Consider the following 72089-nt stretch of genomic DNA (forward strand, 5'->3'; position numbering starts at 1 on the left):
CTCATCCTTTCTGTATATATTCACTGGAAATTTGCTTTAAAAAAGAGCTTCCCCTTGTTAGCTACTTATGTTGAAATGCAGTCCACATAGGAGAGTTAAGATAAATGCTTGACTAGTTCCCTTTGCTTATCAATTTTAAGAATAAGGGGGTGTTACCTTAGTAACTACCAGTGATGACTATTGATTCGGGCGGTTAATTATGATTTTTACATATTTGATGCATTATAGTCACTTTAGGCATTATTACTATTATTATTTTGATGTTTATTAGGAGCCCCTTCATGGTGGCTTTTGAGTGGAGCTGGAAGTTTCCATCAGGTGACCAAACAGGCAGGTCAGATCAAGAGCTCTTCCAGTGGGATGTCTGGGAGGGAAAAGGGGTGGTTGCTGAGGGGCCACCTCTGGTTACCTGGCCTAAAGCAATATGCAGACTCACAGTGAAGCCATATAGTTCTTTCTTCATGTTTGTTACTGTGTTATTTAGGACTAAGTGATTACTTGGGTACCGATGTTAATCTCCTTGTATTTCGTCTTCTTTTGTCTCTCTACGTCATTTTACCACACTGAGCACTGTCCACACCCACTCTTGCCCTGGCACAATGTTGAAAAGAAGTGGTAAAAGTGGGCATCACTCACCATGTTTCCAGTTTCAGAAGAAAGCTTTCAGCGTTTCAACACAATGTGTGAGATTTGTGCACTCTCTCTACGGACGCTCACCAACAACCCTGCCCTGCCCCGCCCCTGTGCACATTTGTAGATACTTTTTAAAAATTTTTATTTATTTTTGAGAAAGAGAGAGAGAGAGAGTGCATGAGTGGGGAGGGGCAGAGACAGAGGGAGACACAGAATCCGAAGCAGGCTCCAGGCTTCGAGCTGTCGGCGCAGAGCCCGACGCGGGGCTCGAACTCACGGACCGTGAGATCATGACCTGAGCCAAAGTCACTTGCTTAACCGACTGAGCCACCAGGCACCCCTACATTTGTGGGTACTTTTTAACAAGCCATGATGAAGGCTCTAAGCCGCAAGAGCTGCTGGGTTTCGCTACGCTGCCATGTATTCAGTTGTTAAGGAGACAATGAGCCAAATGGGCACAGTCTGTTACTTACAAGTACAGCAAAAGCAAGATTAGAAGGTTAGCGTGGTGTCAGCCCTCCACATCCCTGATCCCACAGAACGACAACCAGAGGGACAAGGTGACAGATGACATGAGCAGTGAGTCACTCTGTCGTGCAGGAGCTGTTTCCATATGACATCCGGTGGGGTGTAGAGCCTGAAGGTTTACTCTAAGGGAGGAAGCACGATGGAAAGTCCCATGCCTCCCCACAGAATAAGGACGTAGTAAGAAACAGTCTTCACCACACTGCTTGTCTTGCCGTGTTCCGCGGACGATCCCAGGGCGTTTCACCAAAACTTGGGTCAGCTTGCAGTTGAGGCTTCATTATGGGGCTTACGTGGAGATACCTGAGCTGAGGCGTTCCCCATAACCAGAAAGAGAGAATGAAAATTAAGGAAACTTTTAAACTATATTGATAAACAGTGATAAAAATACTTTGGTTTTTATTTACTTATTACAATAAAATTATAGTAATATTGAAGGGGCCAGTGGTCAACTTGTTCTTTAGAAATCATTCAGTCATGGTAAATCCGATTTTACCACTAGATGGCGCGTGACAAAACTCCTCGTCCAATTGGTCAGTACGGAAAGCTTTCTCTGAACGAGAGATTATAAAGCTAATTGTCATTCATTCCAAACTATATGTGAATTTTAACTTTAAGTATTGTGCAATAATTATTTTAAAAATAGTTTATTTTCTGGATTTTAGACCAAAGAAGAATATGGTAAAAACTTGTGTATACTTAGCCTAGATTTACCAATTATTAACATCTTGCTACATTTGCTTTATCTGTCTCTCACTATGATTTTTTTCTAAAGCATCTTCAGAGTAATGTGTAGACATTATGGCACTTCGCCTCTCAGTACTTAACATGTATCTCATGAGAACAAATCCATCATTCTATGTTATCATACCTAACAACTTTTACGTTGACCTAATATTATCTAATATCTAGTCTGTATTCAGATGTCTTAGTTGTTCCGAAAATGTCTTTTATAGCTGTTTTATTTTCTATCCAGGATCTAATCAGAGATCACACATTGCATTTGGAATACTTCTTTTTCTTTCTTTTTTTTTTGGGGGGGGGGTCCTATCTCTTTAATCTTCTTTAATCTAGAACAGTTTCCCTTCCCTTCCTTTTAAAAATATGACAATTTTATACACATATACAAATATATATATTACTTACATATTAAAATACTTAATGACAATTAAAATATTTACTATGTATTCCTTTACTTCCTCCACATACCAGGAGTCCAGTATGTTTAGGCAAACGATGTAACAACTCTAATTATAAATGTTACCCAAAATTGATGAAATGTAAAAAGTATGTTAATGAAATATCTCTTTCTAAATGCAGCAGTTCTACGTGTCATGTATAATAAAAACCCGCATAGAAGTTTTGGGGGTACTCATTCGTTAGATTATGAGCTTTTAGAAGGGAACAGACTGTGTTTTATTCATTTTTATAATGTCTGCCCAGTATACAGTATATTGAATGTGGTGAGACTCAGTACATGTTTGCGGAGTGAATGAATGGTTCTTTTTTATTGTAGCAAAACATACATAACATAAAATTTAACTTTGTAACTATTTTAAGTGTATAGTTCAGTGGCATTAAGTACATTGGCATTGTTGGGCATGGTTTTCTTTTACTAACCTAAGGGATGTATGTTAATTGCAGAAAAGTTATTATATCATCAGAAAGAAACACGACCGAACCCCCCATCCAATTCTACCATCCATAGAAAGCCCAGACGTAATCACTCTTAACACGTTGATGTATAGCCTTCCAGGTTTCTTTGTGTACATTCATTCCTGTCCACATAAGTTATACAAGTGATCGCATTATACATATTGTACAACAACCTGCTCTTATTTCCTTAACATGGAGTCAATATTTTGTCATATTAGTGTTAATATTTACAGATAAGGGTTGTTTTTGATCTGGTTGTAGGTCATCCACTGTTTTTCTGACATATACCTCCAGGAGCCATGCTGATGAGTGGGGGTAAGGACACAGATGAATTCTGTGCATTATTTGTTTTTCTCTGCGTATGGTGTATAATAACACTGGTATGGGGCCTGAACTTCTGTGTGTAATTTGAGGATTGCAGAAGGCATTAGGCATCTTTTTGCTGAGGCCCATGTTTAGGTCAAGGGTCTAATGACAGCATTGCACCAAGGGAGGGCAGAAGAACAATCTGTCCTTAGAATGGAATGTCACTCCAATCCAAAATCTTCCTCTGGAGAACTTGTCATTGAATGCCTGACCCTCCTTGTTACTGACCTGGGGAAAACACATACTGAGCAACAAAATGCTACCAGAGACTAGACCTTGTCGGTGTTCTCTGATGCCTAGTAGGACCACTGCAGAAACCAATATTAATGAGACCGTTGCTAGGAGACGGGAGAGCCAAAAGCCCATGGCATTGTAGGGGTTCCACGGGAAACCAAGGCAATTTAAGTGTGGTTTAGATCAGAGGTTTAGCTATTAAAATCTGTTCCTTGATGCGCATGTGCTTTTTGACATGTGATGTTTAATATGATTTTACGTTTTTGGAGGAATTTGACGATAATCCCAAGGCATTTCATTTCTTTCCATAGAGCTAATCCCTTCTTCAGAACACAGCTCATTTTCAAGTGGCTGCTGCTGTTTTTCCCCCACCCCTTCAGTGCGACAGCCTCAGAGCTGGTGGAAAGGCAGAGCGCAGGCAGCTGGTAAGTAGCTGAGAAATCTTTTGTAAAATAGATCCCCAAAATACGCTTTGCAAAGTGAACAACATGTTTTGATGGAGTAGAATAATACAGAACGATCTAGGAATCCCTGATTCTAATCACCAGTATTTGGAAAATGGATTAATTAAATTCTAAATATTCCACAGTCACGTTACTAGTTTAAAGCTTGTGTCTTACATGGTAAGTGGGCCGCCGGAGGGAAATCTAGAAATGTCCCCTTGTGATTCTGGTAAGATATTCCCAACATATGACTTGATGAAGTTGTTACCAAGATGAGAAATTGTGTTCGGAACAGTATCTCAGCTTTATGATGTTTGGATGAGGCTTGAGAAAATGGGTTACGATTCAAGATGTTCTCAGATCTGAGTTCCTGTCCCAGTGTGGAAAGAGTATGAGAAAACTGTTACTTGGCAATGGGAAGGATACCATGCCTCATTTTTTTTTTTAATTAAGAAAATCATGTGACTGGATGTCTGTACAGGAGAGAAAGTGAGGAGAGCAGCCTGTAACGTTCGGCTTAATTGCTTCATGTGAGAGACGAACATGTGTTGAAGGGGAAAGATTAAAAGTTGGTTTTAGGCTGAAAAACCGTGAAAATGAAATAATGAATATTGTGGCTGTGCCTTTATTTTGAAAATCATCTATTTGTACTTGTGGACATCAATTTGTACTGTAAAGGCAGAATATTCTCAGTGCCTCTTTATTTCACAAGGGATGGAAGAAGGAGACCAGAGATTCTTATCAAAAAAGCTTTTATGTTTGTTTCTGAAAAGTGTCTGAAAACGTGTAAGATGTTGTGCCCCCTTTTACCTAGAAATTGCATTTGTAGATCCATTTCTGCAAGAAAACAAACCAAAAAAAAAAAAAAAACTGGAGCAGTTTATTTCTTTTGAAATTCAGACTCTTTTGACACTTCAGCAGGAAGGAAGGAGGGAAAAAAAAGCATACGTAGATTTGTGAGTTAGATGACAAACAGCGATCAAGGAGGAAACATAAGAAAGAAAAGCTTTAAAGAAAACCCACAAGATGGGCCATTTTTCCAAGCTGAAAATGTCCGCTGGTGGCATATTTTGCACGGGGAGTAGGGGAGAGCGTGCCGAAGGCAGAGGGAGGGGGGCATTGAACTGAGCACTGCGGCAGAGAGAATGACTGACGCATCCTGGGACATGTGACCGTTCTCTGGTGTAGTGAAGAAAATTTTCCAGGAGTCCATCTTGTATAAGAAATTCTACACCTACTAACCTGAAAATAATACTGTAATCTTCTTGTAACTCACACTGAGTTTGTTTTCCCGGATCTCCCCCTGGCCCGTAGGTACATTTAGGCTTTGTTTTGCTTGTCTTTATCCCTAGACTTTCTTTTCTGTGCTCCCACTGCTTTTATAGCAGTCATGAAAATACTGTCTTTCCCCTGTATGATAAAAATTTTGCATATTAATTGTTTAACATTTGCAAAAATTACCCTCAGTTCCTCTTTCCTGAATATGTACAAATGAATGTGTAGAAATGTATATTTGTATAGGAAATGAAAATCATATGTGCATACAGTTTTGCAACTTGCTTTAATCATCATTAAACAACATATGGAGAGCGATTCGTCATTTTCTAAACATTCCATAAGAATGCAGGGTTCTATGGATGCATAATTTCTGATCACTTAAGTGTCCCACTAAATGTCTAGTTATCGAATGTTTATAGGTGCAATTTTTGCTGTTATCATTTAAAGAATATCTTTCCATATAAATCTCTGTGTGCTTTTCTGGTTTTTGTTTCCCTAGGATAAATTTGTAGACGTGGAATTTCCGGATCAAATGGTATGAACCAGTTTAAGATTTGTCCTCCACCGCCTCCTTAAACACTATCGCCTAATTTATTTATCATATGTGGTGACAACATTATTTCCCAGTTGTTGTTTGCCTATTGATTTTGTACCATTCATGCAGCTTTTTTTTTTTTTCCCCCATGTTGCGGCCTTATAGTTTTAGATATCCACAGCTATCAATTTTCTGATTTGGGGATTTATTTCTTTTCATTGATGAGTACACTCACCTGCCTTGTTTTCCATTCCGTTGCTTCATTTTTTACAGTTAACTCTGATTCATCTGGAATTCATTTTGGTGTATGGTATGAATTTGAAGGAGGATCTAATGTTGTTTTTTTTCCAAATAGGTCACCAATTGTTTCAGCATCATTTATTGAATAATCCAACCTCCTTCCACTGATTTCAAATGGCAACAACTTCTCTCCCGTTAGCTAGGGCAATAGTGTCCACAGGTCGGCCATTTTCTTTCTGCCCCAGGTGGTCCCTTTCCGCAATAGTATTTGTACCTTCTTGCAGCTTCCGGTAGCATTCTAAAGCATCACGTTCGTGCTTATGCCTTTCAAGGATTCTAGACACATGCAGTATAGCTCAGTGGTTTTCAGACAGGATTTTTAAATTTTAAATACTCCCAAACTGTACTTTTATCAGATGCTTTTTACAGATTAAAACTGAGGGAAGTGAATATATAAAACCACTGTCCCAGATGTCCTATTCCCCTTGGACACAGTTGGCATCCTAATTGTGGGTTCAAAACATACCCCCCACCCCCCGGGGTTAGTGTTACTGGTAAGGTTCCTCCTTCAACCTCTTTTTCTACTCCTCAGGTGCTCGGAGAATTAAAGCTGTCTGGACTCAGTTCCTGGAGTTTTCTAGAATGGTATAAGAAGGAAATGTAAGAGCTGTGAGAGGAGCAGAAATAAATAACGCTCGCTGGCCTGTTGCTGGCAGTAGTCTGATCTAGGGATTTAAAGGAGGTAGACCGCAACCGTCTCTTGTAGGTAAGGACACACCCCAGTGCTTCACCTCTTTTCACTGCAGGCGGAAGGCTCAGGCATGAAACAGACTCTTAGTCTTAGTGGGAGAAGAGTTAAGTGTTGCTCACAGAAATATTTGATTATTAAAATCACCTGCCACCCACTGCTGACACCCCCCCCCCCCCCCCCCCCCCCCCCCATCCCCACGTCTAACACAGCCTTCTTTGTCTCTTGACTTCGGAGTCTGGCCTCTAGCCTTTGCTGATTCAGGAAGAAACACAGGGGGCATGGGGTGGGAGGATGCCTTGCGTGCCTTCATTGCAAGGGGCTCTTTTGGCTCACAGCCACGGCCCGGTCACTTCTTGACTTGCCGCATTAGGCTGTGATTTGTTTGTGACTGGAGGCTGGTTTCCCTGGCAACAGCAGCTCGTCAGGGCATGCGTGTTGACTCCTCTGCAGTGGCAGAATGCGGCTGTGGGGGCCGCAGTCACTGAAGGCGCGCTTGTGCAGTCATGATGTCAGTTTCTCTGGGCTAAGCTGCCGTCGCTATTGCATATCGAGCGTTGTGTTATCTTGTAATACTTGGAAGGCTTTGAGCTGCTCCCTTTTCCTTTCAAATTACCTGCTTTCGCTGTGTCCAGCAGTGACCACAAAGTATTCCCAGTGTTTGAGGCCACTGATGCCCCCCAGGCCCTAAGGGGATTCATGGTAGTGTGGGCGCAGGAAACCGGCTGCTTGCTTTCAGACCTCCACCTCTTGCTAGTTGCGTGGCCATAGGACGATTACTTAATGTCTCTGTGCTTCGGCGCTCTCAGATGTAAAATGCAGATTAATAATGGCACCTTTAGAACAGTGTCTGTTACATAGTAACGTTTGTATGAGTGCTGGCATTATTATTTGTAGGTAGTAAAGGACAATTTGCCCTGAAATAGACTTGGGCTGCAATGTACAAACTTACCCTCTAAGGCCCACCGGTCACGTAACACACACACACACATTTACCCTTGCAGCACCCACACTCTGCCCACGGCACATGGACAGGCACACAGTCATCTCCCACGTCACTCAGACTCCCCCAAAGACACACATATTCTCTGCGAGGCAGGAAGTCTCACCTCAGGGACATAGACCTGCCCCACATGACGCGGCTCGCCCTTCCGTAAAGACTTTCCCATGACCCACCCACAGTCCCGACATCACAGACTGTCCCAATAGCACGCGAGCCCTTGGTGTGGCCCAGGCTCTCTAGCAAATACGGACTTACCCCATAGGACACAGACATGTCCTACAGGACACACACCACAGAACGTGGCCTCTGCCCACAGCCCACAGATTTCTCCCGGTGCCCCGCTGACTAAATCCAGAGCTGAGATTCTCCCGAGGGCACAGACTCCCCTCGCGTCCCAAAGACACTCCCTAGAGCACGCAGGCGCCCCACTTCAGGGCACGTGGCCTTACCCCGTAACACAGATGCGCCCTAGAGCACGCGGACTGTCCACAGAACACAGACGTCGCCCCAGAACATGGTTCCTGACGCAGCTCAGAGACCCACGTGGGAAGGCACGCTCCCCCACGGCAGCTACACTTGCTCCATGGCACAAAGAGAGGCACCGCGGAACGCATGCACACCGCCAGGCCCAGTTCGCTCCACAACAAATACAGTTACCACACGACGCCAACCCTTGCCTCACGGCGCGCTCATTTGCCCCACATCTGGGCCTTCGCCGGCCACGCACACTTGTGAGACAAGGCGTGCCGTGTCCCTCTGTCAACATACGTGCCCTATGTTCCTTAGACACGCTGCAATAAATAGCCATCCCTCTTCCCCAGTGCACAGCACCGCATCGCAGCGTGCACACGGGCCCGACGACGGACAGAGTGGCTCCACAACAGACACACTCATGCCGCGGCACCACCTAATCTGTCTCCAAGGTGTCCGGAGCCACTCCTCAGGGCTCACACAGCCACCCCTCAGGGCGCAGTCGCAGACGTGATCCAGACTACCCTCACTCATTTCGCAACACGGAGCCCACCCACAACACACAGACCCATCCCACAGCACGGCACCCCCCCCCCCGCCCCACAGTGCACATGAACGTGTCCCAGCACATTAGCAGACATACTTGCTCTGCAACACACGCAAACACGACCGAGCCCTGAAACTCACCCTGAGTGCACGGACGAGCCCCGCCGTGTAATCACACTCACACAACTTACAATTCATGGGCTGCCTGTAAACACATAGATTTCTTCTGCCGTGTACGCATCTGGTCATAGCGTGGACTCGTTCTAACACAGCATACCTACACATCACATGCACAGTCCCCGGTTCGTAGACACGCAACACGCGTATTACGCCTGCGAGGCGAATGTTTCCATCACGGATCGCGGACATAGCTCACCACATTACTGAGCTCCAGCTCTGACCTGCAGCACAGACACAGCTTGTGTAGTGGTTAAGAGCAAGGCCTCTGGACCCAGACAACCTGGGTTGAAATCCAGATTCCACCCCTTTCTAATTGTATCACCTCGGGTAAGTACATGTCTCTGTTCTTTAGTTTGCTCAGTCTGTAAAACAAAGGTAACAGTAGTACCTACTCAGAAGGGTCGTCGTGAGTAGTAAATGAATTAAGATACGTGAAGTGCTTAGTACAGGCACCTAGAAACTATGCAGCTGTTCGTTTATATGACCGTCATCCCCCCACCGAAGCCTTACTGTTAAAGTGAAAAAGGCCTACCCCAAATACCTAGAATCATCCGGCAACACAAAGATTGGCCGCGTGATACACGGGCTGGCTTGAGAACATGTAAAAACACGCTACAGCACACAGATACGCCCCCACACCCCCCCCCCCTCCACCGAGCACACACAGAACCCTAAACCAGATGCCACTCACAATAGACACAACTGTATCACAATCAACAAGTTTGCTATTCGGTGCACAGGCTTGCTCTATTATACGCAGGCTCACACCACAGTATTCAGACTGGATGCATAAAGCCCGGCCTCACCCCACGAGGCACAGACCTACAACACAACACACACCCACGTACACACACACAAACACGCATCCATGCACCCTACAACTCAGCAATATGCCCCGTAGCACACCAACACATCCTCCCGGGCTCACATTTTTGTTGTATAATGTGTGCATATATTTTCTATTCACAAACATGCTCACGAACGTACAAGACTTGCACCATGATACTGAGACTCATCCTGCGACACACAGACTCACCCAACAGTTCGGGGGTTCCCCAGGAGGGAGACTCATGATAATACACAGACTCATCCAAAGACACCCAGACATGCTACAGTACGTAGATGTGCTCCAAAACAGCTTAGCATGTCCAGACAGACCCTGTACGATACACGGAATTGCATTATAACATTCAGAGTAAACCCCCAACGTAAGTCCTCTCCTATAAAGTAAGGCTTGCCTCATGAATACGGAGAACACTCTATAATACCTATTACATATCCCGGGACACCTAGGGGTACTTCAGGATGGACGGAGAAGCCTCGCCAAGCTCTCCACTGCACGGTGCACCATGCGCCACAGCCGAACTCCACAACGCACAAACTCATCCCCCCGCAAAACGCCCACTTGCCTCTATCGTGCAAACAAACATGTCCCACAACACGAAGACGCTTCCCATGGATATGGACCGACCTTAAAATGCACAGACACATTCCTCACGAACGCGCCCATGTGCACGTGCCCACACACACACATTACAACGCCCAGAGGCAGTGCACAATGCACAGACGGCCCCCTCGGGAAGGTAGCCGTTAGCCCCAGCATACCTGGAGACCCCACGGCACACTCCCGCCTCACACAGCACGCTTGGTTCCCCCACGACTCGCGGAACTGCGTCACAGTGTACAACCTACCCTCTAAAGCAAAGACTTGAGCAGCTAGACTGACTCCACAAGGCACAGGTACGTGCCGTAATCCAGGCAGTAGACTCTCAAGGAAACACACCTTTCAAAATAGGTACTCACACAAACGTGCCAATTTCTTTGATTGCTTACAGAATCGCATAACCACATGACTTTCCCTTAAAGCAGAGACTTCATGCCACTTACACAGTTGGCCCACGATAAAAAGCCTGCCCACGCTGACAGTGCACACATGAGCCCCACATTACTTGGATCAAACATATAATCCCTAGGTGTCGTGTGACGCAAGATACGCCGCCACAGCTGTGCGTGCCCCGCAAGGCCCAGAGACATTCCAGAAGCACAGCACACCCCAAAACAAAGGGGCAGTGTAGATTGCAGTTAGAAGCTGACACTTAGGATTCAGACTGCCTGGGTTCCAGGCCCACAGGGACTGTTGACTAATTGTGTGACGTTGGAAAGGTCTCTTAACTGCCCTGGGCCTTAGTTTTGTCAGGTACAAGTTGGAATAATAATAGTACCTACTTAGTAGGGCTGTTGAGAGGAACAAACGAGTGAACGCCTATAAAGTGTTGAGAACAGTGCTTGACACGGAGTTAGCGTTATCGACGTTAGCTAATCTTGTTGTTACTGTTATTGTTGTTGTTTCTACACATGGAACTGGACTGTGCTGCTAAGACTTAATCGGAAAAAATTCAAATCAGCCCATGACACACGGAGTCCACCTACACGAAGCCCAGAATCCCACCATGGCTCCCATTCTCACCACCGTTTGCTTACGATTCCCAAATGACTGCACACAACACACCCACGATACAGATTCACCCATCCATGCGAGGATTCACCATGTCGGATTCACCAACTAAACGCAGCCTCTCCTATACGCACGTGCCCTTACAACACACACGCTCAGCACGGAACACGCTGGCCGGCGTGACGTAAGGAACGGATGAGCCCCACAGTGCTTGGATAAAATGTGTAATCCCGAGTGTTCTCCGTGCACAGAGGAGCCTCGCTTCAAAATCCCTGGAAACAGTCCACGACACGTAGCCTTGACCACCACACAAAGTCACATCCCACTGTCGCCGTCACAGCCCACACATCTCACTCGTACACCCCAAGTTGCTCTCTTTCCACAGGGCCCACGCTTGCTCCACCATACCAGGCTTGTCCCTCAGCGCGTGGATTGCCCCCTTCCCTCCAAGCAGATCTGGAGCGCACAGAATCATGGGACAAAGCAGACATACCCCGCAGCGCCCGTATCAGGCACATGACACGCATGCCGGCTCCGGTAAATACCTTCCTTTCACAACACCGATGCCTGTCCTGCAACGCCCAGACCGGATCCACAGTACCTCGGCGCCTCGCCCGACCACGCACTCAGCACCACGGTGCACACTTCTCCCACGCAGCAGAGACAGGCCACACAGCACGCCGTCCTGCCCCACCGTGCACCATAGCCTCACAACACCCGGACATATCCCCTAATGCACAGGCACTCCCACAGCGCCCAGCTGCCCAAGGGAACAGAATGATATCACAACGCAAAGGCCCCAGACACCTTCGGTTGTCTCCACGTAGTCCCCCGAAAGATATGCAGGTGCAGAGAATTCAGATACAAGCTGTAACCACAGACTCATCCCGCAACCTGCAGACATGTCCCGTCATACACAGGCATCTTCCACAATGCCCACGTGTGCCTGCATCACCCACGCTCACATCGGAACATTCAGGGTCACCTCACTGCCCATAGATTACAACCCACAAGCTTGGCCCACAACGTACACGCGTGCCTCTCGAAGTATGGACCTGACCCTAACCCACAAGCTTGCCCCATTGTGCGCAGAGTAATAACAACACGATGCCAGGGTAGGCCCCACAAGGCCCGCACTGTCGCACAACACACACAGTCATTGCGTAGCATAGTCACGTGCCACAGTGCCCCGTATGCCCCCCAACGAAGCACAGGTAAACCCCACGGTGCACAGGCCTGCCTCCTAACGCAGGCGTGCCCCGCAACACAGCCTCTCCACACACAGGTCGGAATCATAACACACAGACTCACTCTCTAAAGCTGATTTGCTCCACAACAGATGCAGTCACGCCACAGTGAAAATACGAGAGCCACGGCACCCAGGCTCACCGCAAAGCGTTCTCCCCCCGTTTCTCTACCACGCGGAGGCCCTATAATGCATAGATATGCCTCTCAACTCACAGACTTGCCCCTTCACACCTGGACACACCATACAGTGCGTAGACAAATGTCGGAGCGTCTCACGCTCAACACGGACATGCCTCGTGTAACACGTAGTCCACAGTGGACTTATCCCACGACGCACAGGTCCGCCCTACTGAGTTTGATCTAATACCATAACCCCTAGACTTGTCCCCGCACACAAAGGCCTATCCTGAGATGCACAGACATGTGTCACAACGTCCAGAACCACCCATACCCAGAGTCACTCTACGATACCCCTAGCTCCTTGCACAGCCCACAGAATTGTAAAAAACCCAAAGCATGGACACAAATGCACAACTCAGACGTTTCCCATAAAGTACACAATCATATTGCAAAGCACTGATATGCCCCCCACAAGGCACAGTATCAAGTTACAGTGGGGACATGACTCTCATGCCACAAGACTTCCCGCAAATCAGAAACATGCCCCAACATGCATCTCTTCCGCGACACAGTCATTCGGACATTCTCTACAATTCCTAGGTCGAATGCCAAGACTCTGCCCACCACTCGCAGACCCACACAAAACCACACCAGAGTGTGCAGATTTTCCATGAGTTGTATAGGGTCAACTCATGGCACATAGATGTACCACACAATATTCAGAGTTCAGACACACACACACACACACACACACACACACACACACACAACTTTTACACACATGCCTCAGCAAAAGATGGAGCCAGAAACACGTGGGGTCCGTGACAACACGCGATCTCCTGTCCCAGCAAGGTATGGAACAGCATCACAAGGCACAATCCATCCTACAACATGTAGAACAATCCCACAATTAACAATTAATTAATTAATCCCACACTTACCTCATGGTGCAAAGATTTGCCCAAGCGCTGCACGCACATGTACTGCAACTCGTAAGGACACCCTACAACGTAGGGTTGTGCCCCCAGATGCACACTTCTGCGACACACAGGATTACATCACAGCACATCAGCTCACAATTCAAGATGTAGATAAGCCCAACACACTTTTGCCTCACGCCACACTAACTCCACAAATCCCAAACTTGCCCCCAAACCCTAACTTGCACAGATTTGACCCACAGCATCTCAAACTCACAGTACAACACACAGACTCTAAAAATCGCTGCCAAGTCATATTAAAACACAAAAACGTGCCCCCATGGAAACCCTCACCGAGCCCGTGCTTGCCCTGTAATGGATAGAAAGGAACAATGGCTTTCAAACTCAGCTCACAGGTTTTTGAGTTGCCTCACAATGTGCACAACCATGACCAACGACTCACAGACCAACGACTCACAGACCAACAACTCACAGACCAACGACTCACAGACCAACGACTCACAGACCTGCCCCAGAGAACAAAGGCTCCCCCACTGCACACTGAACGCAAAATTCCCAACGTTGGGCTAGACACTCACGCTCGGCCCCTAGTGCGCAAACCCAGCCTGCATCAGACACAGCATAGCACATAGATTGGCCCTCACTTAGAATCAGCTGAGAACCCACATTCGTCCCACAGTGCCCAGACGTACGCTACAACGTGCCGACAATGATCACGGCTTAGATACTCCCTGAACGGTGCCCAGATTCCAGTAACAGCGCAGAGCTGTCTCTGTGATATTCACTCCACAGCGTCCCAAATCGCACGAGCACCCACACTTGTTCCAAAATGGACAGCTTCTCCCACAGCTGCAGACATCCTGCAATACGTAGATGTGTCAAATAAGATACAGGACCCATCCCGAAACACACAATATCGCGTAACAACTTAGAGACGTTTCTCAGAACATGCACCCCGGGATCAGTGGACTCCCCTAAAACATCCAGTCGCATCCTCAAAGGCCTGTCCGACCCCACCCACCGCCACCAGCATTCTTGTCTAGGAGGTCTAAACCACACCACAGAAAACAGACTTGCCCCCCAATGCACGGACATTTACACAACTCTCAAACTCCTTCTCCAGTGCACAGACTTTCACCCCTACACACGGTGCTATCCCACACCGCAGAGACTCAAACACAAAGCAAATAACGAACCCGTCACCTACCACAACTACCAGATATCTGCCCAAACACACAGACGCACACCACGACATGCCTGTGAGCTTCACAATATCCGACTGGCCCATAACCCCCACGCTCACCCCTCAACACTGAGGCCAATTTATGATGTCACATATGCTCCATGACGCGAGATCCCCACCACAGCCCATGGAATCCCATCACAATGCACAAATTGACCTCACGATGCAAACATTTTCCAAAAAAACGCCGAAACTTACCCCGTAAGCCATCCAGTGTTACCATAATACCCAGATTTGCCTCAAAACTCAGTTTTTCACCATAACACTACAGAAATGCCTCCCCATACCTACAATGAAGTTACAACGAACAGACTTGCCCCACAACGCCCAGACTCACCCCATAACATCAAGACGTGCCCTGTCACCCACAGTTAAGTTCCACAATGCATCATCTCCCTATAATGTACAGTGTCACTCCACCACATAAAGTTACCCCACTGTGGTAAGAACAGACTGCAGACATCCAGCCGCACCCCTGAATTCAGTCTGGCCACACAATACGAAGACAGGTCTTACCATGCACAAAATAGCTCCATGGTACCCAGATAGAGCTAACTTGCTATAGGCAGAGGTGCCTTATAGCACATAGGTTTCTCCCACAAACACAAAGCTGCATTCGGATGCAAAGATTCAACACACACACACACACACACACACACACACACACACACACACACACACATTGCACAAGACACATACCCCCACAAAGAAAAACCTATATCCCCCAAACCCAGAATTGCCCTATGACACAAAGACTTGCCTCACAGGATGAAGACATTTTTCACAGTTTTCACCTCACCAGACATTCTTTATAACTGAGCCTTGCCCCACAAGGCACCCTTGATCTCCACAACCTAGACACGATCTATAGTGCACACACCCCCACGACACCTTGGCAAAACCTCCAACGAGAAGATGCGTCCGACAATGTACAAAGTACCTTGAAAACACACAGGCCCTCCGCCACAATCCCAGGCTGGCCACACCATCCTCAGAGATTTGTCCAACACCATATTCGCGATCAGCCTATATCATACACACTTGCCCCACAATACACAGCATTGGACCACAACTTCTAGAAATTCCGTATCATGTACAGACACAGTCCCATACCTGAGAGACTCTCCCTGCTTTAAAAAACCCACAGATACCCCCACGAGGCACAGACATACCCTACCATGCACACTGGCTCTATGACAAAACAGTTTGCTATAGAATCTCTAGAAACAACCCATGACACATAGTCTCACCCCATACTCCAATATATATCCCACAGTGTGCAGATTGCAATGCATACTCCACACCTAGACATGCCCTACAACGTGAGGACGTGTTCCACCATCCCCAGATTTTCCTGATAGTACCTCCAAAGAATCACAGCCACGAAAGTCACAACACCCAGAATCACTCCCACAAAGCAAGTGACTCCAAATCAGAAGCTCAGGACTCACAGGACCCATATTTCATACAGACAACCCAGAATCCACGGCTTCACCTCATCCCCACCTTGCTACGCTTCCCTTAATGTGCACCGAGAACAGCCTCGCAGGACACATATGAATCATGCGAGTCACAGACTGACGTCACAAGAAACGCACTCACCAGACCAACAGTTTCCTGATACACCACAAAACCCGCATACGTGCCCCACGACACCCAGACCCACCTACCCTCAGACAGGCTCACCCCACAATGTAAAACTTATCACCCCAAAACGTGTAACATCAAGGCACGGTACAAAGGGATTTTGCCGTAACAGATTTTCTCCACCGCCGTCAGACTCACCTTGCCTTACCAGACTCGCCCCACAACACTTAGCGTCCCACCGTAGCACAGGGATTGTTTTTTAAACATAATTTATTGTCAAATTGGTTTCCATACAACATCCAGTGCTCATCTCAGCAAGATAGCACAGAGATTATAGCTATACAACCAGAGACCTAACTCAAGACGCATTCACCACATGGCATCTAGCGTCACAGGGCTACACAGAGACGTGCCGCCTAACCCAGGAACTAGATCTGGAACACTCAGACTTGCCCCACAGTCCTCAGAGACTCATACCACGGCACAGACAAGATCCACACACGGAGACGTAACCACGACACACACATTCACCCCAGAAGACCCACACTTGCCCCCAACTGCACAGTCTCATTACACAAGTCTCAGGAGGCCTCATCCACCAAAAAGAACAGCACAGTATGCATGCTCACCCTGGACTATATGGCTTCCCTTCACGAGGCCCATGCTCACTCTATCACACTTCCTCCTCAACAACACGTTGCCCCACAGGGTACGAACGGAGGACCTCCACGCTCGCGCAGAACTCTGACGAGTGACTTGACTTTTCTGAGTCTGGACGCCCATTTGTAAACATGGACAGAGTGCTTCCTTTGAGGTCATCCCGAGAATTCAGTAAGATAATTTCAAGAAAGAACCAAGGTTTAGAGCACGGTCTTTGGAGGCAAACATGCCTGCTTACTGGCGCTGGAACCTGGGCACATTCGATGGTAGAAATGGTCAGTGGTAGAACAGAAGGAATGTGGCTTTGGTGTCCATCAGGCCCGTGTTTGAATTCTGCCCCTGCCACTTGTTGGCCAAATGACCTACAGGACGCACTCGGACTCTCCGATCTTCAGCCCTCACGTGTAAACTGGGGGTGACGCCGGCTCCGGCCTCTTAGTCCGTGATAAGGATGAAATGACACCAGTCCTCTTCATCTGAATGTCGAGGCAAAGACAAGTAGGATGAGCAAGAAAGTGGGGGTGACTCTGGAGCCCTCTGTAATAGGCAAGCCTGGGGAAGTGGAAGGTGGGACGGAGGCTCTGTGATGGGTGGGCTTTGGACGGCCAGGCGGCGGCATGCGGGCTCTGCCTGGGGCCGGAGAGGAGGAGGAAGGTGGGTGTGTGCCAGGGTCCCCCACATAAATGCCTGCGACGGTGGCGGGATTTGAAGAACTGAGGAGCCACCCACTTTTTGTCTTCAGATTATAAAAAACCTGTGTTCTTAGACCATAGTCACCAGCTTCCATAATCCACATTTTTCCAAAGAGTCCATATTGTAATGTTTATTTTCTTGGCTGCTTCAAGAGTAGGAAGAAAAGCTTGAGCTCCTTCTGCTGGCTGAGTCATAGACAAGCAGGTGTGGAAATGACCAGAAAAGTTTTTCGGGAAGGAAGTGCTCGCATCTGTGCACACATATTCATCAGAGATAAGTACACGCTAGAACGCACACACACACGCACACACACACACAGTGCCACAGATATTCACACTGACCCAGACCTACAGGTGTGTCATAATCCCACACACCATATATTCTTACAGCCACAGCCAAAGACCTATGTTTTCCCAAGTATGAACATAAAATTCGGAGTCCCAACAGGGGTCATCTCCTACATACACAGATACATATATGCATACACACAGGTACACACAAATGCCCACAGCTCTGTGTGTAGGTGCAGAGCAACATACACTCACAAACACACAATCCACACTCACACAGACCCAGGGAAGCGTGCAGAGGCATATACGCTGACCTGGCCAGCATCCAGAGGACGTGTTTACTGATTCGTAGCCTCAAAGATGCAGAATCACAGATGCACACGCATATATGCACTTCCAAAAACACGTAGAAGCCTCTAGAGGCTCATGAGGCATAGACACATGCTCAGACACCCCTCGACATTTATGCAGAGATGTAGACAGGCATATGTGAACCCACACAGACACACATGTTTGCGTGTGTGCATGCGTATAGACAGATGCATAAAGTCATCCATACGTGGACACGGGTGCATGTGTATTTACTGAGATGCAGACACAGAGATATGAATGCAAACATTGAAACATAAAGAGTCATTTGCGGTTAGACACGTGTGTTTTAAACATGTACTTACCGGTGTTGTCATGCTTATAGAGTCACATACGTGTATACACAGCAGCATAGTTGTTATTGTAGCACACATGTATAAACAAGTTTGTCCACATACACACCGTGAAAATTTAGTGTGCACATGTGCACATGCATGAAAATGCATATGGAAGTACAGAAAGGAATGTTCGTGCATGTGGGTGTACATGTGGAAATACACAAGCACGCAGGTGTACACATATAAATACATTTGTACATGGAGACGTACGCATACAAAACAGATACAAAACAGAGATTTCGACTTGCATATACACAGAGAGATAGTGGCATATACATTTAGAGAGATGCTTGTCTATCTAGAGAGAGATGTATTATATATAGATCCAGAGAGAGAGAGAGAGAAAACAATTGGGCAGAAATGCTTTTATATGCAGAAACATATACCCACACTTATAGACATGGGCCTAAAGACCCACACAAAGATATACATGGGCAAACACTTCTGCACTCACAGAGACTCACTCAGATGCACAAGGGGAGCATGTAAAGTCACATACACGCGCAGGAGCGCACGTACATTCACAGAGATGCAGGCATGTGCACAGAGGCAGCGGACCCACACCCATATAGAATCACGAAGAGATGGATACGGAAGTTTGAGCAGATACACGCAGAGACACATATACAGATTTCCACACATGCAGGTATTCCACACGGATGTACAGATAGACACGGAGACCCACAGACATCCACCGGAGCAAACACAGAGGCACACAGAAGCACGCGTGTCTGTTGATCTGTGCACCTAGTCTTAGAAATGCATGCGCACACGGGCAGAATCCAGGATGCCCTTCAGACATACAGTTGTGCAGACACTTGTATGTACCGCCGTGTGTGTGCATGCAAACATAGATGAGTGTGCACACCACAGAAGCGTGCACAAACACGGCCAGACATGTACACACAGACATGAAAAATTCCCACGCATACAGAGTCCTTCTATCATGCAGCAACATGAACATCTGCACAGGGACGCACAGATCCATTCACCTGGAGAGCCAGCCAAAGAAATTCCTTCTCGCGTAGACAGATTGATGTAGACACACTCACGCCCGTCCCCATGGACATGCAGATGGTCACACACACAGACACACGCAGAGGTGGCCGAACAGATGGATGAGCACTGAGGCACGCACCTGTGGAGGTAGAAGCACCTCGTCACAAAGAGGCTTCCAGGCAAGGATGTACAGGTCCAGACCCATTGACTCACACTCAGACACAGGCACAGACATTATGTACTCACAGACCCGGACACATGCCCCTACTCACACAGATGAATAATTGCAAGCGGTGAACATGAGGACAAAACATTTCCACACAGACATAGATGCCATTGATACACATGGACTCATGCAGAGATATATACATGAGAGTATAGGTACAGGTCTACAGACTTACATATGTACACGTAGACATGGGCACTGCCTCCAAAAAAAACAAGATTTCATCTACTCAGATGGTGACACACTCCCAACCCCCCTTATAGGCACATGCGCACACAACTCTATAAGAGCATATGTGTGTGCAACATACGGGCACATAAATGCACATGCACATGTCCACTCAGATGCCAGCTGTACCCACCCAGAAATACACGCCCTCGGCATATAAAAGAGACGTTCACACATATATTTGCAGACAACACGGACCTAAACATGGTATAAAATACACACAAATGCACAGACATGCACCTTCACATGTCAACATGGATACACATTGTCACATGTGTACATACACACAAATAATCTACAAATGTACTCCTGTGCCCACGTGGCACTCAATCCTAGACGTGCATCAGATATATGGATGCACACACATACATGTGCCAACATACACATATAGATGCATACATGGACTCAGTCATGCTGCAAACAAACAGACACATGCACAGATATGGAGACATATGCAGATTTATACATGTGAAAAAAGAGACTCAAATACTTACAAAAAGACACACAAATAACACTTTTTCAAAGGACACTATGACTTTTAATGTACCTTTTTCTTAGCCTCTTCAAGAGAAAATGGAAATTATTGAGCTCCCTCCAATGACTATACAGGATAAAAGCAGATGCAAAGATTACCAGAAAGAGATCTAAAAGATCCGGAGTGCACAGGTGTTTGTGCGCATGCGCGCGCGTGCACACACACACACACACACACACACACACACACACACTTCCACATGCACAGAACCACACAGAAGCACAGAAAGACAAATATGCATAACCAAACGCAGAAAGACACATAGACAGGTGTGCACACACACACACACACACACACACACACACGCCCCACTGAAACATCACACAGTATACTGTTTAAGGGCATGGCTACTGAATTAGGAAAAACAAAACAAAACAAAACCTGCATTTTCCTACTAACTGAATGGTTTGGGGCCATTTTCCTGCTTTCTTACCTGTAATATGGGGTAATATTAACACCTATCTCTTAGAGTTGTTTAAAGTTTCAGTGAAATGAAGGTTTTAGCCTTCTGCTTGGAACATCATAGATGCTGCTTTTTGGGTTTGCTGGAACTGAAGTTCTTAGCTGCATAAGGTTTGGGTTTTATGATCAAAGTGCATGGTTCTATAATAGAATGTATTAATGTTATTTGTAGATGGTATTAATGAAGGGTAGGATACCTTCATAAACAAGGCCATTTATGAAATTTTCAGAGATGATAAAGGCTTATTACTGTCCCTGGAAATGGGAACAAATATTTCCTGTAATTATTTGTTGTGATTGTCGCTGTTAGTCATATCCTTTTCCTTTTTGCAGGAGGAGATTGGATCATTGAGAGAGCCCTTGGAAGAGGGGAAGAGGGCTGCATGCCCAGTGCATATTTGCCATCTAGTGACCATAGTGAGTAAGTGCAGTGTTTGTGGATTGCTCAGAATATCCCTACAATTTCACCCATTGCAAGGTTGCATTACTGGCCTGGCAAATAAGCTGGTATACTTCAACTTATAGTGGTTTCTGCTATATTCAGAAATTAAAAATGACAACAAAATAAAAGAAATCTCTCTAAATTTCCTTTCCCCCACTTAGTTTTCCTCTGGGCTTCACTGAGACTGTGTTCTATAGCAGTGGTTTTCAAACTTTCCAAGTATAGGCCTGCTAAAATAATTTTGAGAAATCTCAACTCCATCATCCTTCTTGAAGCTGGCATCTGAAATTTCTTATCGCGTGTTTAATTATTTGTAGTTATTATTTCTATTCTAGCATATTATAAATACTTAGACTTTTAAATAAAGTGATTTAATCACATTTTTATATTCATTCAGTGAACTAAAACTACCATAATATCTTGATACTTGTCATTGTTGATTTAAAAGCAAACAAAGGGAAAAAAAACATGGTCAGAAACTTTCATGATATTATCTCCCTGAAATCCCCATTCTATGTAACTCCCCTCAATAATTTATCCTAATGTAATATATTTTTGTGTTTAAAAGCCTTTACTGGTCATCCTACTGTACATCTCTATGTTTTAAATATGGGTTGAAATAAATTTTCCTCTAATGTTAAGTTTATTAACTATTAAACTTTTTATCATTGAATTATTAGTAGTATACAGTTTCTCAAAACAATATGAAATTTTACATATATTTATAAGTACTTACTAAAAATTAAAACTCAAATTTGGTTGGAAATACATCCTTTGAGTGCCTATAGTTGTTATTTCCCCCAAATTAGTTCATGACTCTAAGGATGACTGTTACTTCTAATGAGACAGTACAGTATAAATTTTATTCCTATTTTTCACATATAGAACTCTAAGAACTCAGAAAACTTTGTTCCCATAAATAGGTAGAAGGGAATGGAATGAATGGCCAAGTCATAAGTCAAAAATCACAGTGATCTGTCACCAAAAATAATTTTTAGTGATTTAAATGTTTTAATTAAAATTTAAAATTCTTAACAGAGAACTTTTGATTAGGCCTATCCTTAGTTCCACGAAAGCAAAGAAGCCCCAATTTTACAAAAGGATTTGTTGCCGAATCATTTATTTCTGAGTTTTCTGGTAAGTTTACCAAAATGACTTTACCATGCTTTAGCAAATGACTATAATATCGGTCATACTTTCATTTTGAGGCGTTATTTTTAATCCAATGTGCTTACAAAAGGTTGGAAAAATCAAAATACTTAGATGAATATGCCTTAGCCGATACAATAATTTTGACAAAGTGCCTTGAATTTGTTATACCCTTTAAATATAAGACTTGGAGGCTTTAACTTCGGGTCATGATTTCATAGAAAATATTTATAATATAACTTAATTGGCAAAGGCAATGTCCATATCAAAATAATCAGCCATATCAGCTGTACCTTCAGAAAAAGTGTTCTACTTCATTTCGCAGTGGAAAAAAGAAACTGATATGCACTTTGAGGAGTAAATAGATTAAATATTAGTAGATTAAATAGACTAAAATTATAATGACATTTTTATCTACTTCAAAATAAATTAAGAAATTAATAATTTTGTTTCTCATGTGATTTTAAATTAGAGAATGTAATATGTAGGTAACATAATTCATGTATGAAACAAGAAATCCGATGGCAGACGTAGTTTCCTTTGGTAAACACTTATGCATATGTTTTTACAACTCTGGTGTCGGGTTTCTGGAATAATTAACTAGGAATCATGTACAAAAATTTTAAAATTCCATTAATTTTATTAGACCACAGAATCAAACGTTTCAACCATATTTTATTAGGAGAAAAGTATACATAGGTAGAAAATAATCGGTCTGGAAAATACCATATTTTGTTTTTGAAAATGGGAGGTAGAAAATACTTATAAAATGAAATGAGGGTTGACTTTGATTGGAAAAGATATTTCAAGATTCAACCTGAGAAAACAGGTTTTCACTCATTTAATTGAATGATGGACCTCATAAGAAAGAAATCACATACAATTTCTATGCATCGGTTTTTCCAGTGTCACCATTTTGCAATATAGGAAAACACTCTAGTTATATTTGCAGAATCAGCATCAGCAGTCTATCCTGCTGTTAGTCAAGACGTGCATTTCTTTCCAGTTAATGATGCATTTAAGCAAGCGGTATTGAGAATAGTTGCAAACTAATGCTTAATTTTAAGCACGTGGGGAAAAAAAAGTTGTTATTAGGCAGATAAATTTTAGTAGAGAAGATCCACGGGAGCTGAGAATCTGAGAGCGGATCCCATGCAAACTATCCCTGCTCGCATACTTCTGGAAAAGATTTCATGTACCAGTAGCCTAGTTTGAAGACCACTGCCCTAGACTGTTTTCAGCAGAATTGCTCTAGAGCATATATTGTTGTCATCATTGAGGTACTCAGTTCATTGTAATTGACATTCACCAGAGTGCCGTGGAAATAGCTGCCACTGTTGAATTTCTGCTGAATGTTCTGGAAGGGATTATTTTATTTTGCCGATAAACGTATGTGTTGATTTGACCTGCATTGTCCCATACAGGAGCCACATGTGGCTATTGAGCATTTGAAATGTGGCTGGTGCGAACTATGATATATTATAAGTGCAGAATACAGTCTACGCCAGATTTCAAAGACAGGGCAAAGATAAACACAATATTTCATAAATATTTTTATACTGATCACATGTTGAAATGGCAATCTTCTGGATATATTGAGTTCAATAACACATATTATTAAAATGAATCTTACCTACTTTGTAAACTTTTAAAAACGTTGCGCATGAAATTTAAAATTGCATCTGTAGATTGCGTCATATGTATTGTACATGATGGTGCTGCTCTAGACCTTACGTTGGTGTTCTCGAACTTCCTCTAAAAGCATGACCACAGGAACAACTGATCTGTCCACGAATCTGGTTCGGTATATTGGTAACTCTTGTGAAGCTAGTACCTTTTACCAGTGTTTGGGTTTTCAGGTTGGGGGGTTTCTAGTTGTAAGCAGGAGAAAGTAAAAAAACCCTCAATATTCCACCAAGGATATTTAAAAAGTAGTCTTTTATTAGCACCTAGGAATTTTCCCAGTACGAACTTTGGGTGGCTTCTCAGCGGGTGCATGGGCAGCTTTTCAGACTCTTCCAAAATGCCAGTGGCAGATATGGCATTCTATTGAAGATATGAAGTATTTCATCACATTTGAGATGCTTTTTTATGGAATTAAGTTTTTATGTAACACCAAGAAAGAAAACAAACACCCCTAAATAAACTATGATGTAATGCTTTCATATCCATAGAATTTTAATTTTATATTTACTGAGAGAGCTCTTTTTGGCTTATTTAGATACATGTTTATCATATGTCATGATACTACAATAGCCATGACCAGATTTCAGTATATACACAGGCAATGACAGCTCCCTTTCAACTGCCTCCTGGCTGACAGCGATGGTAAAATGCCATTGATTATAAGGTGCATTCTGATTTCAGAGATGTATAAAAGGCAAGAAAAAATACATGTTGGAATCGGGTAAATATGTAAGTCATTTCTTCAGAAAAAAGGACCATGGAGGACAGAAAGCAAACCCTAAGACCTCCCCCTAGCGAAAACACCTGTGCTGTGTTTGCAGAAAACAAAATGTGGCTCTTATCTAAAAATTTATCCCAGCGCACTTAAATGACATTGCATTATGCATTTCATCTTAGTTGTCGTTTCATGGTTTTCTTAGCATTCTTTTATTTGTTTCCTGGCTCGGGAGTGGGAATCGTGGTAGGTGGAGTATGGCTGGGGAGACTGGATCTCTCCAGACTGAAAAGGTCTAGCATCTCTGTTGTGAGAACCACTTAGCACAGTCTTGTGTGAGGCTGTGCCTTCAATGGCACTGTTTGTTCTTCGTAAGTGGGCTAACAGAGGGGGCCTTTCTCCTTGTGGTAGTTTAGTTTAATTTTAACATATTCATTGTATCCTTTCTTGACTGAAGGGCTTGAGAAGAGGGACGAATGGAGATCGAGCGGCTTTTTGAGTTTTTGTTTTATATAGTATTCAAGAGGGTCAGCAAGATGAATCAGAACTCCACAGGAAGTACATTATCTCAAGAATCAATGAAAACAACCCTAGATTTGCTATCCAGGAATTGTGACACATCTCTGATTCTAATGATACTCTTGACAATAGAAGAGATTTACAAGAGGTAACAGAAACAAAAGTTTTCATGAAATGAGAAGAATAAGAGAACCAATGACATGTTTCCTTCATTGCCCCTACAGTGAAGCATTATTCTAAGGTTTACATATCTCTTAAGGGTTCAAAAGCAGGGCCAGCTTCACGGACTTGTGACTTGTGCGTCTCATAGGGCTCCATGCTTGGTTTAAGGCTCTGCTGTCCTGGTCTTGACATTCTTATTAATAAGTTTGGTAAAAGGGGCCCCACGTTTTCATTTTGCACTGGGCCCCACCAATTACCTAGTTGATCCTGTTCAAAAGGAGACACTTGAGAGAGAGAGAATAATGAACTCAAGTTGCGAAGTTAAATTAGAAGTGTTGCTTCTCTAATGTTATGCACCGAAACTGAATTCTTTATGTCAGTACTCATAAACATAGTATTCATAACCTACCATTGCTGTTGTTGTTGTTGTTAGGTGTAATAGTTGTCAAAGTAGTAACAGGAATAGTATTACTCAACAGTCCCTTATTTTGACTCCCTCATTTATGTATATGACCTGGGGCATCTTCTTTGTCTCTACTTTCTTTCTTTAAATTTAAAAATTTTTATTTTATTTCATTTTATTTTAATTCCAGTACAGTGGACATACAATGTAATATTAGTTGCAGGTGTACAAGATAGTGATTGAACACCTCCATACAACACCTGGGGCTCCTCATGACAAGTGCCCTCCTTAGTCCCTGTCACCTATTTCACCCATCCCCCACCCCACTCCCCTCTGGCTACCATCAGTTTATTCTCTATAGGCAAGAGTCTGTTTCTTGCTTTGTCTCTCTCTCTCTCTCTTTTTTCCTTTGCTCATTTGTTCTGTTTCTTAAATTGCACATATGAGTGAATCATATGGTATTTGTCTTTCTCTGAATGAGTTACTTTTTAATGTATTTTTAAAATTCTATTTACTTAAAATTTTTTTTTTAGTCTTTATTTTTGAGAGAGAGAGAGAGAGAGAGAGAGCAAGTAGGGGAGGAACAGAGAGAGAGGGAGACACAGAATCCAAGGCAGGCTCCAGGCTCTGAGCTGTCAGCACAGAGCCCAACACGAGGCTTGAACTCACGAACCACGAGATCATGACCTGAGCTGAAGTTGCCCCCTCTTCTTTATCCATTCATCTGTGGATGGACACTGGGTTGCTTCCATAATTTGGCTATTGTAAATAACACTTCCATAAACACAGGGGTGCATGTAGCCCTTTGAATTCGTGTTTTTGTATTTTGGGGGTAAATACCCAGTAATGTGATTACTGGATCATAGAGTAGATCTATTTTTAAATTTGGGGGGAAACTCCATACTGTTTTCCACAGTGGCTGCCCCAGTTTGCATTCCCACCAACAGTGCGACGGGGTTCCTTTTTTTCCACATCCTCACCAACACTTGTTTCTTGTGTTTTTGATTTTGGCCATTTGACAGGAATGAGGTGATATCTCATTGTAGTCGAGATGGGATTACACCTGATGATGAGTGATGTTGAGCATATTTTCATGTGTCTGTTGGCCATCTGGATGTCTTCTTTGGAGAAATGTCTGTTCATGTCTTCTGCTCATTTTTTAATTAGATGATTTGGTTTGGGGGTGTTGAGTTGTCTAAGTTCTTTATATATTTTAGATAATAACCCTTTGTTGGGTACGTCATTTGCATATTCTTCTCCCGTTCAGTAGGTTGCCTTTTAGTTTTGTTGATTATTTCCTTCGCTGTAGAGAAGATTTTTATTTTGATGTAGTCCCAGTAGTTTATTTTTGCTTTTACTTCCTTTGCCTCAGGAACATATCTTCAAAAATGTTGCTATGGCCAATGTTAGACATTACTGCCTGTGCCCTCTTCTAGGATTTTGGTGGCTTCCTGTCTCACGTTTAAATCTTCGATCCATTTTGAGTTTATTTTTGTGTACAGTATAAGAAAGTGGTCCAGTTTCATTCTTTTGCATGTAGCTGACCAGTTTTCCCAGTACAACTTGCTGAAGAGACTGTCTTTTTCCCATTGCATAAACTTTCTTGTTTTGTCAAAGGTTAATTGACCATGTTAGCTGTAAGTTTATTTCTGGGTTTTCTATCCTGTTCTGTAGATCTGTGTGTCTGCTTTTGTGCCAGTACCATAATCTTTTGATGACCACAGCTTTGTAGTATAACTTGAAGTCTGAAATTGTGATGCCTCCAGCCTTGCTTTACTTTTTCAAGATTGCTTTGGCTATTTGGGGTCTTTTGTGGTTCCATACAAATTTTAGGGCTATTTGTTCTATGCGTCTCTATTTTTCTTACCTATAAAATGGCATTGCCATTACACATACCCTCCTTAACCCTAGATGAGGCTAATTTAGAATCAGATTGAAATGCCCAGGGAAGTACTTGTGAACTGTAAAGGCTAAAACAGATGTAAGAGCATAGAGTCTGGGCAGCAGCCACCTGCCTAGGGGTCCTGGGGGCCTGAGTTGGGCTCACCGGTGAGGTTGCTCTGGCCCGTGACTGTAGAACCCAGAGGGTTCTAAAGCCAGAAAAGCAGTGCCTCTGAAATTTCAAGAGCCCAAGCAGTGCATCTCCTTACTGTCGAAAGGGCCGGGTCAAGGCACCTGGATGGAAATCACAAATATGCAACACGGTTAGAGGGTTGAGTAAAGAGGAGAGGAAAGTAAAGAGGTTGAGTAAAGAGGAAAGAGGAGAGGGTTGAGTAAAGAGGGTGGAGTAAAGAGGAGAGTAGCTGGGAAAGCGCCTCTGAGCCCCCGGGGCAATGCCACAGGGCTTTTTCTAGGGCACCTGCAGCTACATCCAGGGTTGGGGAGGAAATGGCCAAGGATGCTAGCCACCTCAGACTACCACAGTTTTCTTATTGCCTAGAATGGAAGTGTATTTAGAGTTGCCATTACCTGCGTAAGAAAAGGAAACTTTTGTCCCCATTGTGGGAAGGAACTCATTTTCTCAGAAGTAAAGAGGGAAAGTGGCACAACAGAGACCTTGAGGAGGTCAGGATGCAAGAAAGCCTGCCAGTGATTTCCATGGTGAGTCCTCCCGGCCTTTGTTAAAAGCTTTTGCTTTTAACAGTACAACGGAGAGATGAACGTAGCACTTCAAATGAGGTCACGGGAGATGCCATTCAAAATATCTTGGCAATGTCTCCTTGTCACTGATGGGACATGGAGATCGATGGTTTGCATTATTTCATACATCAGAGATCTCTGAAGACTTTGTCTCTTGTGGGTGACGCAAGCAAGGGTAGGGATGTAGCTTTTTAGGACTGAGTGTCCAGGAGAAGACCGTTTTCTGGCCAGGACGATACAGTGTATTTGGTCGCATGTCTCTGTTGGGAAATAAGGGGTGGCTGCGTTGTGCCTGAATGAAGGGGTGAAACGGCTGGTATGTGTTTGCACTATTTTGATTTTTTTTTTTTTTTGCACCTGAGTTTGCCCACTAGGCCCAGTCAGTGCAAGGGCTGAGGACCTGGTAAGCTAATAGCAAAGGGCCAGTATCTGGTCTGTGAGTGGTTCAGATCTGAGACTTACAGCTTCCTAGCACCTTGACTTGAGGAGGATGCATGACAGACCAGATCGGGAATGGAGACAAGGGACAAGTGTGCTGATTGGGCAACTGTGTGAGCGCGTCATTGAGCGGGTTCATTTTGAGAGGTTTTCGTCACAAGAGAACCTGCAAAGGGGAGTTGGCTGTAGCACATAGAGATCTGGGTGCAGGCAGAGAGATCCGTGCACATGAGAGGGTAAGGAGCTGGGAGGGTGCTGTTGGGGGGCTTCGTGAATGAGTTGGATGGGGAGTTGTCTGTGCAGGTATCTGTAACTGACTTAGTTAAGCTCTGCTCGGGTCGGGATAGGAGCTCTTTTGAGCTACCTGTGGCTCTGCCTGAAATCCCTACCGTGTTCCCAGACCAGCAGAGAGAGGCCGTGCCCATTGGTGAAGGTAGGTTGGGAGTTCGGTAAAGTTCTCATTTGTAATATAAAAAGATTTCCAGTGTTTCTCTTAGGACCCCAGTTGAGGCTGAGGACCAGAGAAGGGAAGATGATAATATAGTCTCAAGTTGCAAAGAACCCTTAAAGACCATTTAGTGCAGTCTCTGTATCTCCATTTTGAAATCTGCAATAAGTAGTTTCTTCTACCTTGGTGTGAACATCTCCAGTATGGGGCACTCCGTGTCTTCTGAGGTGGCCCATTCAGTCTCTGGCCATCTTTATAGTCCTGCCTCTTGTTGGACTGAAATCTGTCTCCCCGGGATGCACATTCTGAACCTGGGGCAAGTCACTTCCTGCTGACACATGACCCTTTTTAAAAAAAAAATTTTTAATGTTTATTTATTTTTAAGAGAGAGAGAGAGAGAGCACGAGTGGGGAGAGGCAGAGAGAGAGAAAGATACAATCTGAAGCAGGCTCCAGGCTCTGAGCTGTCAGCACAGAGCCCGACGCGGGGCTCGAACCCACGAACCCTGAGGTTGTGACCTGAGCCGAAGTCAGGCGCTTAATCAACTGAGCCACTCAGGCGCCCCGACACATGACCCTTTTGATCATTGAAGACAGTTCCTGTCTCATTGAACTCTTCTCTTTGCCTAGGTTAGCCTCTCTCTGCCATTCCCCATTTGACAATTTTGGCCCCTGTTCCCCTTGTTTTCTCCTTCTCGACAGGGTACAAAAGTCAGGTACCCTCTCACCAGGGTACTAGAGTCTTACACAGTCTGACCGCCTGTTCCTTAAGCTGAATATCATCTCTCTACTGAGCGCATGGCATTTACGGTCAGATTGTTGACTCTCTCAGAGTTTCCAGAAGTCTAAACTGAGCTTGAAGATGCCTGAAACATGCCTCAGTAAGAACAAAGGGGTAGCCGATGCTTGTGACCAAAAGTAGTTTCCCCACTGAAAGTTAGGTCATGGTGGTACAGGGAGGAACGAAATGGAGGGTAGAAAGTTATGTGTCATGTTGTCTTTTGTTAAGAGCTTTACTATCTGTTTTTCCTCAACGTATCCCTAATTTATTTACATATCATTTCATATGGAGTCTGGGAGCCCGAGAAAACATGGAAAGATAAACCTTAAATGGGGTTGAGGAGCTGTATTAATCACACACGTCGCTCATGATGCAGCAGGAGTGAGCTTGAAACTTCCTTTCTCTCTTTATGTCCCCCTCCCCTGACACAGTCTTAGGAATGAACAACATTACCTGCGAGTAGAGGGAAAGAGGACTCAGTCACTAAAGAATACAGCAAGGCGATTTTTTTTCTTCCTCTAGAATTTCGCTAATAAGTTTGCTCACTAGATGGGCTGAAAAGTGTGCTATGTCCTGCATCTAAATAACTCAACACTAATCCCCAGTAGAAGGTAAAGAAGATGTTATATGGTGGATTCACGCTTCAGACAAATGAGGGGGAGCAGGGTCCAGTGTGATATTCCTTCTTGAGAATGTTCCCATTCCTGGCTCATTTACATAGCGCACATCACAGTAATCACTCGCTTAAAATCATGTAATTAACACTCTATGCAAGGGTTATTTTACAACAAGAGAGGTGATAGCTACACATGTATTTATGGACAGAGCGGACCACACTATTTAGTACTGGGAGTGTTCCGGAAAGAAGAGCCATATGGATGCAGACTTTGCTTGCATTGTACCATATTCACAATTACATATTCTGCCCCCCCACCCCACACCTCCTTGCCATCGACTCCACTTACTGCTCTTTCCGCCTTCGGTCTTGGGACTGGAGTTTTCCTAGTTTCGAATCTCGTTCCTCGCCTCTGCCCCACCCGAAGTGTCCTGAGGAAAACAGTGTGTAAGCTTCAAATACAAAACTGAGTTCATTTAGAAAAGGAAAGAGAAATACATTTTTCCTGCATGGGAGTTTTCTTAGTAGGAGAAATGATAAATACAATAAGCAGGCTTTACTTAGGTCAAGGGTGCGCTGAGCTGGGATATTGTCTTTTTTCAAAGTTTGGAAATCTCTGGACCAGTGAACGAAGAATTACGTTGGAATGTGTTGGATCTTGGCCTGACTTGTCACGCACAGCAGCACGGGCCCTGTGAGCCTGTGAAACCGCGTGTATTGGCTTTGACTGGAGTCGTCTCAGCTGGCGGTGGGAAGGGACAGCCATGCCCAGCTGCCTTCACTGGGAGCAGACCTTTTGGAAGGGGCGGGATGGGGCACAGGCAGCAAAGTTCCTCTGGTGCCCTGGCCCATCCCTGCCCTGGATTCTTCCTCCCCTTCTTTGGCCAATAGCCTGTCAGTAGGGAGACAGTGTAGACAGGTGGCGATGCCTCATGTGGTTAAAGGGCCACTCCATGCTCCTTCACAGATAGAAAGCCGAGATAGAAGAATGAAAAGTAGAACTTCCAGTCCTAAAGATACTACCTGACTTTTCATTTGAATGAAACTTTTTTAAAGTTATGAGCTTCAGGTTTAATTTAAATATTCAGGAAACTATATTTTCTTATTTATTTATTTATTTATTTATTTATTTATTTATTTTGCGGGAGAGAGAGCGTGCGCAAGCGAGCCATCAGGGGAGAGGCAGAGAAAGAGGGAGAGAGAGAATCCCAAGCAAGTCAGCGTGAGAGCCCCAGGCAGGGCTCGGACCCACAAAACGCGAGATCATGACCCAAGCCGAAATCAACAGCCGGACGCTCGACCTGCCGAACCACCCAGGTGCCCCCAGGAAACGATGTTTCTTGTGTAGAGGAAGTGAAGCCATGAGGCGGCAAAAGTATTTCATTTCGCTGCCATTTAATGGCAGCAGGTAGGTGAGCCTTTGATCTGGGAGTTCCTCAGTTCTCTTCCCTCAGCCTGTCCGTTCAAGGTCAGTTCTCTGATGTAATCCCTTCTGGTTTATCCAGACAATGGACGTCTTTGGTATCGAATGCCAGAAAGTTATAGTTTACCCCAGTTGAACATGTTGAACAGGAAGGCAGAAAACATGGATTCGTCATGTCACTGCGCTACTGACTAGTTGGGTAGAATCTTTACCTCATCACCAGTTTCCTCATCTTTAAAATGGGAAGAACAATAATAGTTGCTCTGCTTATTATATCATAGGGTTATTGTGAAGACAAGTGAGAAAATACGTATGAACACATAAAATTTAATGTGATACACAGTTGTGAAGTATTATTAATTGTAATAATAAGCCTAAGTAACTTTTCAGATGTGGGAAACAATACCTAACATATTGAACATGGGCGGCTTTTGCTGCCCCAATAAAGTTATGAATGCTGGAGATTTTAGCATGTACTTCTGTTTCTTAGAATTTGCAGACATCTTTTGATGTATTTTATAAAGGTAAAGATAATTCAGCTGAGTTAGATCCCAACCTTTTTCGTAGAACTGGTCGGTTTTCATGGATATGTGAAAAGGGGTGGTTTCCACAATTTGGAAATTGCTTTTATTTTTTTTTATTTTTTTTATTTTTTTTTTAAATTTTTTTAATGTTTTATTTATTTTTGAGAGAGACAGAGACAAGATGCGAGTGGGTTAGGGGCAGAGACAGAGGGAGACACAGAATCCAAAGCAGGCTCCAGGCTCTGAGCGGTCAGCACAGAGCCCGACATGGGGCTTGAACTCACAAGCTGTGAGATCATGACCCAAACCGAAGTCGGATGCTCAACTGACTGAGCCACCCAGGCGCCCCTGGAAATTGCTTTTAGATGACGACTCTGTAACCTATCAAACATGAGGCAGTGCTCCGCGTGATACATCCCAAGTAGACCTACTGCCTTCACTGAGAGCAGGAATAGAAAACTTTGGGGTCATTGAGCGTTTTCTAAAATTCTCTAATTATCTTGGGTCACAGGGGGATGGGAGAGTTTTTGTGACGCATTTTATTTACCCCCAGCCCCAAGAGAAGCAAATTGGCACACTTTGTAAAATAATGAAAACTAGGGAAGGAGGTATTGCAGCTCGCAGAGGAAAATGGGTTGATTCTCAGCACACAGGTACCAGTCCCTGGAGTTTGAGATCAGTTCCCCTAGGGAAGGCTTCCGGAACCAGAGTACAAGCGCAATTTGAGGCCGAGTGAATGACCCAGACACAAGAGTGTTCAGCTTGTGCCCCGGCGGACCAGAAGCGGACCCCGAGTGTCTGTAAATTACAGGAAGGCTTAGGAAAGGAGGAACAGGGGTGACTGGAGAAGGCAGAGAGATAATATCTGTGGGTAACGACTTGGAAAATATTTTAATCTTTGCATCTTAGAAACTGCAAAGCTACAAAACTTAAAAATGACTATTGACAGAGGACTGTTTAATCCGCAACACAATCACTGTGAGTCCAAACCACAGAATACATTCTGGAGAGGCTTCAGTTTCTTTCCGTGGCGGGATGAACAATTTGCTGAGGTGGAGTTTCAGAGGAAACCAGAAGATTAGCTTTGTATTTGATGCAGAGTATTAGAGGGCTTCCTAAAGAGATTAAATCAAAACCTGATTACGGTCCACTAAGGCTTTATTAATGTAGCAGACATTTTTTTTTTTTTTTTTTGCTTTTCAAGTTTTTCATTTAAACTTGTGTTTGTGAATATTATTAAACTTCTTGGGATTAAGGACTCTTAAAGTCCCTCGTTTGCAAAGCCCTATTATTCGGCTCTCTGCAGGGGCTCAGAAAGCCCTCTTGGAGTTTACCCCCACACCCAGTCATTATTCCCCCGGAGGTGGCGGGGGGGGGGGGGGGGGCTTAGGAAAGCCAAAGGGGAGCTGGAACAGCTTTGGCAGAGGAACTTGGCCAGGGGAAGAGAGACCTTTACGATTGTTCCTTCACCTTCCCCGTACCATCCTCTCATCCCCTCTCGGATTCCTGGCTGATGATTATTCTAGGGACAGGGCATCGTGTTTAGCCCCGAAGGAGATGTGTGGCTCGGCCTCTTGAGCGAGTCTGCCCCCCCACCCCGGGGTCCTGAAGCTTCTCTCCTGCCCTCCCTTTGCATGTCACTGCCTTCGCCTAAGAAGGCTCCTCTTCCTTCACTTGGCTGTTCACACTCATCCCATCCTTCAAGGCTCATCTCAAATGCACCCTTACCGTCCCTCCCAGCATAGTCAAGAAACAAAATCTTCAGCGGTCTCTGACGTCCCCAGCTCTGCCCACTCAGCGGCAAAACTTAAAAATCTCAGTTCCAGGAGGAGGAGGAAGCAGAGAGCGAAGGTGCCAGACTTTCTTGTGGGGAAAGGCTTCTCTGCCCCTAACATCCACAGCCCCTCAGTGTCATCTGTGTGTGTCGCCTTCAGATGGCTCGTGAATCCTGCCAGAGGAACGGGACCCTGGCCAAGCCCCATAATGAGGATTTTCTTGCTTACTCTGTGCAGGTATTTGAATGTCTTGTAAACGTACGATGGACTGGGAAGGAAGGCTGCCTTTCGCATTTTTTTGGTAAAAATTCACGCCCAACTCTCAGAGGGTACTGTAAAATTGGACAAGCAAGAATGCATTACTCTTCAGGGTAAATGGCGATTTTCTCACCACTCTGTAACACAAAAGAAAGGAAAACAACCCCTGGCTGTGGAAGCTAAAACCATAGCTCTCCTCCTTAAGCCCTGATTTCAAGTGTTGGAGTTTATCAAAACGGCCTGTCCCTTCATCCCACCCCATCTGTGTGTCCTTTTCTCATTTTCAGTCGAAATGATCTAAAAAATTATTAAGATATATATCTATAAAAAGATGTGTCTCCCATAATATTGCATACGCATGCCCTTGAACACTTAGAGTTTTCAGATAGTTCAGCCATTTGTATATTCCTTTCCCATACATGTAAGCATGTTGAAAGTAGCAGTTATATTTCCTTTACTTTTGTGTCCTTTGCAGGGCCTGGCACAGTGCCTTGTATACGGGTGCTCAGTGAATGATTGAATGCATGAAGGACAGAACCAGCGTGTATGTGGCTGTTTGTATCTCCATGTCGGCTCTTTGCTCAGTTATGTGATGTAATGCTGACAAGCCACAGAAAAGCCAGTACTGAGTGGGGCAGAACTGTCTCCAGGTTAACCCTGATGGAAACCACTGAAGAGGATAAGTAAAGGAACAAAAAAGGACCCAAACACATTGGCCCATAACTTTCTCTAGTACACAACTGCATATTAGGGAAACACATGTTGGTAGTTACTTAGGCATCTTTTTTGTGGGGAGGAAACACTTTTTTTTTTTTTTTTTAATTCTCAAGTTAGTTGACATACAGTGTAGTCTTGGCCTCAGGAACAGAACCCAGTGATTCATCTCTTACATATGACATCCAGTTGTTATCCAACAAGTGCTCTCCTTAATGCCCATCGCCCATTTAGCCCATCACCCCCCCACCTCCCCTCTAGCAACCCCCTAGTCTGTTCTCTGTATTAAGAGTCTCTTGTGGTTTGCCTCCTTCTCTGTTTTTATCCTATTTTTCCTTCCCTCAGGGAAACACTTTTTAGTTACCACACACTCCTGAGTATTAGGCAGTTTGCAATTAGTATCTAAGTAACCCTTACCGTTTCGTTCAAAAACAGATGAAAGAGGGCCGCCTGGGTGGCTCAGTCGGCTGAGCGTCCGACTTCGGCTCAGGTCATGATCTCACAGCTCGTGAGTTCGAGCCCCGTGTCAGGCTCTGTGCTGACCGCTCAGAGCCTGGAGCCCGCTTGGGATTCTGTGTCTCCCTCTCTCTCTGCCCCTCCCCAACTTGTGCCACATCTCTGTCTCTCAAAAATAAATAAACATTAAAAATCTTAAAAAAAAAAAAAAACAGATGAAAGACTAAAGAGGTCTGTGTAACCAACCAGTGGTCCTTAACAGCCTTGATAAACCTTTTGTTTAATTCAGGTCTGTTAATGAAGCTGCTGATTACTCCTACCACATGTGTGGATTGTTCCAGAAATCACTCTGTTCAGTTGGGGATCTCTTGAGTGAATTTGGCCCTGTATGCGCTGAAATTGACAGTTGACGAGGCATCAGATAAGGTGTCCAAAGCCTGCTGTGCTAAAATTAAAAATCCCAACAAAGTGGAAATTTGGTATTTTAATTTCTAACATAAAACGAATAGCCTTTTGATCAATTTCTGTTTTTATTCAGCATTACAGAAAATACTTCTTTGCTAATCAAGAAAAGGGAGACTTAGCACAGACACCACCTTTTCAATGACAGTCTTTTTCAGGATAGAGAGAACGACCTAAGATTCCAAAGCCTTTGCGCTGTAGCAAATCACGAGCACAATCTGGTACAAGCCTTCCCCCCTTGGGCCTTGATCGCTGTTCATAGGTGATGGAGTTGGACCAAATATCGACTGGCTCTTCCAGCTCTGGCCCTTTCAGTGACTCTGCAGATGAAATTACTTAATTACTTTCCAGAGCACCATTCTGGAGTGGCAGCCCATAGGGAGGTAAAAGCCATACCCACTTGGCGGGTATTCACTCAGACATACAGCTGTGCTGTCCGGTGCAGAGTATATACTGTATGCGTAAAATACACATCACGCTTCGAAGACTTAGAATGGAAAAGATCATTCCATGAGTTTTTATATTGATTACACGTTGAAATGATAATGTCTTGGATATATTTGGTGATATACAATATGTTATCATATTGATTTACCTGGTGCTTTCTATTTTCTTCTTTGGATTATGTAAACAATTTAAAATTATATCCATGACTCATACTATTACATTTCTCTTGGGCATCTCTGGCCTAGAGGGTTCCTCCTTCTCCATGTGACCTGAGTTCCAGTTACGTAGAAACCTCCCAAGGTTGAAACCATCTAAACCTGTGGTTCTCAGCCTGGATGCACTTTAGAATCACATGGGGATCTTTTAAAAAATACAGAGCCCCCCTCTCCTTATGGTTCTGATTCACCTGATAAGAGCTCATAGTGATCTCTCTCCTGTGCTCAGAATTTCTTCCGTAAGGCTGTAGGTGGCGTCGTCATAAAGAGATTGAGTCTGTTAGTTGAAAGCCAGAAGCACGTCCTGGGCTGGACAGCTGCCGGATGCCGGGGGACAGAACACTCAAACAGGCTTAGCCCCTCGGACCCTCAGCTAGTTCTTAAGAGCAAAAGAGCCTTCTCCTTAGCTCTTCAGTTGCAAAACATCAAGCAAACAGACACAAAACAGTAACTTGAATTAATTCTGTCTTAGCAGCTGCCGCTTATTTGAGTTTCTGAAAATCAGCTTACAGCATTCCAGCCGGCCTCCCAGGGAGTTGCTTGGCGTTGCTTGGTCTGTTTTCAGAGAGGAAAATGGGGCCCAAGGAGTAGGACCATGAATTCCTTCTGCCACATTCTTGTCATTTTGTTTTACTTTTGTTTTAGTGGGGAGACTTTTTTTTTTTTGACTCTTAAGGGGTCTGAGGAAGGGAACATACAAAAGGCAGTTTCACTGGACTCAGACTGCCCTGTCAAATGGGGCAAACAGCCATCAAGTTCATGTTGAGTCCTAGTGGCATAGGCTGCATTTTCTAGCCTGACCCTCAAACTCGGGGAGCTGCCCTCCCTGGTCTGCCAGCCCCGAGTACTCATCAGAGTCACCGTTGTTTGTGGCTAGACCCTGGCATGGGCCCTAGGTGAGGAGGAAGCTGTTCCCCCTTCTTCACAGTCGTCCTGAATGGCCACATTTGGTGCCACCTGCAGTGATGGTGACACCACGTCAGAGCACTGGAGAGTTAGTAAAAGTTCCAGTAAATAATCCTGGGTGTCCATAGTGCCCCGAGGCTTCACCAGTCATCTCTCTGCCTAGGATTTTGGATTAAATGCCACTTCCCTACGATTAAGTTAAAGGTGTCTCTGTCGTCTGAGTTATTTTGGAGTGACTGTGCCACTTTACTAGCTATGTGATGTTGGGCAAATGACTTCTCTAAGCTGCACTTGGAAAATAGGAATCATAACAGTACCTACCTCATATTCTCGTGGAGATTTAACGAGTTGCTCTACGTGTCTCCAGCACCCTGCATGGTGACATGCCCAGAACAGCAGCTGAGGAAAGGTTTGCGGAGTGAATAGATGAATGAATTCACAAATACTAATATAGCAGTGGAACCACATGCTTACAGAGATGCCCTCTGTTTGGATCCGTCTACGAGTACCAGGGTTTCGTATGCTAAACTAATTGCTGACGTGTAATTAGTTTCTCTCTCAAGTATTTAGACCCCATGTATCTCCATTCCTCTGGCATTTGCATACAATAGATGCTAGACATAGTTGCAGAGCTAAACAACTTCTACTATTGGCTTTGAGGCTCACACTGGCCAGAGTACACGTTTTATGTTGCAGAGATATTTTAGGGGATCAAATTGTTCTCACACGTGAACAATGATAAATGTAGATACTTTATAGCCACATATAAGTAAATTCTACCGAATAAGGAGCCGTGAAAATGGACAAGCACGAGTTAGATTAGTAAGTATATATTATATTGAAATATGTACATTTTAGTGCTTGAAGAAAATAGTAGGATTCTCTGAACTACCCATATAACCTCTCCCCCCACCCAAGTAGAGCAGATGGGTAACTAGTAACCCAAATTTTTCTTCTCTCTTTAATTTTTTTAACGTTTATTTATTTTTGAGAGAGGTGGGGGGCGGGGCACGGGCAGAGAGAGAGGGAGACACAGGATCCAAAGCAGGCTCCGGGCTCTGAGCTGTCAGCACAGAGCCCGACACGGGGCTTGAACTCATGAACCATGAGATCATGACCTGAGCCAAAGTCGGACGCTTAACTGAGCCACCCAGGCGCCCCTCCCAACTTTTTCAAGAACAGCTGTAAGAGGATAGTGATATTAACGAAGAGATATTACATGGAGCCATGCACTTAAATTTTTTAAATGTCAGGTGTGGTTTGAAAAGATAACACCATGTTTTTTTGTTTTCTTGTTTTTACTGAGGACAGGTTTTCTGAACGTTCATCTTCGTGCTATAGTCATAATGCAAATTAACTTTGGAAACCTTTTGGATTAAGACACGGTTGTGGCTACAGTGAATTAAAGTGACATGCTTTGAAGTTAGGTCCAGTTTAGGGAACGTCAACCCAGATGCAGTTCATCAGAACTCCAATTTTAAAGCCAGATCACCTCCGTGGCTTCGTTTTAATTTTTCTTAATCCCATGGATCATTTTCTTTCGGCATCTCCACCACAGATGGGGGACAAGAGCAGAGAATATGAAGACCTGTCACGTGGGCAGGGACAAAGCGAGAAAGAGGAAAAAAAAAAAAGGCACAACTAGAGTAAGAGAGGCTGGATGTGTAGCGGGCTGAGGAAGGACGACAGGGAGCTGGGTCACAAAGGGAGCTGGGGCTGTGCCCTAGCCCGTGTGCCTGGGCGAACAGAAGGAAGTATGCATTTACCATGCCATTACTTTATTTTCAATCTTGTAACAGCTTTTTAAGTCAACATGATATTTTACAGCAATTAACTGTAATTACAAATCTTAAAAACATTTTTGTGGATAATTACATGCTTAATTGTTGTTCCTTCATTTTCATTTAATTCTAAAAGAAATTAACTGTGCCATTTTGACAAGTGCTTAGTGTTTTTTTTAATACTGATCATGAATACTCTACTACTTAAATTTGTTGTTACACAGTCTCACAAACTTTTCCCTAGTCTGAAAGTGTCTATGGATGTTTGCAATAAGTCCCCTGTCTGCAAGCCAGTTGCACACTACTCTCACACATACGATTGCTTGGAAGGGACTGTCACCACCGGCAAGGAAAGATGACCCACTTAATTAATCGGCGGCAGACTAGAGAAGGATTGGGCTCCGTATTTTCTGATGGCGATTGGCCACTTGGTGGCAGGCTACCAAGTGAGTTGTTGATCCATTGGAACTCAGCCCATTTGGATTGCCAGGATTGGCTTTCTGTCATCAGGCTACTAAAACTGTGTGTTTGGGGAAGATGAAAAAAATTAAAAAGACTAGTAGTCTGTGTAACTCACCAGGTTTAAACTCTCTAAAGGAAAAATATAGGCCTCGACGATAGGGTAGATGAATGGGAGAAATCCTGACCACTTGGACTTAGATGTGTTGAATGAATCTCTGAGAAATTCTGTTAACTGGCCCAGATAGCATCTGAAATGGTGTTTGTGGTGGGGAGGGATAAAGGTAAATGGTACTGATGGGGAGTTTCAGTAAGTGTTATATTTGCAGTGAATTCTTAATAGGAGGGGCAGAATAAAGGTAAGCATACAGAAGACATGTGACCAAGTTCCAATTTGAATGCTTATGAGCCCTGTAACCTTCCATGATTTCTTCAGACCGATAAATTAGATAATGTGGGTAAAAGCACGGAGGATAGTATTTGACACGTGGTAGATTCTCAGCCAGTCTTCTTATTCTTCCTTCTCTTAAATCTTAAGAGTCGGGTTATTCTATAAAGAACTCAGTTTTGAAGATTACTTCATTCCAAGATATTTTATTTTTACTTCTTTGATTTATCAGTTGATGGCATAAGAATGTCCCATTATTAACCTGTAGACCCATATATTTTTATGATATTTTAAAGCTTTCCTGCCATTGCATTATAATACAAGCTTTTTCGTTTATTATTTGTCTTGTGGTGCTAAGATAATGTTTTGAATAATGTGAAAGGAAGGCTAGGACTGGGATATAATCACACTGACAAACGGATACATCGTGTTTTCCCAGAATGTATATATACCTATTGTATGAACCTGAAAATAAGTTTTCTTTATGGGTTTTCATCACTTTGTCCTATTCTCTTGGAGGATGTTGATGTTTGTTTTCCTAATATCTCCAGTAGCAAAGCAAAGAATAATGAATTGCCTCTCATGTCAGTACTGACAGTGACAAATGATGGCTGCCTGTGTGTATAGGTGTGAGTGACAGGCCCCATAGCTCACAGCTTTTCCACCACACACAGCTCACCTCAGCCTTCATGGCTGATTCCCACCCAGTTCAGCCTTCTTCCATTTATTCCTTGAGACCACTGGTGAGCCCATCATTAAGGGGCTCCATTCCTTGTGATGAGTCATTCATTCAGAAAATATTTAGTGTGCCTGGGTGGCTCAGTCGGTTGAGCGTCCAGCTCTCGGTTTCAGCTCAGGTCACGATCCCAGGGTCATGGGATTGAGCCCCGTGTCGGGTTCTGTGCTGAGTGCGAGTGCGGAACCTGTTTAAGATTCTCTATTCCTCTGGCCCTCTCCCTCAGTTGCACATGCTCTCTCTCATATAAAAACATTTATCGAGCCCATTTACTAGACCAGGAATTCTGCTAGGTAATGGAACCATGGAGATGCCTAAGGCATAGCTCCAACCTTAAGATGCTTATAGTCTAACAAGGAGATAAGACCTGTCCATGGATAACGCTAACAAAGATAAAAAAAAAAAAAAGGCACATGGAAGAACAAGGAGCTATTGGTGTTCGGAGAAGGGAGTGATTACTTCTAGTTGGGGAGATTCAGGAATGGCTTCCCTCCTTCATTCATTCGACAGGCAAATGAGCAGGAGATTATGCTAAGCTGAAGATACAGAGACAAGCGAAACACCGTCTGCCCGGGCGCCTGGGTGGCTCAGCGGGTTAAGCGTGTGGCTCTTGGTTTTGGCTCGGGTATGATCCCACTGTTCATAGGTCCGAGCCCAGTGTAGGGCTCTGCGTTGGCATTGTGGGGCATGCTTGGGAATCTCTCTCTCCCTCTCTCTCTTCCCCTCCTCTGCTCACATGCGTGCACGCACACACATACTCTCTCCAAATAAATAAACTTTATAAACACACACACACACACACACACACACACACACACACACATATGACCACTGTTCCCCCTCATGGAGTTTACCTTCTTGGGTAAGGCACATACCCAGAGTAATGACTGCACCCTGCGGTAAGGTTAAGTATTATACACAAGGTAAGAACAAAGTGCCAAGGGAACCTGTGAGTTAATATATTTAGGGAACCAAGGAGCCATGGTTGAGGCAGGGGTTGTGCTGGGTTTTCTATAGTGAGGTTATAGTCTGGTGAGTGTGACTGACTTGTACGCATGTAAATAATTCCAATTTCAGGTAAAAGGTACTCAGCACCCTAGGAGAAGCTCAGGCAGAGGGCAGTGAGCGAGGGTAGAAGGGTGAGTGTATTTGGTTCCAGCTGGGGCCCCAGGTAAATATTTACCAAAGAGGTTGAATCGCAGCTGGGCCTTAATGGATGAGAAGTTCAACAGGGAAAGGGCTGAGGGAGGGGATAATATAGAAGGAACAACGTGAATCCAGGGTTGGCCTGTTACTGGTAAGCCCTTTGCAGCGGCCACAGCGGACTAGGCTGGAAGTGGCCCAGGGCGAGGGAAATATGAGATGCAGCTAGACCACGGAAGGTCGTGAAGGGCGAGCTGGTCACTGGACTTCATTGCGTTGGTGATGCGTCCTTTCTTCTTCCGACTGTGCTTTGGGCTTGAGGCCATATTAATTAGAAACTAGGGCTCTGGAATCGGACTGCTTTGATTCCGTCATTGCCTCACTGTGCGCGTTCAGGCTCACTACTGAGATTGGGCGAGTCTCTTCGCCTCTCTGGGCCTTGGTGTGAACATCGCACAGGTACAGTCCGTGAGGATTGGTTTAGTTCCTGCATATGCAGCCCCTACAACAGTGTCTAACAAGACGGAACCCCATACGTGTGCGTCGTCGTTAGTAGCAGCAGTGTGGTCAGTAGTAATAGTAACGATAATAGTTGTGATATAAATAGGAGCAACTTTAGGGTGTTCTTGTGCTGTGAACTTGTAGGGACGTACCTAGGATGACCTGATGGGCTTGAAAAAACCAGTAGTGAACCTCAGGGGCTATTTCAGAATGTTCGATTCTACCCTCTCGGCATAACTGTTAAGGTACACCCAGGTTCAGCCATGTACTAGCCCCATAAATAACCAGGCCTCTGTAGCTTAAAATGGCCCAACCGAACGTTGGCTTCCGGGACGATGGGGGCAGCCAGTAAAATGGTTCCAGGCTCACGTCCGAGCCAGAGTTGGAGAGCGCCTCTATCTACAAATCACACTACCCGCAAAGCTCGCAAACGGTAGGGACTGCCTGTGGTTAAACTGAAGGTGGCGTGGAAAGTCTAGCGATACAAGGATTTAATTCCTATGTCCCAGGGGCCTTAGTTTTGATACTCCTACCGGAAGCCGAAAGTTCAGTATGAAGGGGTGGCTATTTGCAAGTAATCCTAAAGTGTTCGCACTGGGGGCAGGCTCACCAGAAACAGGCAGGGCCTGAGAACAGTGATCTACAAAGTTGTGGAAACTGTTCTTTCTTGGGTTGATGCTTTGGGCATTTTTGGACACACTCAACACGTACAGCTGTGTGCAGCAGGCGGCCCATGGTTCCGTCCATTCGCACTGTGTGCCCAGCTGTAGACCCAGCAGATGGGTGTCATCGCAAACGTGATTCTTTCTTACGGGTTGACCTCTGGTGATTTAATCTGGTTCTTGGTCATCACTAAGCACACAGGCTGCTGTTCTAAGACAGAGGCACTTTAGTAGCTCCTGGAAGAGCCCACAAATCTCCCTTCTTACACTCTCAAAGCCATATGCAAACAACATTCTGTAGATCTAAAAGTAAGGGGATCGTATTGCACTGAAAGCATTATTATTATTATATATCTTATATCTTAGTTATTATTATATAATAATCTTATATATCTTATGTATATTAATATATATTATATATCTTATATGTTATATATATTAATATCTTAATTATATATCTTAAGGATTTAAAGGGGGCCAGTGTCTTCTGCCCACTTTTGGCACCTTCCATTTTCCATTAGAAAATGGATCTTAACTCATACCCTGTTTTTGATAAATACTAATTAAAAATTTGCCTGAAAAAAATTGCATTGGCCTTCTTTGAATTTTTTTTTTCTTGAGAAGGGATATTTTGGATGGGTCATGTTTCTTTTAAAAAACTATCCATGGAAGTTTCCTAAAATATATGTACTTGTGGCAAATAGAGACTTTCAAAATCATTCATAGAGTAGAGCTAGAAATGTAGAAACAAAGGAACTTAAATTCGGAAGGGTTAGGCTTAGCAAAAAGAATGTGGCACTTGGGTTTGAGCCCACCTGTATGACCCTGTAGAAGCTAATGTTCAGACTCAGTTTTTTCATCTGAAAAATAGGGCAAAGAAGATCTGCTTATAACACAGCACTTGTTCCGAGGGAGGATTAATTAAAATACTATACGGGGAAATGCTTTGTAAATGGCAAACTGCTATTCAAATGTAAGGAATTGCTCTTATCATCACCGTTCAAGGTCCTAGAGGTTATATAGCTAGCCAGTCCGTTTGTCTAAATAAATAAATCAATAAATCAATAAATCAATCAATAATAATTCACTTACGTCTTCCCCCACTAGATGGCAGGCGAGCCACTTGGTAAAATACTGTCCAGGTTCGGGATCTAGGAACCGCAGCAATATTCGGATTTGCGAGGCAGTGAAGCAATGGACAAAGGGTGAATTAGACATTGTGAAAAGCGGAGACAGCCTATATTGTTAAAACAAATCTCATTCCAACGCCATTGGTTTTCAGTTCACCAAAATTTTGATGTATGGAAATAGGGTCCTTTTCTTTTCACTACGAGAAAAAGGACAGCTAAGCAAATAATTTCTACAAATAGGGAAATGTTTAGCCTGCTCAGAGTTGTAGCTAACAGACTTAATGATTATTTATAACACCGCTTTACAGGTAATGGTTTCATCCATATCAGGAGTTGACAAAGTGCTTCTCTAAAAGGGCCGGATAGTAAAAATTTCCGGCTTTGCAGGTCCGTCCATTTCTGTTGCATTGGCTTGACTTTGCTTTTGCAGGCTACAAGCCTGAAGACAGACTGAGACAGTAAGAAAATTAGGGGGCGTGACTGGGTTACAATAAGCTTTAATTATGGATACTGAATTTTGAAATTCTTGTAACTTTTACTTACCACAAAATATTGTTCTTCTTTTGATTCTTTTTGACCATTTAAAAATGTAAAGCTCGGGGCGCCTGTGTGGCTCAGTCGGTTAAGCGTCCGACTTTGGCTCGGGTCATCATCTCGCGGTCCGTGAGTTCGAGCCCCGCATCGGGCTCTGTGCTGACAGCTCAGACAGAGCCTGGAGCCTGTTTCAGATTCTGTGTCTCCCTCTCTCTGACCCTCCCCGTTCATGCTCTGTCTCTCTCTGTCTCAAAAATAAATAAAATGTTAAAAAAAAAAATTAAAAAAAAAAATAAAATAAAAATGTAAAGCTCAAAGACCATTACAAAACATGGCAACAGGCCTGATTTATTCCCCGGGGAGTAGTTTGTAGCCCCTTAATAATCTGAACTATCAGATTGACAGTCTCCTCGGTTAACGTAAATAAACTTTTTACTGTTTTCATAATAAATGTTTCAATGTGGCTTTTTTTTTTGCGTGTGCAAATTAGTAAGAAAACTTGTGATTTTTTTTTTTTTTTTTTTTTTTTTGCCTACTTCTCAATATAGGCTTGTGTCTTGTTTGTTAGACTGACTATAAAAAAAGGACTTCAAGTAGCTGATGCATTGTTATCAGACTTGCCAGGAAAAAAACCCAAACAAACAGGACACCTAGTTAATTTGAAGTTCACTTCTTTGAATTTCACTTAAAAACAATGAATAGCTTTTAACATCCAAGTTTTGTATATTGCATAGGACATAGTTACATTAACAAAGTATTTGTTGTTTACCTGAGATTTAGTTTTAACTGGGTGACTTGTGTTTTTATTGGTAAATCTGGCATTTGCCCTTGTACTTACGGACTTTGCCCATCACTTATATACTAAGGCCTTAAAAATAGCCAAACATCTGAAGGCAGGACTCCGGAAGTGAAGTACGTCTTTAGGGATCTGGGGGAAATGTGCATTTCCACCCTCCTGGTTGTTTTGAGTGTAATTTACCACACTAAAACAACCGTGTGGCATACCCATTTTTCGCATCCTTTTTCCAGGAGTATTTCTTTCCATTCTAGCCGCCGGTCTCACTTGAACAAGCCATGTTAATTGCTTCGGAAGAAACCCGAAGTAACCTGGTGAACTGACACTTGATAAATCCTACCCCAAATCTGAAGTTCTTTCGGATTTGCCGCTTGCCCCAACGATCAGGCGGACCAGCGACTTTGACCGCTAAGGAATAACCCTGCGGAGTGTCATCACTGGCCTCGAGATGGTTAATCCAGAGTGCGTCTGGGCCGCCGCCGCTGTTGCTGGGACGGAGCGGACGGACTGGGACGCGGGGAAGGGGATGGGGGCGGATTGAACCGCGTAACCGAGGAAACGTCCGGAGCCAGCGACCAGGTGGGAAGTGACGGCACGCGGTCTTCCCATCCCCGCGGGGGATGAGCCCACCCAGCGCGGAGCGAGAGGACGTCCGGCAGCGACGAGCGACGAGCGCGGCGGGCGGCCGGCCGCGGGGGAGGGCAGGTTTCTCCTGGGAGCAGCAGGTGGACAAAGGCTGCGCCGCAGGGCACTGCTTCGGTCGGCACTGCTGCGGGGACCCGGCGCTCCGTCCCCACCGGGGAGCAGATCGGATCTTGGCCGTTAGGAGAGGAGGTGGCGGGGCCCGAAGCAGCCAGGGCAGGTATAGCAGCGGCCTTCCGGCCTTCCGCTTTAACCCAGCCGATTCCCCGGGGGGCCGCCACGACGTGCCCGAGCCCGGGCCTCGGCTTCCAGCCCCACCTCCGCCCCTCCCCCACGCCCAAACTGCAGCGGCCCAGGCTTCCGCTCCCACCCCCTGCTCGGGGCGGCCCTTTACCTCTTCTCCAGCTGCGACTAAGGCCATCTCGTATCCCGCACTCCAGTCACCAGGCCCGGGCCAAGGGCAAAGCCGGGGAGGCACCTCGGGCGCGAAATTTAAGGCGGGGGGGGGGGGGCACCAAGACACACGGTAATTAAGATAAAAATTTAAAAAAAAATTTTTTTTTCAACGTTTATTTATTTTTTTTGGGACAGAGAGAGACAGAGCATGAACGGGGGAGGGGCAGAGAGAGAGGGAGACACAGAATCGGAAACAGGCTCCAGGCTCTGAGCCATCAGCCAAGAGCCTGACGCGGGGCTCGAACTCACGGACCACGAGATCGTGACCTGGCTGAAGTCAGACGCTTAACCGACTGCGCCACCCAGGCGCCCCTAAGATAAAAATTTTAATGCGACATCTTTAAAAATTCAAAGTTAATGCAAAAAGAAAAATCCATGATGAAGAAAACATCAACATGTGAAATAAAGACACGATCTGACCCCGACTCGGCACGACTTAGCCACGCTGGCCTCATCCGAATCCTGGGCTTTGCGAATCAACTCCGAAGTGATCCCCCCCCCCCCGTGGTCCCCAATTCTGGACCTCGGTCCTACTTCTCATTTGCTTTCTTTGCAGTGAGTTCGGTTTGGAGACACTGCGGCTTCATCACCTCGTGCCTCAAGGAGCAAAGCCCAGTTCTTGGCTCACCGAGGCCATTGGGGCGTTTGGAGGAGACTGAAGGCCAGAGCTTATGCGAGACCCCCAGGTTGCAAAGCTCTGCCTTCCAATCGCCAAAACACTGCAGAAGTAGGACACAAGAGGAAGCTGTGCTCCCTGAATCAGGGCTTAGGAACCCATGCGGAATTGGGTTGAATATATGTGTTTTGAAGGAACCACGAGTAACTGGGAAGCGCTTTTGAAATTAATTTGCAGAAAGAGGGATGCTTCTATGCTCCGGGCCGCCTTGTTCGGCTCAAGCCTGCCAGGAGCCTTTCCTGGTATTGCGATTCAGTCTGAATTTGCAATGATGCAGGCACCTTGAATGACGATGACACTCCATAATTTACAGTGCATCTCCCTTGTCATACCTCATATAACTCTTCTCAGCCGGGAACCAGACACAGTGCTGGGCGCTGGCTCAAAGTGGCTTTCAGTTGTCATTATCCCTCAGAACCAGTTTCTGCCAAGCTCGTGTGGTTTGCGGTCGTTATGGCTGAGAGACAAATGGCACGCGTAGCCCAGGCCTAGGGGACGGCCCAGTTGTATTTCAGGTTGGGACATGGCTGGCCACTAGGTCGGTGACTGCCGGATTCCTTGCTGGGTTCCCGAACTAAATGCTCCCTTTCGTCTCACGCAGGCCGGTGAAAATGAGGTAAAGGGGAAGAGCAAATGAAAGAGATCAGGAAACTATTGTTCACATTTATGTGCCTTTTCCTAAAAAAACAAGAAAAAGGAAAGAAATCTTTCGAAGCTTTGGGTGTGTCCAGTCCCTCAAAAGATCAGGGAAAAGGGGGAATTTGTCCCATCACTTGCCAGATTCCTGGCCTGTTAAGACGAGTTTGCTTACTTTGAGGAGCTATTAAGTCAACATTCTGCTTAATACAAAAGGGGAAGAAATTGAGAAAGGGCAGGCATGGGGGGGAACCTTGTCCCGCGGGGGCGCACCGCGTTTCTTCTCTGTCTCGGTGTAGCTGTTCCACGCTGTAGCCAGCAGAGGGCACTGTTGCCACATGGACTCCATTTGATTTTTTTGGGGTGGGGTGAATTTTCAGAGCTATAAAAAATACTTGGATCCAGTAAGAAATATGCGTGATTTTCCACGGAATATTAATGTGAAAAATAGATTATTATTAATAACTTGTGGATGTCTATTTGATTAATGACCCATCAAGCCATGGAAGGAAAGTGAAGATGTTTCCTAACTGTCGTTATCAAACATTAAAATAGCGAGAACAAAATAGCAACGTGATAATAAATATCAGCACGGTGCACATAAATTATTTAGGACACAAACAGGTCTTTTTCTTGTGGGAATGTGTGTGCTGAGACATAGTAACAAAGAAGAACAGGTCTGCTTCATCCTAAACATCTCCTTAATTTTTTATTTATTGCAAACAAAGCCTTTCGTTAATACCGAGACAGTTAAATGTAACTCCATCTCACAAAAGAAACCTGCCATCTGAGGCCCTCCATGACTTGCCTCAGACTTTCAACTCTGTTTTACCATCCACTTCAGCTACCCTGTCTTTCAACCTCGTCTAATTTTCCCCAGCGTTTTCCTGCCTCTTACTTCCCACTCGCTTGCTCTCTTCTCCACATGCTGGAGATCCTACCCATTCTTCAAAGTCCGATTCAAATACTGACTTTTGCGTGCGTTGCAAGGCATCCACAGATGATGACACACACAGGGAACCAGATGGCAGCACGGTGCAATGTCATCAATGCTGCAATCGGAGTAAATTTGGGAAGGAGGCTCTGAGAGCTCCGATCCCTACTTCAGAGCCAGCCGGTGCTTCAGACACAGCCGGAGAGATCAGGGAAAGCTTCCTGGGAGAGGTGGTTCTTGACCTAGCGTTGAAGGTTAAGGAAATCCGGGTGATTGAAATAGCCCCTTAATGGCTACCGCGGAGATTACAGAGGCAGAAACGGAGAGGCAGTGAGAGATGAGCCTGGGAAAGTAGGCAGACAGCACCACACACAGGGAGGTTGGATAAGCCACGGAGACTCACGGAATGATTTCAAGTGGCGGCAGCACTGGCTTAGACACTTATTTTAGAAACGTTGCTCTCTGGGGCGCCTGGGTGGCTCAGTCGGTTAAGCACCCAACTCTCCGTCTCAGCTCAGGGCGTGATCTCGTGGTTCACGTGTTCGAGCCTCGCATCGGGCTCTGTGCTGACAGTGTGGAGCCTGCCTGGGATTCTCTCTCTCTCTCCCTCTCTCTCTCTGCTCCTCCCCTCAAAATAAAGAAACTTCAAAAAAAAAAAAGGTTACTCTGGAGGCAGTGCGGTCAGTAGGTTTGAATGGCAGGCGGACATCTTAGGAAGTCACATCTTTCTTCAGATGAGGAAAGAGAAGGGCCCGAAGCAGGGTACATAAAGTAGAAATGGACAAAACAGGATTAGGCCTCAATAACACATTGTTTGTAACTCTTAGGGAATGTGTGACTTTCTACCTCATAGCGCGTTATCTTCACCTTCCCCGGAACACTTAAGTTTCTTGAGATCAAGGTTTTTTCTCCGTTCATTTCTGGATTCTTCACACTACGTGGCCCTTGTACGTGACAAGCACGAGCTGTCTGAGGAGAATGCATGTCAGAAACTTGTTATCATAAGGGTTTACTTTTGAAACGCTCTCTTAGGGTTCTTCGGTCTCAAAAGTCAGTTGCATGACAACTTGGTTTATCCTCCTGGTAAACGTGTTGTGGGTAGTTTATCAATTTTGGAAGAAAATAAGATTTCTCATGGAAATCTCCCCATCGGTTGCCATTTATGGGTATTATACTCAAAAGGTGAAATGCTTCCGGGGCTCTGTACTTTTTGAGTTCACCACTTGAGTGTGTGTGTTTTAAGATTTTTGAAGGGGGAAGATGATAGTTCTGCACAGCTTGTGTGAAAGCAGCAGCCCCCCCCCCCACCACCGAGACCAAATGTCCCTTCATAACAGAAGCTTCAAAGGAGCTCAATCCTGTTTGGCTGTTCAAATCCTCACAGGGTGTGGCACTTTTAGAAATCCTTTATTCTTCCCCGTTGTTGAAATGCTGACAGAATCAACATCCTGAGACGCTCCTGCCCTTTCGGGCACTTGAGCGACGTGAGCCTCAACTCAAAGCTCAATCGGGCTTTATTTCTCGTTCGACAGCATATCAGGCCTCCTTGGACTCACAAGGGCCGGAAGCATGATGGTATGCTCTCAACCCTTTAGATAAATGTACTTTGGAATAATACCTTGAGAAGAGGAACACTTGGTTATACCGTTATTTGATAGCGTCCTAACCGCCTCGAAGCTCTGCACAACTCGCAGAACTGAAAGATGACGGAGGACGTTTATTTCAGACACTTTATTCTTCACACTGGCCTGGTGCCAGCGTCTTACAAAAGTGACATGTCCCTTAGCAAAAGGTCAAAGGACACAGGGTGAAAGGCTGACCCGAAGTGAATTTTATGGGTAGAAATGTATTTTCTCATTTGAAAGTTGGTCGAATGAAGTTTTGCCCAGTGATTCGGTTACGCACATAAGTAGTCAGTCTCCCTACCCTGGGTTATCAGTTTTTATCCTCTTGTTTGCTCCTGATTTCCTTTCATAAATCTCCATCTCTTGTACGGTGTGGAAAAGAGTTGCTATTAGTATTATGAAGCTGAGCTGTCCCCAGGTTCAGATAATCTCCTTTTGGATAAAATTGCCATAAATCTTCTGTTCCAGTTTGGTAGGGAAAAAGGAGACCTGGAAATTGGTCTCATACCTTTAAATTGATACTGGGATTCAGGCTGTGTGATGCCTTAGTATTTAATCTATTGATTTAACGGGGGGAAAATACTTCATTAAAGTGATTCCCCTCCAGTGATCAGTTGTTCTTTAGTTGTATTTTTTAAAAAGTTTATTTAATTTTGAGAGAGAGTACGAGTGGTGGAGAGAGGGAGAGAATCCCAAGCAGGCTCCGTGCTGTCAATGCAGAGCCTGACGCGGGGCTTGATCCCACGACCATGAGATCGTGACCTGAGCTGAAATCAGGAGTGGGACGCTTAACCTGAGCCACCCAGGCACCTCTCTTTAGTTGTAATTCTTAATCTTGTATTTAACCTGAAAAGTCACTGACAGAGACGTGATGGTACCTAAAATGTAGCCATGAAATACGAGATTATTACCTCATGCACACATGTGCATGCGCACACACACACTTTTTATTATGAGAGTGTTCAAATCTACAGAGAAATAAAGTAGTGAAGTGAATGCCCACTTGCCAAGCACCTGGATTTAACAATTGTTAACATTTTTGATAAAATAAGTGACTAGTTTATATGTATATTTGCTTCAGTTCTCCACCCGCAAAAGTGAGTATTCGCCTATCTTACCGCGGTTCCGTTATTATACCTAATAAAGTCAACGGCAGTCACCTATTCTACCTGACAGCCTACTCATATCCAGATTCCTCCAGTCGTGCCCAAACTGTGATTGACTGTGAATTATGAGTGACGCGATTATTGGCAGATCAGAGATCTGAGAACTTGGTACTGTCCCTCAGCTGACAGAAGTCAGGAGTGTAGACCGGTAGCAGAACAGAACTTAAGCCAGAAAAATATAGAGTAATTAATTACTCATTACTCTCCCCTCCTCGAGCTATAGTGACCTCCGGAGAAAGCTGAGCCATCAACTGGGAATCAGCGTGGGGCTCGGAGTCTACCAGAACTCCTGTCTCCCATACAGAGGGGAAGTGCCATCGAGAGAGGCCTGACACTCTTGTAGCTGAATGGTCAGTCATTCCACCATCATTCATCAAGGAATCCTTCCTTTCCTCAATACCTTGAAATAGTACCACAGAACTATAAAAATATTGGAAGAAAATACGTGAACATATTTTTATCATCTTAGGGAGGCGAAGGCTTTTCAAAGCAAGGCATGAAACGTTTGATTACATAAATATCTGAACGTCTTTATGGCAAAAGACAAAATTAAAAAGTAAATGGCAGGCTTAAAGAAAATGTTTGCAGCATAGAGTGTAAAATAAGAGTTCCGTAGGGGCGCCTGGGTGGCTCAGTCGGTTAAGCATCTGACTCTTGATTTTGGCTCAGGTCATGACCTCATGGTTCATGGGTTTGAGCCCTGTGTCAGGCTGAGTACTGACGGTCTGGAGCCTAATGGAGCTTCTCCCTCCCTCTCTCTCTCTCTCTCTCTCTCTCTGCCCCTCCCCTGCTCACACACACACACACACACACACTCTCTCTCTCAAAATAAATAAACTTTTAAAAAAACGAAAAAGAAAAGGAGAGTTCTCTAATATGCTAATAGTGCCTACAAATCAGTAGGAGAAAAATTTTTGAGTGGGCAAAGGATATAAACGGACAATTTAAAGATGGAGTAGAAATGGCTCACCATATGGAAAGATGATTAAAGAAATGAAAATTAAAACTGAGATACCTTGCTATTCACCTTCTGTTTGGTGCAAATGACAAAGATTGGTAATATTTCATGTTGGTGAACATATGGGAGAAGAGGGCTCTCCTCCACTGTTGGTAAGCATACAAATTGGTCCAGCCTCTGTAAGGGCAGGTTGGCATATATTATTATTATCCCAAGTTCATGTTCTCCTCGCTAATGTAAAAGCTACTTAGGCAATCTGCCTCTGTTCCTGACTTCATTTCCTATTTTTGTGTCTGCTCTCTCCTAGCTGGTGCTATTTGTGCTTCTCATCCCAGCCAGGCAGACTTGACCTTCACTCCTGACTTCGTGATCCCTTCACAACTGCAAGTCATTTTCCTACAAAACTGGAGTTTGCCTACTCTGTGCCTTTGAGAGTTTTGGAACAGCATGCAAGTTCACGTCGCCATCACGTTATCCTGCTGACTGTCTCATGTGACGAGACCGACACCCGGGTCGCTTGCTTCTGCCCTTGTTCTTCTGCCTGTTGTCCCCTCTGCAGCCATTGAGCACACGCACGTGTTGTCACGCAAAAGCCGTTTTGCTGTTTTTATTTGTCTTGTGAATGTTGTCATTTGCTTCGTGCGTATCACGAATTAGTGTCGTGTACTGCTCAGTGATCTAAAACTGTCACTAATTAGAAATTTGCGTTGAGTCTGGGTAGGAATGGCACCCAAGCAGAAAAGCAAGAGTGCAGATGCTAGAAGAGCAAAGAGGGCAAGAAAAGTGATGTTTGCAGCAAACGAAATGAAAGTTCTCGAAATGCTCAATAATGGTGAAACCAAGACCTCTCTAGGGCCCTTTTTTCCCTTTTTTTGGCATTAATAAATCTATGATTTGCACAATAAAAATAAGCTATTAGGGCCAATCAATCGAGGGGCACGCTAGAATCATCAAGAACATCATACGTAACGTGAAATGCCAACACAGAGACCATGGAAAAGATGTGCACGTGTGGCTTCTAACCCAGAGAGAGCTGCATAGGCCTCCTCCTGTAGGCGTAATCTGCCAGCGAGCATCACAAAAACGCAAGTTTCAATTTTCATCTGGACAAAAGGTTACAACATTCACTGTGAGTAAAGGGTGGTTGGCTAGGTTTAAGAAATGCTGTGGTCTGTCTGAAAAGAAATGGTCGGCAGAGGAAGCAGATCATGAGGCTGCTGCTGGCTACCCTGAATACCTGAGGGAACGGATTGAGGGAAATGGCTGTTTCTTCAGTGCTGACGAAATGGCCCTGTTCAGGAAGTACATGCCTACTTGCACACCTTTTGCAGAGGATGAGAAAAAGACCAGAGGCTTCAAGCCTGGAAAGGACAAGCTCAAAGTTCTGTTTCGTTCCAACGGTTCTGGTGATTGATTAAACCCACATTGCTTCACAGATTGCGAAGTCCTTGCCCTCTTAAAAGAGAATGCTAGAAACACTTTTCTGTTTACATGAAGGGAAACCATAAAGTAGGGATCACTGAGAAACTCTTTTTGGGCCAGTTTTTGAAGTCTTCATTCCTGAGGTTAGACAATATTTAAACCAAAAAAAAAAAAAACCAAAAAACCTTGAATTCAAAGTTGCTGCTTTTGGACACCTGCTCCTACTGCCAAAAGTGCGATAGTAAATGCTGATCCTTGTGTTCCAGTCACCTCCACCCCCCAGTACAACTCCACTCCTTCAACCCAAGCATCTGGGAGTGCTGAAAATTGTTTGTGAGGTACTGTGCTTGGCGTATGTTTGATTACCTTGCAGATCGTATGAGGGAGACGTCAGAACTGACTGTGAAAGTAGCTTGACAAAATCTCCCCATTTGTAATGCTTTAACAATAGTGGAAGAATCAATGCGAGAAATAACACAGGCAACCCTTAATGGAGCCTGGCACAAACTTGGGAATGAGGTTGTAATGGACTCTGAAAGTTTTCTCCCAGTGGTAGACGAAATTGAAAAGGTTGTAGCATCTGCAAAACATTTGGGTGGCGAAGGATTTGAAGACATTGATTTAAGTGACATTTTGCTGAAGTGTTAGATTCTCACCCTCAGAAGATAGTTGAGAACTTTTTCAGAGATGTGATCACATCAAAAGTTGATACCACAGGTCAGCATAGGTTAACATCCAGAACTCAAAGAATGTAGGAGCAGCTGTTCCACAAGTCAAATTGCTGCGATGATTCAGAGGAGAGAGATCTTTCGATGGAATATTTATTGACCTGAAGGCAAGATTTAAACGATTACCCACAACCCTATAAAGCAGTAATAAGAAACCTTCAAATGAAGGCCAATAAGTCTTTCTCTCTGTTTGCTTCAACAGGGAAGAAGAGGCTGGACCTTCGGGCCATGTCATTCAAACCCATTCTGCAAACAGCAGGCAGAAAGGCCACACACAGATAGTTGAACCTTGGGATTCAGACTCCAACAGCTCTGATGATGTGGTGATCCAAGTGCTGGAAGAGGAAAGTAGAACGGAAGGTTGAGCTTACTTCTCTCCAGACACAACCCAATTGTCTTGATTCTTTCCCTATCACTACTGTGACGACCAGCATTTTCACTGACGCATGATTGTCCTGACTTTGAGATCAGAGAGAAACAGAAATCGGTTGCCCAGTCATCACTATTACTGATGTGAAATTAGTAATACCAACAAGATTCACTTTACTTAGTGTCTTATTTCAGCGAACAGACCAAGTGTCTGGGCTGTCATAATACCCACTTCCCTGCTGCAATTACCCCCTGAGGCTCATAAGTCCCTGCAACACAGATTCCTCTACAGTGAGGGTCCAGGAAGTCAACTCTAATACGTAGGGAGGGGGGTTACTCTATGTGGTTGGACAACTTGATTTTGTACTCTTGATACTGACATTTATTTTAATCTTACTTAAGCCTAATTTGCCATTTTGACAGAAAGAATCTAGACTCATTCGTTTGGTATCAGTTAATTTGTTTTCCAGCAGTTGTAGATGTAGCCATTGGTCAGTCCTTAAGGCAGTGCGTTTAAAATGCATTCTGGGATTTACTCTTGGTATCTACTCAAGGAGTAAAAGCTGCCAGAGTTCATCTCCATTGATCCGCTCTGTTGTCCTATCTGGTCTTCCCAGCGATTTGCATATTTAAATACCCTCTGGGAAAGGGATATCGAAACTTCTTCCCGAAAGGTGGTAGAAATCCAATGATCCACACCACCCTCGGTGGCTGAAGGTTTGAATGATAGCTTACCTATATCTGAGTTTGAAGTGGTCAGAGGAAAGGGAAGAAAATCCAAGAGTTAAAAGGGCTTGCTTGCATAGGTCCAGTTGAGATATCAGGCATTCCCCAACAGGTTCAAAAGAGGCAGATGAGAGTTGAAAACTCATGTTCAGGTGCTGTGGGTCTAGCGGCCCACCACAGTGCCAGAGGAGCTCACTCCCTTGCCTTACAGTAGTTCTCGACACATCAGAATCACGTTGGGGGGCTTGGAAAAATACAGATTTCTGGGACCTGCCCCTGGATGTACTGAATCAGGGACGGGGTCAGCACCTGTATATTTTGAAAGCTCCTCAACCGATGTTTTATACAGCCATGGTTGTTAACTGCTGCTCTCAGTCTGAACAGAATTCTAGTAGAAAATGTAATACAAATGCTAGTGGGCCCAGCAGCTAGGAAACCCTGATTCTAAATTTCGGCTCCACCACTAACTCAATGGATGGTCTTATTCAAATCACCCTACTTTTCCCTTATCTGTCAAGTGAAAGAATAGGACCACTTGGTCTCTAAGGTCCCTCTCTCTCTGCACCTTGAAAGAAAGGTGCATCAACCTCATTGGTTGATTGTGAGTGTGCCTGAGCCCTTTCATAGAGACCAAGGTAAGTAGCAGCATTACTGTACTGTGTTCCTGTTATTTTAAAAATCGTGCTTCTGGTTCAAGTTTTACCATGTTTTAGTGCCTTCCAGAAAAGAGAGTTAGGCATAGAAAAACGAGAAACAAACATGGCATCAACTTCCTGAAAAGAAAGACAGAGAGGACCTCCTATGAGTTTCTTATTTGTGTTAATGGCGATTTTTCTTCTTGAGTTACAGGGCTTGGGGAAAATAATAATGCATAGATATTATGAGTAAAACATCTTAACGTGTTGTATCTATTGTTTTCATAAACCAAAGCAGAGAACTCTGTATGGTTACTGTTTCAAGGTTCCATGGATAATTGGTACATTCTTAATCATATCTAGAGGTAAATATTTTTAAGTCGATGACTATTTTACCAGTATAATCAGTGGTTCCATATGTCTTTAGAGAATGTGGTTTGCTGAGAATTTTACCATTTCTTGAGATTACTCCCTTGCCATTTTATTTCTCTTAAATTTGACCAGAATTAGAGAAATCAAATTTAAGCTGAACAGCATCAACCAGGAACCATTAATATAAAAATAATGCAATGGGACACCAACTGTTATATCAGTTTAGTTGTCACAGAAATGCCTAGACTTTGCCTTGAGAGGTGGAAATGTTTGTCTAGGGACCAGGCCATTTGAAATAAAATAATTGAGATAAATCTAATTCTTGTTTAATGCAATATCGAGTTAAAATAATCTAAGAAGTTTCACTGGTGACGATAAAATCTAGAACATTTCAATATGGCTGAGTTTAACAAGTCAGCAGAACTTACAGGTGGATTTGAAAGTTGGTATAGACCTAAGCGGTAGAAATAGAAATGAATGACAACATTGCCATGCAAATGGGTGTTTCTTTTTTCTTTTTAAAATTAAGAATAGTCCCCAAAATTGACAAGCTGAAATTTCTTTTAGAAGATTGTATGCACAGTTTGGGTGAAAAGAATCTTCCTCTTGTCAAATGGTTCAGGTAAATTGTTGTGTTCACTATTATGAAATGCATGGAGTTTTCCTTCTTTACAGACATATTTAACCACTGGAAAAAGAAAAGAAAAGGAAAAGGAGGTGGGGAGAAAGGGCAGCCCAGGTTGATGAAACTTGTAGAGAATATTAGAAAACTGGTATTACATTTAAAAAGAGCCCTTTGTTTGTTTAAAATCTTTTCCGTTCAAAATGCAGACAAGGCTCTTTAAACCACACATTTGGATTACACAGCTGCCACCACCTGAATGCTAATAAAGGGCTTCTACGGCGTGTATAGCCGAAGAGTGTGCGAACCACGTTTGTGCTATGGAATATATTGATCACTGAACTTTACATAGAGTTACCTTTTAATGGTCTTCATGTCGATGTGCTATGGTTGTTTATCTAAGAATTCAGAAATAAATTGTGGCATGAACAGAGTGTATATGTTCTTGGGAGCCATAAAATCACATAGAAAATAGATGAAAGCCCAGATAGGACATTTCACTAGCGCGAACAACAAACGTTGGGAAATTAAATAGGAATCTAGTGTGCTTGAGACATTGCACTTCATCTTTCTTGCATTACTGCATAAAGCCCGTGATATAATTAACCCATTTTTGCGAACACCTAGAATTAACTCCTGATTTCCTGGCAGGGGCATGAGGAAGGCCGTGATGAGAAGAACCCGGGACATAGATAAATGAGGGCTTTGCCATTGGCTTCTTGTCTGCCTGGGGTGGGGACTCCCTCTCTTTGCGTGAGTGGCGCTTGGTCCCCACAGGATCACCCTTGAGCTATTGGGGTGCGGCAAGTCAGCGTGGGGCCTAGGTTTGGGGATCAGAGTTGCTCTCAATCCTGTCCCTGCCAATTACCAGCTATGTGACTGTGGGCATGCTTTTTAACCATTTCGGACTTGAGTTTCTAATCTGTAAAACGGGGTCGAAAAATACCTGCCATTATAGGATTGCTATGAGATTATATGAAATGCCTAGTACAGTGCCTGGCACATAGTAAGCGCTCAATAAATTGTTGCTATTATTATTATAACAAGCATCATAGAACTAAAGATGATAGTTTACTCATGTTTTTGCAGGATTTTAATATTTTGATATTTTATCTATTTCCTTCAAAAAATGGTATGCATGATGGTTTTAAGAAGAGAGAAGGAATAAAAATTGATTTTCAATATTTTTATTTGCTTGTGAAAGATACCTGAAATGATAATTCCTTTGCCCCTGTGGTGCTCCATTTATATGTGCTTTATTTATCAAGTGGTTATCCTTGCATGATATTTATTCATATACGGATGACTTTTAATGACTTTTTTCACATGGATATATTCCTATTCTCTAGAAAATAATCCATCCACTTGGTTCCACTTTTAAGATAATTAAGTCACTCTGTGTTAATAGGAGCTAACAATAAAGCTCTATAGGACCTACTTTGCTTAAACCACCAAATTATTAGCTCTGCCTTTGAGAGAAAATTGGATATCTAAGTACTCTTACGAGGGGAGGACAATTCCGCATAACTCGCTTCTGAACATCTTTGCTATTTCATGCATTCTGTGATGGCATTCAAGAAACTTAGCATCAATCATGCTTTCCAGAATGCTGAGTATTCATCATCATCCAAATGCTGGATCTGTTGGGTAACAGAGCTGTCACTGCCTCAGTTCAAGCCCCCATTACCACTTAGCCTGGATGATTATAGTGGCTTCATAACTCACATCCCAACTCTTTTAGTGTTTGAACCTGGGAGTCTTTGATGTTCTAGTATATTATGTCTGGTAGTCTTCGGCACTTGGCTGCTTGACAAATTTTCCACGTGTACAATTCGGATGCTGGTACTTCCTTGTCCAAAAATCTTCAGTGGCTGCCCATTGTCTCTATATTCCACTACTTAACCTTTAAATCATGACCCGGTCCCAGCGTATTGTAACCAGTTTTGCCGGCCGGTGTTCTCCTTCCTACAGTGTATGTGATCACCCGTGTCTTCCTCAGCTCTGCCTAAGTACTAAAGATCTTCAGCTTACAACTCAACCCTGATCTCTTACGTTTGTTGCTTAAGCTCTGGTGGGTAAGAGCAGAAATCAGACTTATTACCTGAAGCCAGAGTGCCTGAGATGAGACTTCAAAGCTGTAGTCTCCTTCCTCTTCTCCTCCATTATTACGAACACCTAGACTTGGCTCTTGATTAATTGGCGGTGGCATGATGAGTGTCCTAATGAGAAGAATATGGGACACAGAGTGAAGGCTTTGCCACTTATTCTCTGCCCTGGGCTGGGGACTCCCTCTCTTTGGATGAACGGTGCTTAGTCCTGGAAGGATAACCCCGGTGTGTAAAAGTGACTTTCTTCTTTAATATTCTTTTTAAGCTTCCAGCCTATCGAGTTAGGGTATCCTCACTGAACCCCAGCCCCGTTTGCCTGGGGTCCTGAATGCTACCCATTCAATTTTGGCTCTAAATACAAATATTCTTGTTGTGCCCCTGGAATAATTAAGTGGAGATCTAAACTCCATTCTCAGGTTCTTGCTAGCCGCCTCTCCTGAGCATCATCACATACATGGTATCTTTATTTACCACCGGGCTTCAAATTGCTCTACACACTCTTTTGCATGTGAATGCTAGCCTGGGATGTACTTAATATACTTACTATACCCTAGATTTGGCATCTAGAGCAGGAACTGGCAAACTAAGGCCTTTGGGTCAAAACTGGCCCAACTTTTTTTAAATAAAAGTTTTATTGCAACACAACCATGCCCACTCATTTATGTATCGCCTATGGCTACATTATAATGATAGAATTGAGTAGTTGCGATAGAAACCATATGGCCCGCAAAATCTTAACTATTTACAGAAAACGTTGGCTGGCTGACTCCTATTTAAAGTCAAGTAGTTCTCCAAGCTGGATATTCCTTCATCTTTGATAATTCCTCATTCACATCCTGTCAAACAATACAAGGCTAGTTCACTGGGACTATGAAAATAGGTTCCAACCCATTCAAACTACTTGCTTTCGCTTGAATTTCCCTGCTTCCTCTTTGTCATCTTCCTAAGATGTCCTTTCTCTGTGTTTTGCTTTTTAGTGAGAGATGCCATAGTTATAAAGACTACTAGAGTAGCCTTATCATATGTCTTTAAATGTCACATCAGGTCCATATGTGAAAGTCTTTCAACCTTGCCAATATCTTTCAACATGACCTTCTAGTATCTCTAAGATTAGGCCTTTTGATTCGTTAGTATCTCTAACATCAGGTTTTCTGAGCTTCACAGCTTCCAACATCTCCAATTGCCAGATCTTCTAAATGTTACAATGCCCACATCTTCCACTCTCTGGCCTGAAGCATCTCCAATGCCAGGGTTTTCTAATCTCCTCATCATTGGGGACATTAAAACTCTAGGTCTTCTACTTTCTCCAATAATCAATCATCAAGTTCCAGGTCTTGTCTCAGGGTCCAGAGTTCTAAGTTCCAATTTCTCTATGTTCCCAATCCTCCAGTGTCCCATATATGCACGTCTTCTAGAGTCCACGTTTTATTGTGTCCTAGTGCAGCTCTTCTAATATCTTCTAGCTCTCACATCATTTGGTTCCTACAATTTTTAGTGTCTCCTAAATTCTGATTTTACAATGTCTCATTATCACCAGTTCTTCCACTGCCCAAGTCTTTCAATATCTCTTAAGAACCAGGTTTTCCAATGGTTAGGTGTTCCAACATCCCCAATGTCTGGATGACTTGGTCTTTTGACATCCTGACATCTTACTGTCCAAGTCTCTTAATGTCTAGGGCTGCCAACGTCCTTGACTTCCAGCATCATGAAAATTATAGCTTCCAAATTCTGTGTCTTAACATGAATGTGTCAATATCCAGGTTTCCCAAATATCTCCCGATACCCAGGGCTTCCAATTTTAGGATTTCTAAATGTCTAGATCTTCCATTGTCTATATCTTCCAATGTTTAGGGCTTCCAAGGTGCAGGACTTACAATGCCTCTAAGTATTCAGGGCTTCCAATACCCATGAATTCCAAACATTTAGGGTCTCCAAAGTCTCCAACGTCCAGAATAACCAATGTCCACAAAATCTAAGGTTTCCAATGTCTCCAATATCCTGTGCTTCCAATGTCTCCAATGTCCAGGGTTTCCAATGGTGCCAGTGTCAAGGTCTTCCAACAACTCCAGGTCTTCCAGCAACTCCAAGTCTTCCAACAAATTCTAAGTCTTCCAACAACATCAAGGTCTTCCAGATAATCCATGTCTTCCAGATAATCCACGTCTTCCAGTAATTATAGGTCTTCCATAAAACCCATATCTTCCAGGAAAATCCACGTCTTCCAGGAAAATCCACGTCTTCCAGAAAATCCATGTCTTCCAATGGTTTCAAGGTCTTCCAGACAATCCACATCTTCCAGCAATTTCAAGGTCTTCCAGCCAATCCATGTCTTCCAGAAAAAAACTGTCTTCCACCAAATCCAAGTCTTCCAATCAATCCAAGTCTTCCAGCTGACTTATGTCTTCCGGAAAATCCAGGTCTTCCAGTCAATTGATGTCTTCCAGAAAGAAATCCAGGTCTTCCACTCACTCCATGTCTTCCAGAAAAATATACGTCTTCCACCAAATCCATATCTTCCAGAAAAGTCCAGATCTTCCAACCAATCCATGTCTTCCACCAAATCCAGTCTTCTAGTCAATCGACGTCTTCCAAACAAAATTTATGTCTTCCACTAAATAAATCCAGGTCTTCTAATAAAGCCACGTCTTCCAGAAAATTTATGTCTTCCACTAGATCCAGGTCTTCCAACAAATATATGTCTTCCTAGAGATCCACGTCTTCCGGAAAAAAATCCATGTCTTCCAGGAACCTCCAGGTCTTCCAGCCAATCTACGTCTTCCAAACAATCCAGGTCTTCCAGACAACTCGGGTCTTCCTGAAAATCCATGTCTTCCAGGAAATCCACGTCTTCCAATGACCTCCAGGTCTTCCAGAAAATCGACGTCTTCCAGAAAATCGATGTCTTCCAGCAAATCCACGTCTTCCAACAAGGCTGTGTCTTCCATCAAATTCATGTCTTCCGGCCTACCCACGTCTTCCAACAAATTTGTCTTCCAGAAAATCCACGTCTTCCAACTAAGCCGCGTCTTCCAGAAAATCCACGTCTTCCTGCATCTCCAGGGCTTCCAGCATCTCCAGGGCTTCCAGCATCTGCTCGTCTTCCAGCAACTCCACGTCTTCCAGCATCTCCACGTCTTCCGACAACTACCCAGTCTTCCAACAGGGGGCTCAATATCCGCATCTTCCAACGTCTCCAGAGTGCCGGTCTTCTAACATTGGGTCTTCCAGTGTCTACAATATCCAGGTATTCTAACATGTTCCATAGTCCAGGTCTTCTGACCTTTCCCCAGGTCCAGACCTTTTTAAAATTAGTCTTCCCAAGTCCAAGCCTTTCTGTGTTCAGATCTTTCTACAGACAGGCCCTCCAACACAAGTAATCCTGCCTACAGTAGATTTAGCCTCACAAATTTTAATAAGGTGTTCCTTCTTACAGACCAGATTTTATGGATTAACTGTATTGCAGCTTAATAGTGTTTTCTGCTATTAGTAAATATGTATTTATGCTTTACAACTTTTTAAGATAGTGTTCATAAAACAGCCTCTGGAAAATAAACACACTGATGGGATGGGATTGCTGTGAGAAATTTTGCTACTTCCCTAATGCTTATAGGTTTCATATAGTCAACTATGTTTAGGTGCAAGTGAAATTCTTATTTAATGAAAAAAATCCTGTTTAGAGACTGTTTATTAGAGTTAACATACAGTGTATTTATCCATCTCTTTTAACACCAGTTTTTGTTTGGTCTTATGTGACCAATTAATAATAATAGTAATCATAATAATAACACTTGACATAGCATTTGCTACGTCCAGGCACTGTTCTAAGGTTGTAACATGCATCAACTCATTTAATCTTCCCAAGAACCCATTGAGGTAGGTGCTGTCATCTCCGTTTTACAGATGAGGAAACTGACACACAGAAGTGAAGTAACTTGTCCAAAGGACACAACTAATAAGTGAAATGAGAAAGCTGGGATTTGGACTCAGCTAGCTTGTGACCAGAGCCCATGATCCTAACCGCTATGCTATAATATCTGCTGCTGAAAGTCAAGATGAGAATTATGGGATCCAAAGCGTGATTGCTCCCGTTTTATGTGCAGACTATTATCAGATCTTATGTCCAAATGGTCTCACTTTTTCCTGTCACTATCAGAACATATTTGTATCCACAGATCTCATTCCTCAACTATTTACTATTATTCCCTTGCCCATGTGTATGGAACTAGGCACAAACACTTCCTGATACCGTTTTCAATTTGGGCAGAAATAAGGAAGCACTGAGTTCAAGAGCCGTTTGCTTTAGAATCATATTCATAAGTCCATGCTTTGAATCCTGGTGCTTGGAATCTGGCCCTCCCATCAACTTCAATCTCTTACCACTGACCATTCTCCAGTTTTACCTTACTATATAGACCACTTATCATTAGTTTGTTTCTGACCTCCAGGATTTACCTGTTTCTTCACCTATCATTGACCTCCTGGATTCCTGACTACTGTCTTGTGTTCAACTAATGGTAACTACAACTCCCTAACCCCCAGCATGCTGACCTACAGAACTAACTACTTGGTTCTCCAAGTCTCACCTCCTAACAGGTGCTTCCAGCAATATTGCTACCATGCCTCTGGGTGGCATGACAAGCATTAAAGCTACATAATGAAATTATGGTTGGTCAAGGGATCCCTAAAGATCTAGAATTGTCTACATGGTAATACAAATGAATAATAATTATTATTAAAATTGAAATACCTTCCAAATGTCTAATGATTTATTTTGCAAAGTGCTATCATTTCATCCATCATCCATGTCTTCATTCATTCAACAAATGTTTATTGAGCGCCAACTGTGTGCCAGGAATAGTTTAATGGAGCTCAAAATCACCTAGGGGAAACTGACAGCGTACAAATAATTGAACAATTATCTATCAGTTGTTGCAAGACCATGAAGGAAAAGTAAGTATAGGATGTTGTGAGAGTCTGGAAAGTTAAGGAAAGCATTCCTGCGGAAGTAACATTTATGGTGACTGAAGGATCTATTTTCTCATTTGATTAGTAAGATGGATGTTTTATATCAGTTTTCCCTAATCAGGTTAAACAGCAAGTACTAAAGATGAGCATGGGATCCATGTATTTTGGCTTCTTTTTTCCCCTACTACTCCATGCTACCTTAAAAAAATGTATGTATAGTAAGTATAGTTTTGGCACTATATGTCAAGGGATATAAAAATGTTGGTACTCTTTGACTTCATATTTTCATCTCAGTGAATCTATTCAAGATTTCATTTAAAATTATTTCATTGAAATGCGGATAACTCATGCACAAAGATGTTCCTCACGTAGTACTTGGCATAGTGAAAAACAGAAAAACCTAAGGGTCTCACTTTAAGGGCATGATTAGGTAAATGTGCTATTTCCATGTGATGGAATATTCTTTCATTAAAATATTTGTGGTATGTTGATATTATATAATGTTAAGTGAAAAATCAGCACACAAGATTATATAAAGTGTGATTGCAATTATCTTGAGTATATACAATCAGAGACAAACGACTAGAAGTAAACATATTGGAGATTGTGAACTAATTATCTCTAGGTGGGTACGTTTATGTGTGACTTGTGTGTACTTCTTGGTGTTCTTTTTTTTTTTTTCTCCCAAAGTTCTTACGGTGTGAAAGTATTTTATATTCAGGAAAAATATTTAAATGATTGTGCATAAACGTTCATTATTTATTCATCTTATTATACATGTAATCAAGTTTTACTGTTGAAAACACTTCAAAATGAAAGAGACCAAATTGAAAAAAATTAAGATCTCAAATAAACTCAATACTTAGAGATAATTTCTATAAGGTTTTTGGTGTATATTTTTCCACCCTCTTTCACAGGTATGTTTATTCTCTTTTACAAAATGGAATCATACTTATATTTAACCCAGTTTTCCCCTTAACAATAAATTATAAACGTCTTCCCATGTCAGTGACTGTGAGTCTATGTTCTAATTTTAATATGTAACTTTAATATCTCCTATTGGCGGGCATCAGGTTCTTTCTAGTTGTTTTGTATTCTAAAAACTGCTGTGATGAGCACATACGTTACACGAGTTGTGCAGAACACAAACTGTGTCGTCTTCCATGGTGGCCCTGTACGTGATTGTGTGCAAATTTGTTCAGGTATCACTTAGGATAAATTCTTAAAGGAGAGTTGCCGAGTTAAGGGATATGTACATCATAATGCTTATCAGAGCAAAAAACCCATAAGCAGTCAAGATGTCCAAGAATCGGGGGTGGTTAAATAAAATTATATGGTAACTCTATGACGGAGTACTACGCAGCCATTTAAGTTTCTACCACAGAAGAATATTCACTGAAATAGGAATATGTTGACAAGATCTCATTAGTGAGAGGAACAGGTCACATGGAAATATGTATAACAGTCAAATCTTTAGAAAGCAAACTATATAAATGTCCTCTGAAAAATGACCAGAAGAATATACACTACTATGTCAGTGGTAAAAGTCCCAAGAGGAAAATGGGTAAATTGTGGTATATTTACACAGTGTAATATTATACAGCAGAGAAATGAACTACTGCTGAACATAATAATATGGGTAGATTGTACTTCTATAATGTTAAGGTATCAAGTCCCGGAAGAGCACATATAATAGGATGTCCTTCCTATATTATTCAAAAACAAGTGAAACTAAACACTGTGTTATTTAGGTACACATATATATTTGGGATTTAAAATATTTTATTAAACAGCAAAGGAGAATCAATAAAAACTTCGGGATAATGGTCATTGGGACTGAGGAAAGGGGCTGGAATAGGAGAAGATCATAGAAGTGGATTGAAGTTATCGTCCGTATTCTAGCACTCAGGTTCAATGGGTGGGTGGGTGTTCCTTATATAATTAAAAGCATACCATTGACTATTTAAGAATTGTACGATTATGAAAATTAAATCCAATAAGTTAATGGATAAAAATAAAAGCGGGTCATGCATAGATCGATGAGACACTGTGCGTTGATTACTCATAATACAATTCGGTGAATTCAAATTGCATGGTATTTCTTAAGCAGTTATCTCTGGGTGGCTGGAATACATGGGCTTTTTATTCTCTTGTAGTTCTTTATTCTCTAAATTTCCTATAGGGAAAATACAATTTAACAATAATTGAAAGACAAGCCCCAAACTACATAGAGGAAGATCTCAGATATGTTTAATGTGCATACCGGACACTGAAAAAGTGTTGACGGGTTAATAATAATTGCCTTTGTCTAGTGACATTTCACATCATTTTTTTCTGTTTCCTTACAGTTGTTTTTTTAATCCAAATGTTACAGAGTGAGCTTATTTTTTTGTTGCTACAAAAGTAATATATGCTTACTGTAAATGCAGTAGCATATAGAGTAACAAGTGACAGTTCCACTGTCCAGAGACAGCCATGATTACTTTTTCTCTGTATGTGCATGTGTTCTTGATGTTTCACAAAATGAAGTCATCCTGTACATATTATTCTACAACTTGCCCTCCCCAGCCGCACTCAATAGAAAGTCATTAAAATATTTTTTAATGTTTATTTATTTTTGAGAGAGAGAGAGAGAGAGAGAGAGAGTGAGCAGGGGTGGGAGAGGGGCAGAGAGAGGGAGACCCAGAGCTCAAAGCCCGCTCCAGGCTCCACGCTGTCAGCACAGAGCCCGATGCAGGGCTCGAACTCATGAACTGTAAGATCATGACCTGAGCCGAAGTCAGAACCCCAACCGACTGAGCCACCCATGCGCCCCAATAGAAGTCATTTTGTTGTAATAGCTGAGGGAATTCCATAGTAAGGTGTACTATATAATTTATTCAACTCTTCCCACATAAATCTTGAGATTGTTAACAGTTGTTTTTTTTTTCTTTACTATTACAGATAATGCTATAAAAACATTCTTTTTAATCTATCTTTTGCACATTTACAAGTATTTTTACAGGCTGGTACCTTAGAAGTATGATGGCTAGATCAAAGGGTGTGAGCTAACTTGACCCCTGGCATGCTGGACCCTGTCATTCTTTTTAATTTTTGTCAGCATTTTGGATGAAAAATCCAATCTCATTCCATTAAGTTATTTTCCCCTGATCACTAGTAAAGTTAAGCACCTTTTAATATTTTTATTAGTTATTTGTATTTCTCCTGTTGGAGATTGCTCGTTCATATCCTTTGCCTTATTTTTCTGTTGAATCATTTGTCTTTTTCCTTGTTGATTTGTACGAGGTCTCTGGGTATCAGAGCTGGTATCCTTTTGTCTGCCGTATACCACAAATGTCTTTCATTTGTCTTTTTCAACGTTTATTTATGGTGGTATTGCCCTAACAATCTCATTATAGAAATGGGCAAACATATCAATCTTTCTTTTACAGTTTCTTGGTTTTGTCTCATACTTAGGTAGGTGTCTGTATCTCAACATTATAAAAGTATTATCTTATGTTTTCTTCTAATACGTTATTTATTTTTTATTATGTAGTGCCTTAATCCATATGTCCATATGGAATTGATTTTGTGTGTGTGTATGGTGGAAAGTAAGGGACCTATGTTTATTTTTTCCTATGTTATTTATGGAATTACGTCTGCACTAATTTGGAATTCTTTTTTTTTTTTTAATCAGGAAGTATATGGGTATACTTATGCTTCTTTTCTGTCCAGTTTTGTCTTTTACTGAGCTGGTTCCTTTCTGCTTTAATTACTATAGCACTATAATATGTTTTGAAAACTGATGGGGCTGCTTTTCTTCCTCCATTATTCTGTTTGATTTTTCAGGATTTACTTAGCTATTCTTGTACATTTTCTTCAGATGAATTTTAGAATCAGCTCATCAACTTCTGTTAAGAAAAAAAAAAATCCCTTGAATTGCCTCAGGCCTTTTGAGTAATGTGTCAAGAACTGATATCTTTATGACACCAAGTTTTGCATTTATCCTGTATCCAGGCACCATATTAAACTCTGTTCTTAGCCCTATGTTATTTTTCCAGTTAATTATCTTGAATTCCTAGGTACAGGAGCATGTCAGTTGTAAACAATGGCACGTTTGTCTTTTCTTTGCTAATGTTTGTATCTCATTTTTTCCCCCTTGTACAACATCGATAAAGATCTCATGACTTCTAGGACAATGCAGATTTATACTGATTCATAAAGAGCAAGCATCCTTCTCTTGTTTTTGACTTGAACACAAATGCCTTTTTTCACTTTAAAACATGATGGCTGCCGTTGTTTTTGATAGATAACCTCTTTCCAGTTATGGGAATACTCTTCTAGTCTTGATTCCTGATTGACTTCCAGTTCTGTCAGGAACAGACAAAGAATGGTAGAAAGTCTCTTCTGGCATCTGCCAGGGCGATAACATGGTTGTTCTCTTTAATCCCTTACTGTAGTTAATTACACTGACAGGTTTCCTAATGTTGAGATATTCTTGCATTCTTGGAATCCAGTTGACTTAGTAGTGGTGTTTTGGTTCTGTCAGTGTTTGATTTCGGATGTAAAGCTCTATATTAACAAGTGCCTACAGTGCCGCCTCCTTACGTTTTTCACATGTTGGCACACTGGGGCAGATGGACAGGACTGCTCAGGGCAGAGGCAGCTGGCTTCTCAGGCTCTGCCCGTTTGCCCCCAAGGCCTTAGAAGGTAAATTACACACACACACGCTTGTTGGGAAACTCTCATTTATTGTTTTCCTTTGTGTGATGTCCTTTTCCTGCTTTAATATCATGATTGTGTGTACCTGTGAATGAACTGGAATTTTTTTCTTATTTTGCAGTGTGCCTTAGACACAAGCTGTTCCCTTGGAAAGTTGGTAATACCCATAAAACCATTTCGTCCTGGTGCTTATATGGGAAGTGGGAGGGTAGAAATGCAAATCTCTCAGTTTCTTCCTTACGTGTGTGAATTTTTAGTTTTAAAATTTCATTTATATTTTTTTATTGAATTAACATGCTGTTTATATTAGTTTCAGGTGGACAATAGAAGGATTCAACAATTCTATACATTTCTCAGTGCTCATTGAGATAAGTGTACTCTTAATTTCCTTTATTTCACCCATTCCCCCACCCCCCACCCATCTGGCAACCGATCTGTTCTCTGTATTTAGAAGTCTTTTTTCCTGCTCTGATGATCAGTTTATGCAAGTTATCCACCTCTCCTTGGGGCAGTTTGTGAAACTCTCCCATTTCATTTAAGTTTTCAGATGTATTGATTAGAAGTTGTACATAATCGTCTAATGTGTCTTAACTTGCATATATGTGGCGATATCCTCCTTTTTTCTTTAATAGAACTGTTCATAGATTTGTGTATTTTATTTTCAGTTTAACTATTTTTAAAAGTTGTTCCTTAATATCACTTTCTGCTTTTGTTAATACTTCGTTCTATATTCTTTGGTTCTGTTTGGTCTCTTTCTAGAATAATTAAGTGAATGCTTAGTTTATTTTTCAGTCTTTCTTATTTTATACTTAATGCATTTAAATGAGAAATTTTCCTCTGGATGTGTTTGACCGTGCCCCCAGTTTCCACATAAACAGTGTTACCATAAACAGCAGTAGCCAAAACAGTGTGACCTTTTTTTGGGGGGGGGGGTCACTTCATCTGTAGTTAGTTTTGTTTTCCTTTTTAGTCCAAGAGTTATTTAGAAGTATTTATCTATTTCAGCATGGTTAGATTTTAGTTGACATTCTGTTTTTCTACCCTTTTTCCCCTCTTATTACTAATCCTACTGTCTCATGGATGGAGAATGTTTCCTGTGTGGATTATACATTTTGGAAATTTTTTGTGTCCTAATGTAATAAACTTTTATAAATATTCCATGGGCAATTGAAGCAAATGTATGTTTCCTTTTTGTTTGGGTAATATTATATCATATTTCTACATATTAAATTGAATTGTTACTCAGATTTTCCCTTTTGATGTGCTCAATCTAAATTTTTGATGAGAGTATGTAAAATCTCCCACTTATTTTATCATAGTCTTCTATTTCTAGCCTTTTCTGCTTTGCAAATTTGAAATTCTTTTTCAGTGCATTAAATTTCATGATTATCTTCATTGGATTGTGTTAGTTCACAACATAAAGGTACCTTCTTTGACCCATTTGATGCTTTTTGCCGTGATGTTTCTTGGCCACCTTTACTTGATTTTTGTTAGCACTTGTCCAGTGTAACTTTATCCATTTCAGGATCTGCAGTTGTTCTGCACTGTTTTGTTTTAGGTGTGTCTTTATCTTTTCAAAACGGTACATGATGATTTTTTCTTTTACTCCATCTGGAATGTTTGCCTTTTAATTCATAATTAAAATTTTCACATTTACTACAATTATGTAACCTTTATTTATAATTCTGTCGTTATTTGAATTTGTTTCTCTTTTTGCTAAGCTTGTCAAGGCGCATGTCCTCCTTTCCTATAGTGGCTTAGGAGTTAGAAATATCACTTCTAATAGCG

At 43.1% G+C, this 72089-nt stretch overlaps 1 protein-coding gene and 1 long non-coding RNA gene across 3 annotated transcripts in view; one reads left to right on the plus strand and one right to left on the minus strand.

Moving 5' to 3' along the window:
• The first annotated feature begins 3797 nt into the window (after nucleotides 1–3797).
• LOC115506907 lies at nucleotides 3798–54063 on the plus strand. Of its 2 annotated transcripts, none has more exons than XR_004343248.1 (5): nucleotides 3798–3839; nucleotides 5635–5670; nucleotides 6503–6676; nucleotides 21586–21673; nucleotides 53961–54063. It is a non-coding gene; the product is annotated as an uncharacterized LOC115506907 (long non-coding RNA). The 2 variants fall into 2 exon arrangements; XR_004343249.1 differs by having other exon boundaries at nucleotides 21586–21669.
• Nucleotides 54064–59854: 5791 nt separating this feature from the next.
• CDR1 (cerebellar degeneration related protein 1) overlaps nucleotides 59855–72089 on the minus strand; it is an 18359-nt gene continuing 6124 nt past the window's right edge. The window contains exons 3-4 of the mRNA XM_030304859.1: nucleotides 63660–63779; nucleotides 59855–63625 (exon numbers count right to left, since the gene is read on the minus strand). Coding sequence (XP_030160719.1) covers nucleotides 63305–63625; nucleotides 63660–63779 — 441 coding nt within the window. The 3' untranslated portion in view covers nucleotides 59855–63304. The remainder of the gene's footprint in view (nucleotides 63626–63659; nucleotides 63780–72089) is intronic.

Source organism: Lynx canadensis, chromosome X (genome assembly GCF_007474595.2).
Source record: "Lynx canadensis isolate LIC74 chromosome X, mLynCan4.pri.v2, whole genome shotgun sequence".
NCBI classification, from domain to species: Eukaryota; Metazoa; Chordata; class Mammalia; order Carnivora; family Felidae; genus Lynx; species Lynx canadensis.